This window comes from Mobula hypostoma, chromosome 17 (assembly GCF_963921235.1).
Source record: "Mobula hypostoma chromosome 17, sMobHyp1.1, whole genome shotgun sequence".
In the NCBI taxonomy this organism is placed as follows: domain Eukaryota; kingdom Metazoa; phylum Chordata; class Chondrichthyes; order Myliobatiformes; family Myliobatidae; genus Mobula; species Mobula hypostoma.
This window is the reverse complement of record NC_086113.1, coordinates 18,970,766-19,042,854: the sequence shown is the minus strand read 5'-3', so window position 1 is coordinate 19,042,854 and position 72,089 is coordinate 18,970,766. Positions and strand designations below refer to the sequence as shown.

Sequence of the window (72,089 nt, the reverse complement as noted above, 5' to 3'; positions counted from 1 at the left end):
CGTCCTCTATCTAGGCCTTTAACTATTCGATAGATCGTGCCTATTTCTTCAAAACTCCAGTGAGTACAGGCCGAGAGCCATCAAATGTTCCTCACGTGTAAAATGTTTCCTTCCCGAGATCATTCTCGTGAATCTCCCCTGGACCATCTCCAATGCCTGTAGTTAGTAAGATTTCTGGTTGCTGTTTTGAATTCTGCCATATGTAGAAACATTCACTCCACAGCCAGTCTGCTGAATGCATTCATGATCTTCATAGCTTTGATCAGAATTTCCCCAAGGCTTCTGACTGATGTTCTCACTGATGTTTTCCAAGTTTTCTTAAGTTTATCTGTTGTTCCAGTGAAGCATACGGCAGATCAAAATATAGAATACAGGGCAATCTGAGAAGATTAAACATGTGTGGCTTGAAAAAAAAAGTGAACAGTTTTCTGCAGAATCTGATTCTAATGCTTTAGTTACTGTAAGATGGAAGAAGAAAATGCCTGAATTTATTTTTTTTCTGAGTGTAAACACAATATAAAAAGTAGATGAGAATAAAACAGACTGACTTCTGACAGAGCAGTTTGTACACCTGAACAGCAGTTTGCTTGAACTTCAGAAAGCAGCACATTTCTGAGCAACACACACAAAATGCTGGAGAAAATCAGCAGGTCTGGCAGCATCTATGGAAAAGAGTACAGTTGACCTTTCAGGCCGAGATCCTTCAGTAGGACTGGAGAAAAAAAGATGAGAAGTCAAAGTTAGAAGGTGGGGGGAGGGGAGGGAAAAACAGAAGGTGAAAGGTGAAACCTGGAGCAGGGAGGGGTGAAGTAAAGAGCTGGGAAATTGATTGGTGAAAGAGATGCAGGGCTGGAGAAGGGGGAATCTACTAGGAGAGGGCAGAAGGCCATGGAAGAAAGAAAAGGGGGAGGAGCACTAGAGGGAAATGATAGGTAGGCAAAGAGATAAGGAGAGAGAGGGAAAGCGGGTGGGGAATGTTGAAGCGGGGGGCATTACCTGAAGTCAGAGAAATCGATGTTCATGCCATCAGGTTACCCATCGGGCTACCCAGTGGGAATGTAAGGAGTTGCTCCCCCAACCTGAGTGTGGCCTCATCGCGACTGTAGAGGAGGCTATGGATTGACATGTCGGAATGAGAATGGGAATGGAATTAAAATAGGTGGCCACTGGGAGATCCTGCTTTTTCTGGCGGACAGAGCATAGGTGCTTGGCGAAGGAGTCTCCTAATCCATGTCGGTTCTCACTGATATACAGGAGGCCACACTGGGAGCACAGAATACAGTAAATGACCCCCAACAGAGTCATAGGTGAAGTGTCGCCTCACCTGGAAGGATTGTTGGAGCCCCGAATGGTAGTGAGGGAGGAGTTATAGGGCACGTGCAGCACTTTTTCCACTTGCAAGGGTAAGTGCCAGGAGGGAAATCAGTAGGGGCGGGGGGGGGGGGTATGAATGGACAAAGGAGTCACGTAGGGAGCGATCCCTGTGGAAAGTATAAAGTAGGGAGAGGGAAAGATGTGCTTGATGGTGGAATCGTTGGAGGTGGCGGAAGTTACGGAGAATTATGTGCTTCTATCTCCCACCCTAGACTCCCACACCATGACCTACCTTATTAGCTCTGGGGATCTCCCATCCACTGCCACCAACCTCATAGTTCCTTCACCCCGCACCTCTTATTTCTACCTCCTACCCAAGATCCACAAACCTGACTGTCCAGGTAGACCCATTGTTTCAGCTTGCTCCTGTCCCACTGAACTCATATCTGCATACCTCAACTCAGTTTTATCCCTCCGGTTCAGTTCCTTCTTATCTACATCTGTGACACTTCACATGCTCTTGATCTTTATAAAATAAGCACCTTATTTTCACCATGGATGACCCGTCCCTATACACCTCCATCCCTCACCAGGAAAGACTCAAAGCTCGCCATTTCTTTCTGGACACCAGACCCAACTAATTCCCCTTCACCCCTATTCTCCTCTGTCTAGTGGAACTTGTCCTCACTCTCAATAATTTCTGCTTTGGCTCCTCCCACTGCCTTCACAGTAATGGTATAGCCATGGGCACTCGCATGGGTCCCAGCTATGCCTGCCTTTTTGTTGGATATGTGGAACAGTTCATGTTCCAAGCCTACACTGGGATCACTCCCCCACTTCATCTTTGACTGCATTGGTGCTGCTTTCTGCATCCATGCTGAGCTTGGCAACTTCATCAACTTTGCCTCTAACTTCCACCCTGCCCTCAAATTTTAACCTGCTGCATTTCTGACACCTCTCTCCCCTTCAATCTCTCTGTCTCTATCTCTGGAGACAGCTTATCTATTGAAGTCTATTATAAACACACTGACTCTCACAGCCACTTGGACTCTTCCTGTCCTGTTACTTGCAAAAATGCCATCCCCTTTTCTCAATCTCTCAGTCTCGGCTGCATCTGCTCTCAGGATGAGGCTTTCCATTCGAGAACGAAGGAGATGTCCTCCTTCATCAAAGTAAGGGGCTTCCCTTCCTCGACCACAACGCTGCCCTCAATAGTACCATTTCATGCATGTCTGCCCTCACCCCATCCTCCCGCCACCCCACCAGGGATAGGGTTCCTCTTGTCCTCACCTACCACTCTCCCTGCCTCCACGTCCAGCACATAATGCTCTGTAACTTCTAACATCTCCAGCGGGATCCCACCACCAAGCACATCTTCCTTCTTCCCCACTTTCTGCTTTCTGCAGGGATCGCTCCCTACGTGACTCCCTTGACCATTCATCCCCCCCATCCCTCCCCACTGATCTCCCTCCTGGCACTTACCCTTGCAAGCAGAACAAGCAGAACCTGCCCCTACATCTGTAGATTTGCTTTTGTGCTTTTGTTAGTGACAGTTCTGAGCAAACAGTATTACCTTCAGAGAGGAAATTCAAGTTTGAAATACTTTGTCATGAGAGAGAGAGGGTGGAATACAATTCATTACACCTTCTCAGGATGCTGAGGGTGAGAACAGGAGATGCAAGTGAAATCAAAAGTGGATATGCGAAAATATAGAGAGGGCATGAGGGAAGGTTAAAGAGGAAGTAAAGTGAACTACAAGCTTTGGATTCTGGTAGGAGAAACAATAGGATAACTACTGGCAATAAAAGATTTCACCACCTAGGCTATTGCCCAGCAGCTTTGAAACAAATAATTGCTGATGCATGTGATTTTTGGTTCTGTATTGATAATTGATATAGCGATTTTTACATAGTAAGTAATATCAGAGCATAGAACAAACAACACAGCACAGAAATGGGTCCTTCGGCCCAAGATGTCTATGCCAAACACAATGCGAGTTTAAAGTTCTTCTGCCTGTATATGACCCATATTCTCAGCATATTCACGAGTCTATTTAACAGCCTCTTAGATGCCACTGTTTCCACTGCTCCCACTTTCAGACCATTTCAGCACCTACCACTCTCTCTGTAGAATAAATCTTGCCTTGCATGTTGATTCTTTTCATTTCCTGTTGACTTAACAGGGGGTATTTAATCACCATATTCCCACCTTCCGATCCACAAGACCCTGCAGAGAAACTCTTGTTACTTATCTGACAGAAAATTTCAACTATTAATATCACTAATAAGAACTTCTTTTTACAGACTTTTTGAAAACAACTGTTAAAATCTTGCCCTGCAGGAAGAACCCCGAATACTGTAGAAACTACCAGAGAAAATTTTTAAAAACGCAAACACCAGGAAATCTGCAGATGCTGGCATTTCAAGCAACACACATAAAAGTTGCTGGTGAACGCAGCAGGACAGGCAGCATCTCTAGGAAGAGGCATAGTCAACGTTTCGGGCCGAGACCCTTCATCAGGACTAACTGAAGGAAAAGCTAGTAAGAGATCTGAAAGTGGGAGGGGGAGGGGGAGATCCGAAATGACAGGAGAAGACAGGAGGTCCTCTCATATCCCTTTTGCCAATCAACTGTCCAGCTCTTGGCTCCATCCCTCTCCCTCCTGTCTTCTCCTATCATTTCCGATCTCCCCCTCCCCCTCCCACTTTCAAATCTCTTACTAGCTTTTATTTCAGTTAGTCCTGACGAAGGGTCTTGGCCCGAAACGTTGACTGTACTTCTTCCTAGAGATGCTGCGTGGCCTGCTGCGTTCACCAGCAACTTTTATGAAAGAAAATGTAAACCTTTAAAGTTCTTTGTGCTGAGGACATTAATTAATCTTCAGCAGTACTGGTCTCAAGAGCTAATAAACCTGGATGAAGAAATATGAATTTTTTCTTTAATACAAAGAGCGTACAGCTAGTTTTCTTAGTTTCTGTGTTCATCCTGCATTTGTGCCAATGATATTCTTCTCTCTGAGTTTTCCTTTCCAAATCCCTGGCTGCATCAGCTTGCAGCTTAAATGCTGTATCCTTTATAATGGTGATATAGGGTTAAGTTTCTTTTATAAAGTCCATTTGCCATCTATAGTACCTTAAAAATTACATAACATAAATCATAATCACTGCACTTTAAAAACTGATATCCACAACACATGACAGTCTACATTTCCAGGAATTCACTCACAAAATTTACACAGGTTTGAAATCAAAGACATGTTTAAGTAAAAGGCTAATGAGATGTAATAATACTACAGTTGACTTTTTGGACTTCAGAAAGTTTATTTAGAGTTGAATTTGCAGACCCAGGACAGGCAGCCTTAAAGGGTTAGATGTTTCCTGAGCAGAATAGTTCAGCCTCTGTGGCTCGACTGAGTGAAAACCTGTCCTGTTTCTGTAAATGTATGTTGTACCTGAATTGCAGCCTTGTCGGGGAAATTGTCATTCTCAGCAGTGCACTTGGTAAAAGCTTTGTAATTGCAATAACTACATGTCTATGGATTGAAAGATTGACATTACTTACAACAATCTGCAGCACGTTTAGCAAACAAATTCAGTGTCGGTTTGACATTTGTTTCTTGTAATTTCTCACGTGCTAAAATATTTTTTCTCGATTGCAAAATTAAAATTAATCATAAAACACCCCTGCATCAATGTTCCTATCATTAATGACTCAACATTCCTATGTACTAACATGGAAACCCGTCCCTTCGGCCCATCACAGCTATGCTGTCCATCATGCTTCGCTATGCTATTCCCACTTACCTGCATTACTTCCACATCCCTCTCTGCTCATTCAAGCACCTTTTAACGTTGCTTCTAATTCTGCCTCCGTCACTTCCTCTGGCGGCTCATTTCAGATACAAGTTACCCTTTTTGTGAAACATTTACCTCTCAGTTCTCCTTTGTACCACCTTCCCCTCACTTCGTAAACCTGTGCCCTATAATGGGAAGCAGGTGCTTGTTATCTTCCCTAAATGTGCCTTTCATAATTTTATATATCTCTAATATATTACCTCTTGGCTTCCTTCAGTCCAGGGGAAACAAAATGAGCCCATCCAGTCTCTCCATGCTGGCTGTTGGTGTAGTGACATCAGCACCAGGCTTCGAGGCTAGTGATCCCGAGTTTGAATCCAATCCTAGCCACACCACATTAAGCAAGAAGCGACGATGAAAGTTGAATTGGAGCTGTAAAGAGTTAAACAAAGTTACTCGAGATACTAATTTCTTTGTTCTTTCAGCTAAGATTTAAATAAAGTTACTTAATCAAACTATTTGTAAAGTAGCGCCTCTCGTGGAATAAAAAGAAACCCACGATCCCTTTTGAGATAGCCTTAAACAAGATTACATGGTCAGTGAGTTAATGGGAACAGTTAGAGAACAAGAACATCGATCAAATGATCCTGATGCAGGTTCACGATTTGAAACTATCCATTCCTTTCCCTCAGATAATTAGGCTAGGGTTAACTGGGGTTCTGGGGTTGCTGGAGCAGGGTGGTTCAAAAGGCCAGAAGGGCCTACTTTGAGTATCACTAAACAAATTGTAAAAATGCCTGACCCGCTGAGATCTTCCAGCAATTTGATTTTTTTTTCTGCTCCAGATGCCAGTATCTGCAGTCTCTTGTGTCTCCATGGACAAAATAATGTAAGAATTTTAAAATACAGAGCAGGACAATGTAAGCTTGGACATATCTTCCACTCCTGCAGGAAGAAAAGAAAAAAGGGGAGAAAAAAAGACAAAGAGCTGCACAAATATCACTGACGGATGGCTGATCCAATTAACTCCATTGTATGCTGGAGTTGCTGCTGTTGGGTGTGCAGCCTAAAAAGTACTGAGACTTCCAGGTAGTAGTGTGGAGGTTCTGGCACCACTCTACACAAGCACATATCATTGAAACATGTTGAACTCTGTGAGGTGGCATTTGGAGGTCCGGAGCCTCCTCAAGTGTTTATCCTTTGTCAACAAGACCTAGGAGAAATGCTCCCAGAATACCTGCTGTGGATGGAACCTCCTGCTATGAGTTCAGCTCCTCCCTTGACTTCTCTCAGGCTTCCCAGCTCCTTAGGCCTTCGTCTTGTTCTTCTTACCACGCTGTAGGATTAGAGACACCGTCACTGGGCCCCTGTGTCAGGATGAACTGATTCAGCCTCGTACAGGCCTACCGCCTCGGGATCTCAAACTCCAGTGGTGTTGAGGAAACAAATTTCAGTAAATCTACACATTCGACACTGTTTAACCATCCGTCACCAACAACCTTCAGGCAGCACAGGTTGGGGGTCCAGTCATTCTGGCAGGGTCACCGTCTCATCTAGCTACTATAGTTGGCCAAGTTGCACCCTTGCCTCCTGGGAAATCAATTTATCAGCCTGCATGTGGGATCTTCATTGTGACCCTAAACCACAAATTCTGAGTAAATTGGCACCGATTTACTGAACATCTCTCATGGAGGCTAATCCTGGACATATACATGAGTGGGAAGCAAAATTCGTGATGGAAATCTGAAACACAAGCAGAAAATACTGAAAATGACCCCAGATCGGTTAGCGGACGGTTTTCCTTCTGTATAACCCAATGGTAAATTTCAATTACTAAGTAGCAAAAGAAGTTGCTTCTTTCCAGGACTTTGGTGGGGAGAAAGCTCTGCGTAACAGCTTAGTGGATCCGGTACCACCTTGTTTCAAACCGTGCCCGTGTGGGTTCTTTTTTAGCAAAATAGTTAACTCGGTAGTTAACTTTAACTTAACGTTAAATAGTTAACTTTAGCAAAAACGTTGGAGCGCCATAGTCTGCCAGCAGCTCTCATCCTCCTCCTACTGTCAGGGACTTTTAATTTTATTTCCCCTTGTGATGGAAAGCTGCCCATCGTTCATTTTGATGGCTTTTTAAAATCCATTGACTTTTACAGTCTTCATGGCTCTGGTGATAGCAAGTTTCTGTGAGTTTTAAGGACATTTATTATTTCGTATAATACTCATGTTTTTGCTGCTGCCCTGTCCAATTTCTTCACAAAGATTATTATGATTTGTATTGATTTCAACCAGTGTTCCTAACAAATACAATCTTTGAAAAATCCGTCCTTCTGAAACCATGTGTGCTTTGATTGTGCTTGCAGCCAATTCTCTCAGCACTGAGAGATAATACGCCCTGACCATTATCGACTCATTGTTTGCACAGGCACGTATGCGCTCATGAAATCTTTTAATCACTTCAACCTGCCGCAAAGATATTCTTTTCCTTGTCAAATTTTTCCAAATATGTACATAAATAATTAAGACAAGAAAATGTGCCTTGGGTATAGTGGATCTTGAAGTGGGAAATCAGATTGGGAGAAGAACAGACTATTCGACTGAAGAGGGCCAGGCCTGTCACTCACCAGTGGGTTCCTATTGATTTATTGGTCACTGAGTTATTACAGGAAAAACTGTGTTTGTTTGCCTTGGTCATGAAAGTGGGCACCACAGTGGCATCTTAAAGTGGCACTGCAGAAATTAAATTGCATTGTTCAACTTCAAATGGCGCCTAACGGCCACTCCTTTGCTTGCTTCTTCAGAAGCAGCTCTATTTCTAGCTTTGATATCTCCTTTCCTTGTCAGGGTTCTTTTGAAGACCCCGACCTGGAGTTACACGCTGACTTTGGTTCTTTGTGGAAATGGGACCTGCTCTCAGGGCCTCATGATTGGCCGCTTTTTGATATATCAAGGACGCGGCCTGGAAGCTCACCTTCAGAGTGCTGGATTTTTGTGGCTCTGGAGGCGGGCTGATTCAAGGCTGGTGCTGCCGACTGATGTGTCGCGGGAGTACACGGAAAATCGGAACCAGCGAGCTGGCTGCTGGTTGTGTGACCAGAGACCTGAGTTCTTTGAGCACAAAGCTTGGAAAAAGCGACACAACAGACTTGTAACACCATAAATCAGCAGGTTGTTTGTTATGTCTCCCCTCTCGCTGTGAAATGAGTCCACCTCTTTTTCCCTTATTAGGGAGAGAGAGAGCCTGTGGTTTGTCGAATTATGGGGTGAATGAGTAGTCGTTGGGGTACTGCAAGTCTGTGTCTTTATTGATGCTTTGCTGCACGCTTGAGTGCTTGGTTGGCAGGTGCAGATGCTTTTTTGCTGGTGGGGAAGGAGGGGTTCGTTGCTTTGCTGCTGCTTCTGCGTGGGAGGGGGAGCTGGGGCGCTTTGGGATTCTAACATTTAACTGTCATTCATTCTTTGGGGCACTCTGTTTTTGTGGATGTTTGCGAAGAAAAAGAATTTTAGGATGTATATTGTGTATATTTCTCCGGCATTAAATGTACCTATTGAAAAGAAACGTTTTCAGACAAGATATCTGGTTATATTTCCTGTGTTTGTTTCCATTATTCACACTTGCTAAGTGATATGCATCTGTGTGTTGGATATTCCTATGTGTTGGCAAATGCAGCACCATTCTTTGGGATTGAGAGAAATCTGCTTGGTCCTTGTAACTGATGATGAGGGAGATATAAAAACAAAAGGCAATCACCTATGAAGAGCATAAATGCCAGGCCAGATGGTGTAATATTGATGTGACTCGGACACCGCTGTAGATTGAACAACCGCTTTTATTCACCAGAGTTCCATTTTTTACTTCTCTACGTCCTGATGTCACACGCACTCTGACGCTACGAATACTCACACAATACATTACAGATGGATTGAAAAGGCATGGTATCAGGACCAGAGGCAAGGGTTGGGCCGGTTCTGCTCGCTGCTCTGCGCTGTTAACTCCACTCTTTGCTTCACTGAAGCTGAGGCTGTGGGCCTGCTCCGGGTTTCATGACTATAGACTCACTTTTGTTCTGAATGCTGTTTGCTTGCTTTTATTGTTCGTACCATGTGTTTCTCTCTCTCTCTGCACGTTGGATGTTTGTTGGATTTTTAAAAAATGGGTTCTTTTAGGTTTCTTGTTTTGTGGCTGGTATAAGGAGACAAATCTCAAGGTTGTATAATGTATGCATACTTAGATAATAAATGTACCTTGTACTTTGAGCAAGCTGTGTGAGGATGATATAGAAACAGAATATGTTGTTATGTTACATTTCTAGGAGAAATATCGATATCAAATGGCAGTACCTCAAGAAGGAGGCATCCATCATTCATCACCCTCACTATCCGGGCCGTGCCTGCTTCTCATCACTGCAGTCGGGGTGGAGGAACAGGAGCCTGAAGACCCACACTCAACGTTTTAGCTTCATCACGTTTCTGATGGTCCGTGAACCTGTGAGAAATTCCACTTTTGCACAGATTATTTCTGTTTTATAGCTTCCTTTTAGACGTCCATTAGTCTCATGAGACCATGGATTTGCGCCTTGGAAAGTTTACAGTGCACAGTTTTGGTTACCCTGTTACTGGAAAGATATTATTAAGCTGGAAGGAGAGCAATGAAGAACTCCGAGAGTGAAGCCAGGACATGAGGGCCTGGGTTACAGGGAGAGGTTTGGTTTTATTCCTTAAGGTACAAGAGTTGGAGGGATGACCTTGTAGACGTGTATAACATTGTGAAGAGCATAGAGTGGGTGAATGCATGCAGTCTTTTTCCCAGGGGAAAGGAATCAAAAACTAGAGGATATAAGTGAGAGGGGAAAGAATTAAAAGGGACTCAAGGGACAAATTCTTCACGTGGAGGGTGGTATATTTATAGAATGAACTGCCAGAGAAAGTGGTAGAAGCAAGTATAATGACAAGATTTAAAAGGGAACTGGATAGGCAAGTAGATCTATTGCCTTTTCCTCATAGCCCTTCATGGCCTGACTAATCAAGAAGCTATCAACCTCTGCCTTAAATATTCCCAATGATTTGGCTTCCACAGCCGTCTTTAGCAATGAATTCTACAGATTATCCACCCTCTGGCTAAAGAAATTCCTCCTCCTTTCTCTTCTAAATGGACATCCCTCTATTCTGAAGCTGTACTGGAATGAATGCTGGAATCTGGAGCAGAAAAGCAACTTTGGATTCAGGTTCAAATTTATTTATCACATCTATACCAAGCATGCATGATCCGGCTTGTGGCGTAGTGGCATCAGTGTCGGACTTCGGGACGAAAGGTCCCGGGTTCAAATCCAGCCGGCTCCCTTGCATGCTTTCCATCCGTGCTGGGTTGCGTGCTGGTGGAAACTCACCCGGCAGAAGGCAATGGCAAACCACTGCTGTAACTTGCCTCGTACGCGGTTCCCCACTACGACAGAGAGGCATGGAGGGAAATCGTCCGCTAACCAGATGTGACGTACTTTTCCTTTACACCAAGAATACAGTGAAATGTATTGTTTGTGTTAACAACACATTTGGGACAGCCCGCAAGAGGGAAGTGGATGCTTTGGGTTGAGACCCTTCATCTGGACTGAGAAACAGAGGAGAGAAAGCCAGCAGAAAGAGGTAAAGGGAGGGAATGTTGAAAGTACTAGCAAGGGATCGGTGGAGTGCTGAACGGCAGATGAAGAAGAAAAAGTGAGAGAAATTAATGGCAGAGCTGGGAGGTGGTAGCTGGAGGCCTTTGAGGGCTGTGGGCGATGGGTTCTGATAAGAAAGGAAGGTGGAGAATGGAACCAAATAAGGGAGTTGACAGTGGGCAGATGGGGACGGTAGGGAGAGGAGACCAAGTGAGAGGAGGTGCCTGTGATGACCAGATGAGTTTGGGAAAGAAACAGGGTGATGGGAGTTTGGGTGGGTGTAGGAGGAACAGGGCAGATCAGAATGAGAGGTAGATAATTGGTCTGATTTGTCCATAGGTGGTTACCTGTGTACAGTGTGTATGGTATAATTGATAGAGGTCATTATAAGATCGTGTATTACTGATATTGTGCTATATGATTTCATTTTTCATCTCTTCCCCCCTAATGACTCCACCATGATCTCTTTACATCTGTTCACCTTGGTCTCAAAGTGTTCACCTTCGTACTCTATCCCTCTCAGGAGCTTCAATTTTCTCTTAAGTCTTTATGAAGAAATTAATCTTATGGAATATGTGCCTGCTGTCAGACATCTGGTGGTGTTCTATAGCATTTCACTTCTAAAATTAAACTTGCACACAAGCTTTAAACTCTAAGGAGACAGGTGTACCCAATGAAATAAAGGTAAGTGTCCTCATTTCTTGAGAAAGTTTGTAGAATGAGAAAAACAAAATTAAAGAACATTTGATAAAAATACATCAAACTTTGGGAATGTTGAGGTAATATTAGTTTAAAGTAGGCATGTTCTGAAGGCAGAGGAAATTAGCCTTTACTGATGAAGAGATGTGGGTTTGTAATCTGTATTGCATCGTTCTGCTGCTGCTAAAATAACAAATTTCACGGCACATGCCAGTGATAATAAACCTGATTCTGATTCTGATTCTGATTTAGTTTGAAAATACAAAGAACTGCAATGCTGGAAACACTCAGACAGCATTTGTGAAAAGAGAAATACAATTACCATTGCAGATTTGGGACATGGTCCAGGAAGCCATAAACACTATCGCGTTATTCCTCTTTTTTGTACTATTTATTTATTTTGTAATTTGTAGTGATTTAATGTCTTTGCACTTTGCATTGTACTAATGCCGCAAAACCACAAATTTCACATCGTATGGGATAGTGCTAACGAATCTGATTCTGATTTATTGGAACAGAAAAAGACAGAAAATAACTCTGTTTCGATTTTGCAGAAAAGATGGGGGAATGATGGAGAGGTTATTTCTGATAGTGTGAGACCAAATAGATTGCAGAGGAAGATACTGTTTCTTTGTTTGTATAACATGTTTGTTTGTAGCAGGGCAGTGGTATATATTCCCAAGTGAATCAACGGCAGGAGAAAAACTAAGTCAAGATCAAAGATTCCTTCATATTAGACTGGAATAACATCCAGAAATGGAGAAATACCTTTTTTTTGATAGCACTTTGTGTTTTCATCAGGTGACACGATACTTCACAGTCAACTAACTACATCGTGCACGTGAGCTGTTGTTCTGTGGACAGGTTTAGAAGTTGGCTGGTATAAAGCATGGATGATTGCGAAAGGCCAGTGGGTTTATTCTGCCGTGGCCGGCAAGCAGGCAAATTGAGAATGGGTGATCACTACTGCTCCGTGGGTAAGGTCGTGAGAATTCTTAGCACCACCTTAATGAGTGTACAATCCTTTTTCTTGTCTGTGGAGTTGGGTCAGTCTGAGGACTTCAGCTGAGCTTCAGTAGTTGTGTACAATTCCCAAGACCTATAGTCTGGCTGTGCCCAGAGCTTTACCTTGGCAGTGTGTAATAGAGAATTTGGTGAGAATGCTGCCTGCTTCCCCAAACCCCAGACTCTTGCTTTGCATCATATAAAATCCGGCAAGATCTGAAGTTGGGCCTGGACTCAGCATCAGAGGCATCTCCGATTTTCAAGGAAGGTCCTGGTTTCATAGCAATGGTAGCTCTAACACCAACTCGGCTCTCTGACCAGGAGAAACATTTATCACTGAGCCAGGGTAAAGAACAGTGAATCATGAAGACAAGAGGTTCTGCAGATGCTGGACATCCGGAGCAACACATACAAAATGCTGGAGGAACTCAGCAGGTCAGTCAGCATCTATGAAGAAGAAAGACCAATTACTGTTTCTGGCTGTGACCCTTCATCAGAATTGGAAAGGAAGGGGAAAGAAGCCAGGATAAGAAAATCGGGGGGGAGGGGAAGGAGTACAAGTTGGCAGGTGATAGGTGAAGCCAGATGAGGGGTAATGTAGATGGGTGTGGGAGGGGAAATGAAGTGAGAATCTGAGATGGGATAGGTGGAAGAGGTAAAGGCCTGAAGAAGAAGGAATCTGATAGGAGAGGAGAGAGGACCATGGAAGAAAGGGAAGGAGAAGAGGCAACAAAGGGTGGCGATAGGCAAGTGAAGGGAAGAGAAAGGGTAAGAGGGGAGCCAGAATGGGGAATGGAAAGAGGGGTGTTGAAATCAATAGGTTAGAGAAATCAACGTTCATATCTTCAGAAGAGGTCTCAGGTCATTTCATGCCTGGATGAGGGCAGCCATGATTGAAGCATTGAGGATGAGCAGTGCGTTGGGATGGTGAACGGAGAGCAGTACAGTGGCAGTCCATTCCATATCCCAAAGAACTGCTGATTGCGAGGTTAATCGGCTACTTTACATTACCTCAAACGTAGATGAGGGGCCAGAGAATGGTGAAGAGGGGCAGTTAGACAATGAAGGGTGATGGCGATAGGTGTGTGAGACAGAATATTTACGAGAAGATAAATGAGGGGATGAATTTGATGGGTTGGTCTCAAAACTGGCTTAGGCATGACAGCCTGAATGGCACTTTATGTCAGAAGAGAAAGCGAAAATATAAAATATTAAAAAATGGAACCATGGCTCTTTAAAACACCTCAGCCGTCCATCAAGATTTATTTTATTTTATTTAGAGATATAGTATGGTAACAGGCCCTTCTGCCTAAAAAGCCCGCCCGCCCAATTACACCAACGTGGCCAATGAACCTATTAACCTACTGGAATGTGGGAGGAAACCAGAGCACCCGGAGGAAACCTATGAGTTTGCAGCGAGAACGTACAAACTCCTTACAGACGATGGCAGAATTGAAGCCGGGTCGCAAGCACTGGAATAGCATTACACGAACCTCTTATGCTACTGTGATCTATGGGTGTAATTTTCTCCCATTTCTCCTTATCTCGTGATTCCCTTAATATTTGAAATATATTGAGCTTTTCTGAGTGAACTATGATTGAGCCTCTACAGTGCTCTGGTACAGAGCTTTCCAAAGATTCACTATCTACTGAGGGATGAAATTATAATTCTAAAGAGCCCATTACTTATTCTGAAACTGCGACCTCTGCTTTTTGATCCCTCAGCCAGGGGAACCATCCTTCCTATATCTGTGAAAGAGGAGAATGGAAGTTATGAAAACAATTCAGAGATTTTCAATAGTGGAGTTAATTACTGTTCTTTACATTAGTGGTTAGACTAGATTTTTGGGCAGTTACAGTACTGTGCAAAAGTTCTAGGCATATGCAGAAAAAATCTGTAAAACAAAGATGCTTTCAAAAATAATGAAATGAAAAGTTTCTAAATATCAAAAAAATCACTATAACGAGCAGTAAACATTGAAAAAAACTAAGTCAAACTAATATTTGATGTGACCACCCTTTGCGTTTAAAAGTGCATCAATTCTCTTAGGTACATTGTTATGCAGTTTTATAAGAAAATAGGCTGGTAGCTTGTTCCAAGCATCTTGGAGAACTTGTCAACATGAGGAAATCTGCAGATGCTGGAACTTCAAGCAACACACATACTCTTCTTTCAGTTAGTCCTGACGAAGGGTCTCGGCCCAAAACGTCGACTGTACCTCTAGAGATGCTGCCTGGCCTGCTATGTTCACCAGCAACTTTTATGTGTGTTGCTTGGAGAACTTGTCACAGTTCTGCAGACTTTGGCTATTTTACTTACTTCTGTACTTACTTCAATATCTGCCTTGCTGATATTGAGATCAGGGCTCTGTGGAGACCATACCATCTGAAACAATTCAAAAAATCTAGAGTGTCTAAGACTTTTGCACAGTACTGTAACAGGTCCTAGAAAGGAAGGCTAGTGATACCTGGGTTAGCTAAGAAGATGAATAATTGTTAATATATACAGGAAATTCAAACCAAGATTCAAATCGTAGTAAGTTCTTGTGGAACGTGATTGCTGGTTGTGTATTAACGTAATAGTTGAAGGTGATGTTTTGGAAGTCTTGCACTATAGCTGCCATTTGCATTCTCCCCAGTCGTTTCACTTGCAGCTGATACAGGAGACTACTAATATGTGAGAGAATTTTAGAGTTGTTCTGAGGTGATGGGAATTTTTGAAAAGACAAAAAATAATAGGAAAATAATAATAAAAGTTGGCTTCGATGACTTCAACTGGAATGTCTTCCATGATGAGGATGTCACTGAGTTCACGGATGGAGTCGAGCACTTCATCCGGAAGTGCATTGACAATGTTGTCCCCCAGAAGTCGGTCAGGGTCTTCCCGAACCAGAAACCCTGGATCAATAGTTCTGTGCGAGCAGCACTTACCACGTGATGTGATGCTTACATTGCTGGCAAGCAGCAGGGACTGGAGAAAAGCAGCTACGATCTGCGCAAAGCTATCAAGGCTGCAAAACATTAATGCAGGGACAAGTTTGAGTCAAGCTTCACAACGAATAGCACACGTGGCTTGTGGCAAGGGTTGTATACCATCACAGACTTCAAAGCCAAATGTTGCGGTGCTGCCAACATTGCGGCCTCTCTCCCAGATGAGCTCGACTGCTTTTATGCTCGGTTTGATATCGCTAACTCTGAGCCTCCGAGGAAAGCCACCGTTACAACCCGCAACCTGGTCATCTCTGAGGCAAAGGTACGCAGATGTTTCCAACGAGTGGACAGTCGCAAGGCTGTGGGACCGGACGGCATCCCAGGGCAAGTACTCAGGATGTGCACAGCACACTGGCAGGTGTGTTTACAGACGTTATTAATCTCTCCCGCTCCCAGTGTAGAGTGCCCTCCTGCTTCAAATTATCCACCATTGTCCCTGTACCAAAAAAGACCAAGGTAACATGCCTGAACGACTGGTGTCCTGTCACACTCACCTCATTAATAAGCAAATGTTTTGAGAGGCTGGTCAAGGATTACATCTGCAGCTTGCTACCACCCAAACTGGACCCCCTACAATTCGCCTACCGACACAACCGATTGACAGATGGTGCAATAGCCACTGCTCTACACACTGTCCTTACACGTCTGGAGAAGAGGGATGCTGTTGTGAGAATGCTGCTGTCGGACTACAGTTCAGCATTCAAAACCATAATTCCAACCAGGTTCGACAGGAAGTTCAGAGACCTCGACCTTGACCCTGCCTTGTGCGGCTGGATCCTGGACTTCCTGTCAGATTGCTGGCAGGTGGTAAGAGTGGGGTCCTTCACCTCCACCCCTCTGACTCTCTATACAGGAGCCACTCAGGGCTGTGTACTAAATTCCCTCCTTTATTCCCTGTATACCCATGACTGTCGCCACCCACAGCTCCAATCTGCTAATTAAATTTGCCGACAACACTACATTGATTGGCCTAATCTCAAACAATAACAAGGTGGCCTACAGGGAAGAAGTCATCTTTCTAACACAGTGGTGTTAAGAAAACAACCTCTCCCTCCATGTCACAAAAACAAAGGAGCTGGTTGTGGATTACAGGAGGAATGGAGACTGGCAAACCCCTATTGACATCAATGGATCTGGGAGTTAAGTTCCTCGGCATCTACATCACCAAGGATCTCACATGGTCTGTACACACCAGCTGTGTGGTGAAAAAGGCACAACAGCACCTCTTTCACATCAGACGGTTGAGGAGGTTTGGTATGGGCCCCCAGATCCTAAGAACTTTCTACTGGGGCATAATTGAGAGCATCCTGACTGGCTGCATCACTGCTTGGTATGGGAACTGTACCTCCCTTAATTGCAGGATTCTGCAGAGAGTGGTGCAGACAGCCCAGCATATTTATGGTTGTGAACTTCCCACGCTTCAGGACATTTACAAAGACAGGTGTGAGAAAAGGGCCCAAAGGATCATTGGGGATCCGATCCACCCCAACCACAATCTATTCCAACTGCTATCATCCGGGAAACGGTACCGCAGTATAAAAGCCAGGCCCAACAGGCTCCGGGACAGCTTCTTCCACCAGGCCATCAGAATGATTAACTGATGTTGATTTGAGTGTATTTCTATGTTACATTGACTGTTCTATTTATTATAAATTATTATAAATTACTATGATTGCACATTGCACATTTAGGTGGAGATGTAATGTAAAGATTTTTGCTCCTCATGTATGTGAAGGATATAAGAAATAAAGTCAATTCCATTCAAATGGATACTTGGAAGAGGCCTTTTTTAAACATTGCTAAACCATTTTTAGAGAAATTGGAAAAACAGTGTTGTTAATGAGCTGTTGTTTGTCACATCCCATCTCATTATTTATGGTTTAGTATTTTAAAGCAGCTTTGTTTGATAAGAGACCATTATAATGACAATATGGATAATCTCTTCTGCCATTCAAAGTTTCTTCATAAATAACGTGTCCTTTTTCATTCATTAATGTTCTTAATAGTTTTCTTGTAGGGTAAAACCTGTTGCAGTATACTTTTTAAATAATCCTATGTTCCATTGTTAATCACGAGTATGATCAGTGATTCAAAATTCGGTGGACTCTGGTTAATTGGGCCATTTGTTAATTGTGGCAGCCTCTTGTTTGGGTCAGTTCTTAAAGAACAAAAACTAATCAAGAAAATAGCCAGGATTCTCTTTATTTATTTGGGACACTATGCCACTTAATTGCGACAGAAGACTGATGCCAAACAGTTTCTAACCAGCTTCAGTTGCATGTACCTGCATTGCCATTAGACACTACATTGTGCTTTGAGTAAACAATTTTTAAATAGCATCAGCTGTGTGTGTTTATGTTCAAAAAGCAGATGGACAATTCAGACAACATACATCAAAGTTGCTGGTGAACGCAGCAGGCCAAGCAGCATCTATAGGAAGAGGCGCAGTCGACGTTTCAGGCCGAGACCCTTCGTCAGGACAATTCAGAACCGTTTTGCTCACTGTGGTTTCAACCATTCAGGCTTGGAGATGTGAGAAACAGCCGGGAGTGAACTATAAAGAATTTGAAGGTATCGGCAATCATCCTGAATGTTACAATAAAAATGAAGATTTGGAGGATGCAATCATCTAAAAGATTGTATGAAAGTAGTCCACTAGGTGTCTCTGCTGATTTTGTTTATTTACAGACCCATCAAACGAACTCAGCTGTGTACACAGGAAAAATTCCTCTGTCGATAAATATTAGGAAATAATACACAGTTTTATAGTACTGTAGTGGTATTAATAGTATTCTAATTTGTTCTGTATTTCATTTAAATACATTACTTGTTACTTGGTTGAACAGTAGCTTGTTTTTTTTTAATACCTTTTTACCTATTTCCATGAAACTTCGGCAAATTGGTGTAGACCCTTAATTGGGCCAAAATGTATTGGCCCCTGGTGAGTCTGTTTGCGTGGGCTCACATGTAAACTTGGTCTTGTTATTAGATTAGTAAAGTAAAGGTATCCGTTAGTCTTGCGAGACCATGGATCTGCGCCTGGAAAGTCTTCACTCTCCAGGGCGCAGGCATGGGCGAGGTTGTATGGAAGACCAGCAGTTGCCCATGCTGCAAGTCTCCCCTCTCCACGACACCAATGTTGTCCAAGCGAAGGGCATTAGGTCCCATACAGCATGGCACCAGTGTCGTCACAGAGCAATGTGTGATTAAGTGCCTTGCTCAAGGACACAACATGTTGCCTTGGCTGTGATTAGATTCGTACTGAACTTTAATTCTTACCAATAATAGTTTACACACTAAACATCCAAGTCAGCAACATGCACGCCCTGTTGGCTCAGCTGCCTTTCATCTCACCTTCTTGATAAATGATTATTGTTTCCTTTGTTACTCTATATCGCTTAATGATATACAATAAAGGGTATCAGCTGTAGTTTTGTATAGCAAATCCACTAAGTAAAATGGCTTTTCTTCCTCCATTTAGATCACAGCACACAGCAGAATTAATTACTCTTCAGTGTTGCAAAGTGATTACCATAAGGGTTAATGTAAATTATTTTGAATTAACATTTTGGGAATTTCGCCAATTTAACTATCAAATATTTGACCAATGATCAGGTTTTGTTTATTTTGTCCACAGTTTTTACAATATAGCATAAAAATGTCATTGAATCCTTTGTAATAAAATGCACATTAGAATGTGTAAAGAATATGTCTAGAAATTGGAGATGTATCACTAGAGGATATTGACAATTTGAAATTATACACTCCTTCATCAGTAAAGCTCAAGCAATTAGTTCAAATGGTAGGACTATTTTTGAAAAATATAAACATGAAGTTCGGACTAGAGAAGTACAGAAGTAGACAAGTATTAGCAATGGAGCTAGAAGAATATAAAACAGAGCAACAGGATACAATACAGGCACAGCTTCTTACCCTCTGCCATCTGATTTCCAAATGGACACTGAACCCATGAACACTACCCCACTACTTTTTTATTTGTTTGGATTTTTTTTTGCACTATGTATTTTTTGTTAACTATTTCATATATGTATAATCAGTAATTCCATTTTTTTCTGTATCATGTATTACTGAGTCCATGGGGTTCGTGAGTGACAACTTTTTTCAAGTCCAGCCACACATTCTCAATTGGACTGAGGTCTGGACTTTGACTTGGGCACTCCAGGATATTAACTTTGCTGTTTTTAAGCCATTCCTGTTTAGCTTTGGCTTTAAGTCTTGCTGGAAAACAAATCTTCTCCCAAATCACAGTTCCCTTGCAGACTGCATCAGGTATTCTTCCATGATTTCCCTGTATTTTGCTGCATTCATTTTACCCTCTATCTTCACAAGCCTTCCAGTGCCTGGGGCAGTGAACCATCCCCACAGCATGATGCAGCCACCATGCTTCACCAAAGGGATGGTGTGTTTTTGATGACGTGCGGTGTTTGGCTTGCGCCAAATGTAGCACTTAGTCTGATGGCCAAAAAGCTCAGTTTTGGAATCATCAGACCATAGAACCTTCTTCTAATGACAAGCCGTTCAATCTAGGAATAACTTTCATGAGCATCGATGAGGAGGAATTTCGTTAGCCAGAGAGTGGTGACTCTGTGCAATTGGTTGCCGCATATGGCTGTGGAGGCCAAATCTTTATGTATATTTAAGGCAGAGGTTGATAGACTCTGGATTGGTCAGGGCATGAAGCGATTCAGGAAGAAAGCAGGAGATTGGGGCTGACAGGAAAAATAGATCAGCCATGATGGCCTAATTCTGCTCCAATATCTTATGGTCTTATGGAAACAAGGGCACAACCAGTACATTGCTATCTCACTGCTCCACTAACCTGGGTTCAAACTTGACCCCTGGTGCTGGCTACAGGGAGCTTGCTCATTCTTCCTGCAAATGCATGGGATTCCCTGGGTAACTTTGTCGCATGCCCTAAAGACACGTGATTTAGGAGGTTGATTAGCCACTGTTAATTGTGAGGGTAACTGTTAGTGTGAGGGTAACTGTTAAAATCTGGTAGAATTGAGGGGAGTGTGATGATAATAAAATGGGATTAGTGAAAATTAGGGGAAATAGTTCATTGATAGTTGGTCTGGAATCAGTTGGCTGAAGCTCCCTTGGCATAAATTGTCTGATTTCATAAATACAAGAATTGCGCCTGTGATGAAGACACTTCTATCAATTCAATGAAATTGCATAATCACGACACTTTGGAGATGTTTTCAAGAGCATTATTGTTTATTTTAAGTTGATTTTCAGTATTACAAGACGTTGTTCACTACTATTTGATGAATGAGATGTTTAAATTGGATAACAGAACAAAAAAGGAAAGCCGACAACAAACACTATACATTCAAGATACTGAAGTCCATGTCATATTGGAGAAAAAAACTAAAAAATATTCAGCACAGGATAATTGGATATGTATACAAGTCACACGTTAAACAAAAGTTATTCATAATCCACAATGTCGCTCATGTCTTCTTTTTAGGGCACCATCATTAAGACGCTTACCATAAGCAAAAAAGAGGTAAACTTATTTGCACAAGGGATTCTGCAGGTGTTGGAAACCCAGAGTAACAAGCACAAAATATTGGAGGAACTTACCAGGTCAGTCAACGTCTATGCAAAAGAATAAAGAGTCAGCGTTTCAGGCCAAGACCCATGGGCCTCAGCCCGAAACATTGACTGTTTATTCCTTTCCATAGATGCTGCCTGACTGCTGAGTTCCTCCAGCGTTTTGTGTTTGTTACTCTAAACATATTTGCAGCTGAGTTTCGTTTTTCAAGTTGATCTCAGAAAAACATATGCCTCAGTTGCTCTTCACTTTTGACTTATTCGTGTCTCCTTGGTTGAGCATGTGAACACCTGTTTGTTTGGGAGCACTTACTGGCTGCCCTGCAGGTTGGATGTCCCTACACCTGTTGTGCCTGCACTGAAAGACGTTGAACAGAGTGGGATTGGAGCCTCTCCATCTTTACAGACAGACGCGATTACCTTAAGGTAAGAATTCTGAAAGCACTTCCTTAGGAACAGCAAAGCTTTGTTCATATTTAGTGTGCACAATGAACTTGCTTGAAGATTCAGCAGGGAATTAAATGGACCTTTACTTGCTCTAGATGGGCAATGGCAGGGCATTGGTTATTGGAAAATTGTGAATGCATTCACATATATGTTGCTGAATGGCAGGTTTTTGAGTTCAACAGCGATGTCCTAAGTCTGGGATTCAGCACGCTTTCAGCAATATGAAATAAATACCTCTTTCACCTTTTCAGTTGCATCATAAAGTTGTGTAAGTGAAATGGTTTACAATAATATTATTCGACTTTGATGAGATAATATCTTGATACACCTGGTAAGGTGCTGCAAGTGTGCAGCAGTGGGTTGCCAGTCCCCCGCCGACAATTTCAGGCCTTGAGTGCGACAGACTTGCCGTTGCCCATTTTGTAAGTGAAATATGTGTCTGCCCATCCTCTGAGGTTAGCCTGGGGAAAATGATGGGCACCAACATGAGTGGCTGGACATACGCATAGTGTGGACAGCATTTAGCGACAGGAGAATGGCGGCTGATGCTGTGGTTAGGACGTTAGTGGTGGCAAATGAACAAGGCTGTGGAAGGGAACAAACAGAGCAGCGAGATGGTCTTGGCAGTTTCACTGGGGGTTTAAGTTGCAGATTTGGTTTGTGAAAACCAAACTAAGTGATTCACTTATCCTGCCTGCATTAGTAAGATCGTGTTGGTTCTGTTGTGCTCACAGTTGAGTATGCAGGACAACCTGATGCAAGTTCCAAAAGTGCGTGGAGAAGGTCATTTCATTTGCCTCAGTCTCTACATGGAAATCAAGGTTGTAGTTGTTGGAGAGACAAAATTACATGGACAGGATTGTTATTATATTAGAATATTAAACATATGAAGTATTACGCAGTTGGATTTAAAGGCTACTGCCTTTTAGTAGTCTCAAGCACTAAAACTCACAAAGGCTAACTTTTCTAAGTTGATCTCTTAGGTGCTTCTGTGCTATCAGTGAAAGAGGTAATACTTTTTTTTGCTATAATGATTGGTCAGATGTTTCCTAATTAAGAGACTTATTAAATATGATTTATGATCACTTGTAAAACAGCATGTGAGAAACATTGATATAGCAAATGTTTATAAAGCTAACAGTCTTTTTCAGCATCCTGAAGCTGATTAAAATAATTCTAAATGTAAATAAAGACGCACTTTCTCCCTTTTTAATGTGTAAATACTAGCTGCCTGGTTAGGATGGTCATGAACTTTGGACGTCTGTGACAGAAGTTTTTGTGTCTTTCACCGTAGAATCTCGGTATTTTGAAGCTTGAGGTTGATAAAACGTTGAATTAGAAACTTAAAAAAAATTCTTGCATTTATATAGCACCTTCCTTGACAATTTTTGATGGCCCATGGGCCAATGAAGTACTTTTGCTGTGTGGTCATTGTATTAATGTAGCTGCCGATTTGCTCGGAGCAATGGTGAGAGTAGCTGGTTTAATGATATTGACTGGCATCCTTCCTAATAATTTAATCTTTGGAGAGAATCTTGCAATGCGGCTGTGGGTTTGGACCTAATCCGCTTGAGAAGACAAGTAGGGGCTCAGTTTAGTATTTTATTTGAGAGAGAGCCGTACACAAATAAATCATAATGACTAATAGTTATAGTCTAGAATGGGAGTAGAACCCACAGTCTCCTGCCCAAGTGTAAGAATGCTACAAAGAGAGTTCATTAATGATTAAGCTTATACTTTAAGATCTAATAACTGGACTTCCAGTAGACGTACATATGAACTACAAGGAAAGCCAACGTTCATATTCAATTTGTGGTGGGCAAGTTAAATATAATAATTAATATTCTCAATGCAACAATGTGGTGATGGCCAATGGAAAATGGATCTAAGTTACAATCTGCTTTGACTAATGCTGTTACCAATGTCAAAGAAATAGAAGAATGCCCCTTTGCACAGTATATGTAGCATCACTTACAGAACATGTACCACAGTTTAAGTACAACTTTCTGAGCTATTTTGTCTTAACTCAGTTGTTGAAGGGCGAAGGATTTCATTCTGCCCCTTTCAGATTTACTCTTGTGTTCTTAGTCTCTGCCTCAGGGAATCAGACCGTGAGCCAGTGGTGCAGCTGTTGAGAGAGGAAAATTACTCTTAATGCTGGGTAGGGTGACAGCTTTTGGGTGGTGGTAGGAGGAAGGGGAAAGGGACAGAGGGGGAGAAGTGGAGTGGGGAGGGGGAAGGGACCGAGTAGGGATAGGAAGGAGGAAGGGATGGGGAAGAGGAGGAGGAAAGGGGAGGTACAGGGCAGGAAAGAGAAGGAGGGAGGAGGAAGGGGGAAGGAATGGGTGGGGGGAGAGGAGGAGGAACAGATGGAGGGAGGAGTAAAAGGGATGGTGGGGAAGGGGAAAAGGGAAAGTGAAAGGGAGGGGAAAGGTACAAGGGGGGAAGAAGAAAAGAAAGGAAAGGGACAGGGAAATGCGGAAAGGTGGGAGAGATTGAGAAAAGCGTATGAGACAAGGGGAGGATGGAAAAGGCATGGTATGTAAAGGGGGAATAATGGGAAATGTTGAAAAGGGGAGAAATGGTGGGAAAAGGACAAGGAGGGGGAAGGTTTGGTGGGTGGGGGGGGAAGGAAGAGGGTGAGAGGGTGTAATGCCAGGAAGGGGAAGGGACTGGGGGTGGATGAGGGAATTAGGTACAAGGAGGAGAGATGGAGGGGATAGTAATGGAATAGTGGGTGGGCAGAGGAAGGAATGGGATGAAGGGTGATAGGACAAGTTGGGACAGCGGGATGGTGATGTGGGAGAGAATAAAGTAGGAAATGGATGGAGGTTGTTGACTTTTCTGTGATCCATTTGTAACGGGCTGTTACTCACAGTGAATTGGTGGGCTTCACCATCTTCCACCAGGTGACGGTCCTTCTCGGATGTAATTGCAATTGCTAACTTCTGAAAAGATTAACAAATTTTCAAGCGTTGCTATTTATGTATTTATTTATGTACATCATAGATACTACTAAAAAACGTTATCCATCTATGCTGATTATATTACAATGCTTAGGAAATTTGTATTTCAGAATCCTGCTCATTCCTCCAAATTCAGTTCTCCTCTTGCCCACCTACATTCAGCATTTAATGATAGCGTATCCACTGATCATACTTTCTATTTTGACTTGGCTTGGGTACTCATAGTGACCTTGAGAAGTTACCTTTATATGCTGAGACTCTCTAACTAGAATCAGAATCAGGCTTATTATCAGTGACATATGTTGAGAAATTGTTTTGTGGCAGCAGTCCAGAGCAAGACGGAAAATAAATACTATAAATGACCATAAAAACAGATAGATAGATAGATAGTGTGAAAGAGGAATAGTGAGGTAATGTTCATGTGTTTAGGGTCCATTCAGAAATCTGATGGCAAAGGGGCAAAAACCAATGCCCCCCCAGGGGGCCACGATCCTATTGATTGATAGAACACGTACTATAGAAATGTAACAAATGTACTTTGAATCTTTCATGAACAACACTGAAAGAATTGCCTTTGAGTGTAAAGAATGAAAAGGCATGTCATGGTTTATTCTTGTAAATATATTTTTACTATGAACAAAGTTTATTTTGAGTTTAAAAATTTAAGGCAACAAATATAGTGCGTCTGATCTGCATGATACCCTTATTAACTTCAAGACGGAAAATTCTGCAGATGCTGGAAATCCAAGCAACACTGATGAAGAGTTTCAGCCTGAAATGCCGTCTGTTTACTCTTTTCCATAGGTGCTGCCTGGCCTGCCGAGTTCCAGAAGTTTTTGTGTGTGACCCTTATAAGCTTGTGTACCCTATGCAAGTCTTCCATTTTCATCTTCTATCTTGCAAATAAACAACAACCCAGTTCACTTATATCTATTTCTTAAACTGCAATATTTATGTCACTCCCTCTCTCACTGTGATCTTGTGCTCTTCTGTGGCACCTTTGTGCCATCACTCCTGGCTTATGGTCTTCGATTGTTCAAGACCACAAACTCATTTTCCTCAATACCATCACCAAGTCTATTTATTTTAACAATCATTTTTTCTGTCCAAGCTGTGTCCTTGCTATTTGATCTGTGCACCAAACCCAAAATGCTGCAACCCATATCTCTATCTACACTAAAGCTCTGCATTTCCATTCCCTTTATTTCTTCAGGCTGTTGAAATGATTTCAGATGTCTCCACCAATTCAACAGTCATCTTTAATCTTCACACGCTGGTGTGGATCATTCATTTCTTTTTCCCTTTCCCTACATCTCTCACTGTGTTCATATCTTCAACTATCACATTGAATACCGTCACAGGTACCTCCTTCTCCTCTACTTCCTAAAATTTATATTCTATCGTTCTCAATGTTTTTTTTACCCTAATCTTTTCTTGCTTGATGATCTTTTGTGGTATACTGCCTTGTTAAACAGTTTCAGATATTTCTGTACCAGTAGTGAGTTCTAGAAGAGTGCAAAATATTCTTCATTTTTTCCAATAAAATGCTTACAATACTTACTAATGTTTAATAAATGCTGGCAATACATATCCAGAATTTGGCAACAAAAGAGGCCAATGTCTATGATAAAAGTATTCAAAAGAATGTTGTGTGAGTGTGCTAAAGTAAATGTTGTATTCAACTTCATTTGCATTAGTAATATTTACAATTCTATAACTATGTCACACTGAGATAATTTAAAGTGTTTCCTATCACAAATTAAAATGTTGTATGGTAAAATAAAAATGCATTCTCCTTTGCTCTGTTAGGTGGATATTACATTTGAACTCTGTCCAGGAGATTGGAAGCTCATCCACTAAAAAAACAAGAGTCCCTCAAACCTACTTTTGAGCTAGGTGCAAAGAAAGCTGTTTGAATGACCTGGGGTTACATTCCTGTGATTATGTTTTGTTCTGGTGTAGTTCCGGAGGAGTGGTAAGGAAAATGCATGTTTTTTCTTGTAAGTGCATGCAACGTTTTTCTTTACACTTCAGACTCCAGAACATTATCTCACTAAGTGTATTTGTTTAAATTCTTCTTGAACAATTCTAGCTGACTCACCCAGTGCATATTTCTATTTTTGTACTAAATAGTTGTGATCCAAACACCGAAAAGCTCAAAGATAAAATTTACTCCCAGGATCTTCAAGAATAGTTGTCATTTTAACCTAGTCTTATTGTGGGATATAAGACAATAGCTGAGTTTATATAGTTTGATTAATTTTAGTCAAGAGGTAGCCTTTGGTCTGAGTGAGAGTCTTGGTGTTCTAACCAATGTTAACCAGACTTAGAGAAGAAGTAATGTTTAGAGTTAAAAGGGTAGCTGCAAACAGGATTGACCCCTATAGGGAGAGAGGGGCCAGCAGCTGCACTGAAGTATTAATGTGTTAGGTATAGCATATATGGGTCCTATTGCCATGCAATTATTCACAACATTATCGAAAGTTCAAAGTGAATTTATTACCAAAGTACACGTCACCATACACTACTCTTAGGTTAATTTTCAATTTCCATATTAAACCTTACATAATTTCATATACTATCAGAACAGTGCAGTGCAGAAACAGGCCCTTCAGCCCATTTAGTTGTGACACAATATTATTCAGCCTAGTCCATTGACCTGAATCTTCATATCACATCCATCCAATTTTCTCTTAAATTTTGAAATTGAACCTCCATCCACCATTTCTGCTGGCAGCTCATTCCACACTTACACCATCCTCTGAGTTCCCCCTCAATTTACACCTCTATTAAATCTCCCCTCATTCTCCTATGCTCCAGAGTACAAATTCCTATCCTATTAAACCTTTCCCTTTGACCCATGTTGTCAAGACCCAGCAATATCTTGTAAATTTTCTCTGTACTTTTTCAATCTTTCCTTTAGGAAGGTGAACAGAACTACATACAATACTCTAAATTAGGTCTCTCTAATATTTTGTACAACCTTAATATAACATCCCAACTCCAAAACTCAGTACTTTGATCTATGACAGCCAATGTGCCAAATGCTCTCTTTATGACCTTATCTACCTGTGATGCACCTTCCAAGGAATTATGGAACTGTATTCCCAGATTCCTCTGTTCTGCCATATTTCTCAGTTCACTCTGTATGTCCTACCCTGGATTGTCCTCCAACACCTCACACTGGTCTGCATTAAATTCCATCTGCCATTCTTCAGCCCCCTTTTTGTTGATTGTAGTGCTTTTAGTTTATCTACAGCATTTGGTCAAGTATCATTAAACCGTTTAAAAGGATTCTCAGTTGCACTACTCTTTGAGCCTTATCTAATTTCCCATACAGATTTAGACAAAGTTTAGGAGAAAATGCCTGTAGGAGAAATCAGCTGCAGAATATATCATTTAAAAATCTACTGTGAGAACAGAAAGTTATTCACAAACTAATCAATAGTACTTCACAAGTGTACTCACCTCACGCAGAGATCCACGCACGCTGACACACTTGTACACAGCATAAATGGGTACAAGTACCATTGAAGATACAGCAATACACCATCCAATTACATTGGCCCACTCTGGGAAGATGTAATTGTCGTATTCTGGGGCTTTAAATGTTGAAATGCTGATGACCACAACAAACTTGATGTAACAAGCAGCCAGAAAAGAGGGAAAGAGAAAGCAGTTGTCAAGCAGACTCTATACCTTTGATAAATACAAGAGATTCTACAGGTGCTGGAAATCTTGGGCGACACACAAGATATTTCTGGTCAAGATCTCAACTGTATATTCCCCTTCGTCGACGCTGCTTGATTTGCTGAGTTCATCAAACATTTTGTGAATGTTGCTCCAAAAACTTTTGAGTTATTAATCAAAACCTTCTCTGTCCATGTTAAAGCCACTACAACAATACCTAGCAATTATTGATCAATCTAATCACTAGAGGGAAATTGACAGAGAACGATTGAGTCCTTCTGTTGAAGCTAGTCCTATAATGCTGTTGGGTAGAATTGTGAGATTTGGATCCAGCAGCATTAAAACAATATTAGTATATCCCATATTAGTCCCTGCCTCAACCACTTCCTCAGGCAGCTCATTCTGTAAATGTAATACCCTTTGAGTAAAACAAAATGCCTCTCAAATGCCTATTAAATCTTTTCCCTTGCACCTTAAATCTATGCCCTCTAATTCTAGATCCTCCAGAGCTGGGAAAAAGTCCAAGTGCATTCACACTATCTGTGCCCCTCAATTTTATACTTATCTATAAGATCATTTCTATGTCCTGCACTCCAAGGAAAACATCTCTCCCTATAACTTAGACCCTTGAGTCCTGGCAACGTCCATGCAGTGGACAGTACGTACAGGATCTTTTCAGGATTTGGGGAGCTTCTGTAAACTTGAAGGGCATCAAAGTCCTGTTATGGATTTGGTCACCCAAGAAACAATAACAGCTGCTCATTACCTTTGCAAATGGCAGTGCAAGGAAGATTCACAGGACAAGAACAATTGTTTGGTTGTCATGACACTGTGCTTCCCTATTCTACCTACTGAAAACATTTGCACTTTTAACATACCCTCTACCCACCAAACATACTCCTAAAAAAAACAATGCACTTAAGGCCACATTGAGTTTTTTTTTAGCTTTTCACAGCTGCACATCTGGTCTCCTCTGCAGCAACAGTTCATTCTAAAGGTGCATCAAGAACAATATTTTGGGAGCAACATTAAAATACTACAAGATCTTTTATGAAAAGTACTTGCATAGTTTAGCAATCCTTGTTTTGCAATGTAGGAAGAATTGCCACAATGGTAAATATGGGGCCAGGTGTTAAATTGAAATTTGCTTTTATAGAAATGGGTGCACAGAGTGTTCATAAATACAATGCATTATAAGCACAGCATTAAATTAAGTGAAATTTAAACTCTGCAAAAAGTATAATTGAAACTGAAATTTATTTTAACATCTAGAATTTAAAACCTTGAGCTTTGGAATATATCAGTGACATTACAGTTGGCAATTGTCTGATGCAGGCACTTATAAGGGGCAGATGTACGAGACACGTACTTTATGTGGATCATGAATATAAGCTGTGCACATTGTAAACTGTGTGAAGTTGAATGCGCTGAGGAAGGTAACTGAATGCGCAGGGAAAAGAAGTTACTAATTTTGTGAAGAATACGTACACTCATTGGCCACTTTATAGGGTACGCTCTTTAAGGCTCATTAATACAAATATCTAATCAGCCAGTCATATGGCAGGAACTCAATGCATAAAAGCATGCAGATATAATCAAGAGGTTCAGTTATTGTTCAGACCAAACATCAGAATGGGAAAGAAATGTGATCTAAGTGACTTTGACTGTGGAATGATTGTTGGTGCCAGATGGGTTGGTTTGAGTATCTCAAAAACTGGTGATGTCCTGTTTCACACACAACAGTCCCTAGAGTTTGTAGAGAATGGTGTGAAAAACAAATGAAAAAAAAATCTTTTAAAAAGCTGTTTAGTGGGCGAAATCACCTTGTTAATGAGAGAGGTCAGAGGAGAATGGCCAGACTGGTTCAAGCTGACAGGAAGGCGACAGTAACTCAAGTAGCATTACAACAGTGATGTGTAGAAGAGTATCTCTCAATGCACATATCAAACTTTGAAGTAGATGGGCTACAGCAGCAAAAGACCATGAATGTGCACTCAGTGGCCACTTTATTAGGTACAGGAGGTATCTCATAAATAGACCACTGGGTGTACATTGCTTCACATAAACTTGGGGCTGTAAATGTTTAACATTTTATTCAGTTTAATGCCAGTTTGTGTGGTAGAGGAAAAAAAAACGACAGCTTACAATGAGATTGAAGCTAATTGTAATAACCACAAAAGGGAGCATGAAAATAAATTTCCAATGGATATCAAATCAATAAAACATGTTTACTGTAATATTGGATCAGGAGCTCTATGGGTACCTTAAACAGTTTATACTAGTAACACTATATAGGGGAATTGTGCACGTGTTTAATAATTAATTTATCAATATTTACAGTGAAGATAGCAAACCCAGCATCCCAAAGAAACTCCTATTAAGTTCCAGGTTTGAACATGCCAAAATTCTGGTTTCTATCCCATATTTTTGCTCTATTATACGCCCTCTCTTTGGCTTTTATGTTGGCTTTAATTTCCCTTCTCAGCCATGTTTGCAACATTCTGCGTTTAGAGTAGTACTTCTTCTTTGGGATGTCTCTAACCTGTGCCTTCCAAATTGCTTCCAGAAATTCCAGCCATTGCTCCTTTGCCGTCATCTCTGCTAGTCATTCTAATTAACTTTGGCCAGCTCCTCTCTCATGCCTCTGTAATTTCCTTTACTCCACTCTTAATACTGATACATCTGACTTTATCTTCTCCCTCTTAAATTGCAGGATGAATTCTTCATATTATGATCACTGCCTCCAAAAGTTCCTTTACCTTAAGCTCTCTAATTAACTCTGTTTCATTACACAACACCCAGTCCAGAATAGCTGAACCCCCTGGAGAGCTTAACTACAAGCTGCTCTTAAAAAGACAACTAGTAGACATTCTGCAAGTTCTCTCTCTTATAATCCACCAGGAACCTGATTTTCCCAATCTACCTACATGTTGAAATCCTCCATGACTATACTGACATTGCCCTTTTGACATGCCTTTTCTATCTCCTGTTGTAATTTGTATTGCACATCCTGGCTAGAGTTCCAAGGCATGTATATTATTCCCATCAAGCTTTTTTTCGCCCTTGCGGTTTCTTAGCTCTACCCACAAGGATTCTACACCTTCCATCCTATGTCAACTCTTTCTAAGTTTTTGATTTCATTTTTCGCCAAGAGAGCAATCCCACCCCCTTTGCCTACCCACCTTCCCCTTCGATACAATTCCTTTTCGACTCACCAGAAGGAAACAGGGGCTGACAAACTTCCAGCACAGTCTCCAATATAAGCCGGGTCTTGTACCAATCATTTTTTCAATATCATTGCTGAAACGATCAACTCCTGGAAGAGAAACTTATGATCTCTGACACAAGCCTCAGTTTATTCCTCAGGTGTATCTTGTAACATCTTAAAAATCCATTGATCATCAATCTTAAGCTGAATAGGCATTTTCGTTTCTCCAAATATCTTGCATTGTAATGGAATATCATAAGGTGATGCCTGTTGTTGGATTTTTAAACGCAGCTTATGCTCTACATCTTGGCTAAAGCAGAGTGTGATACAGATGTACTATGACAAATCTACATTCTACTGTCTAGCTGGATATAAACATCCTGCAGATATTGTCTCCAATGCAGTTGATGAATACTTAATGAGCAGAGACAGTGGCCTGGAAATTTTAATAGGTGGACTTGACTGCACTATCGTGGTATATCAGAGCCATAAACAGTAGTGTTCAATGCACAGAAACTCATCTTGGTCCAAGTGATGAACATTACTAGTGAATGATATTCCCCTGGGGATGGGGTAGTAATAGGGACAGTGACCAGAGTGGAAACGCATTAGTGAACAATCTGAGACAGGAGTGATATGGTCACAGAGAGGTTAATGATCAGGGTTTCGGACATGAGACTGGAGATGAGAACCGGAAGGTGCATGAGGCCTCCATCTTACAATAGCTCAGGTAACAGAACTTCACCCTTATGGATTTCACTAATTATCACCAAAAAAAAAATCTGAGATCAAAAAGTCCACTCTTGTAAAACTTTTGTAAAAACTAATTAAATAATTTTTTTTTTTTAGCTAGCTTTTCTTGATGTATGTGCAGATGATGTGGCAGCACATTACATACCATCACTATGATGGTAATCTGGGAACACCCTACTCCGACACCTTCCCCATCTGTAAGGGATTTACCTTACTCGGGTTCCAATCGACTGTCATGGTGCAAAGGCTGAGCTTGTTTAGAAATACCCAAAGATAATTGGTCCCAGGACAATTGGGCCATATTTCCTTTGCGATGTGCCACAAAGGACGTTGCACGGGGAATCAGATCTTCCTGGGCACAACTGCGTAGGAATCTCATTGGACGTTCAAGGGTAAATCCCGACCAGAGGAGCATCAAAGTTGTGCAGACTAATCCTAAATTTCTCAGCTGTTGTTGACCCAGAAGCATTCACAACCATGTTTCACTTCGAGAAAGAAAACTGAGCGTCTGAGTTTCTAAGCCACCGAGTTTCTCCTTCCATGACAATGCATGAGTGTGGAGCATCTACAGCTACAAGCTTCACTTTGCTGTCAGTAAGTACATTATTATAGTCCTGCGAGTTCAATGAAAGTGCAGAGAGAGAGGTTTTGCAGATGGAGTCACCATTGGCATGCCTCTAACTTCTTATATTAAAGGGATTCTGAGGGGCTGCCAGCCAATTCTAGTTAAGACAAGTATGAAACAAATAATTGATGCAAGATATCTAATCATTTGTTGCACACAATGCCTGGCTGCAAGAATCTATGGATTATGCAACTTAATATATTGGAGAGATCAGTTTTTAAAAGCTCTTAACTCACTTGTTCAGAAACCACAAATCTTTTAATTCACTAATATAGGAGCTTTCAGTACGATGCCTTACAAGGGATACCAGGTGAGGAGGGGACACGGCAGAACTCGGAACTACCTTGCCTTATACTGTATTGACCAATAGTTGATTTCAGAATCATTTAACACCACCTGCATATGTCGTGAAATTTGTTAATTTATCTGCAGCAGTCCAATGCAATATATGATAAATACAGAAAATAATGAATTACAGTAAGTATATATATAGTATTTATATTAAATAGTTAAATTAAGATAAATTATGCAAAAAAAGAAAAAAAAACTAGTGAAGTAGCATTCATGGATTGAATGTCGATTTAGGAATTGGCTGGCGAAGGGGAAGAAGCTGTTCCTGAATCGCTGAGTGTGTGCCTTCAGGCTTAAACTAAAGATCAACAAATAGCTGTCAGTAGACAACAATTGAAATAGACCAGAATTTCAGCTGTGGTGGCTAAAGTAAAATTCATTGACTGGTCAGAATTAACTTACCATAAAACCAGGCCACTCCAATAGTTTCTATTAGCACTCCAAACAAAATGGATGTCTCTGCTGCGAACTTGTCTAGTAAGGTGAACACGTAGATACCACCCTAGAATTGAAAGACATTCCGGGACAAGTAACACCAGGTTATACATAAAATGGATAAAAATCACTTAAAAGAAATACCGACAAAGGATCACTATCAAATCATGTAGAGTTTAAAACCACAGTGATATCATTCACCTAAGCTGTCCCATTCTTCTAATACCGTGCATTAATTTTATTAAACAATAATGAGTATGGCTACCAGGAGCTCTGTTAAACTTGTTTTTGAAAGATTGTTTTTGAGAATGATGTGACCTACATCAGTTATACAGAAGAGAGACACCAGGAATGTAATTGTAATGATAAAAAGCGTGAAGATCTCCCTGTGGTTACGCAGGAATTTGAATTCATCAATCACCCCTGTGATCACTGATTCCATGCCGCCCATCTGTAGGAACAGGAAAAACATCATTAGGACTGTAGGTTCTTAGAATGTGTATTTTTTTCAAATTAATGAATAGATATATAATAATGCTGTTTTAATTTATTATACAGTATTTGCATAATTACTGCAGATCTTCTATCAGATGCTGAAACTTCAGACCTAAAGTGATCGAGGTCTGACTGCATTGATGACTTAGTGAGGTAGCCTCTATTGCTTTGCTGGGGCAGAGAATTCCACGGATAAACTTCCACAAAATCCAGCATGCCACAGCAGTGTAGTCATTAGTGAAATGCTATTACAGCCTGGGGCGTTCCAGGGTTCAGAGTTCAATTCTGGTGCTGTTCTGTGAGGAGTCTGCGGGTCCTCCCCGAGGGATGTGAGGGTTTTCTCCAGGTGCTCCAGTTTCCTCCCACAGTCCAAAGACATACCAGGTAGGTTGACAGGTAGTCGTAAATTGCCCTGTGATTAGGTTAGGGCTAATCGGGTTTGTTGGGGGTTGTAAGGCACGGCTCAAAGGGCTAGAAGGGTCTACTCCACACCGTACTGCTGTATAAAATAAAATAAACTGCATCCTTGCATCGTGCACTGCCCAGTTCACCACGTCCCCACTGTGTAGCTTTACTAATTCCTCTCAGAGCTCGGCAATCTGTGCACCTCCTTCACACACGTGGCAGGAACGCAAACCTCAGTCTACACACACACTGGCTGCTACTCCACCATGGTAGCCGAATAATAAAAAAAAAGCACTGGTATATTTTTGCTCTTTCTTGCGGGAGATGGTGGCAGTCATCTGCCGATAGCAGCAGGCGGGTGGAGAAGGATGTACCTGCACCTGCACTGAGGCAGAGCTGGCATCCTCCTAATGTCCCACATCACACTTCCGGTCCCCACCTCCCCCTGACATTTGGTGGGCAGGTTGAGGGCAGCTTCGAGGACATTCTAGGCTTTCTATTTCTCAGAAAAAAGGACAAATGATGATTTCACAGTAGGGAAATTAGACGAATTTAGGTCCTGTTTTTCATGCCTTCTTTGGATTTGTTCCACAGCTTGCAGAAAACTGGAAACTTTAGAACATAGAACATTATAGCACAGTAGACGCCCTTCTGTGACGACCTTTTAACCTACTCTAAGATCAATCTAATCCTTCCCTCCCTCATAGCCCTCCTTTTTTTCCATCAACTTGCCTATCTAAGAGTTTCTTAATGTCCCTAATCATGCATCTTCCTCCACCACTACTACTGTTCCATGCACCCGTCACTCTCTGGGTAAAGAACTTACCTCTGACATAGTTCTGCTCTTTCTTGCAAAAATGGGGCACTTAGCAGCTAATAACCCCCTTACTTTCCTCCAATCACCTTAAAATGATCCCCCCCCCACCGCATTGGGCAGTTCCTCTCTGAGAAAATGTCTCTGGCTGTCCACTTGATCTATGCCTCTTTGATAAACGTGCTTTCACTGAATTGGTTAAGGGTCCCATTCATTTCATTGACCTTAATTTGGTAAAAACATTGCCTTACTGCACTGTCCAGTCCAAGTGTTAGAAGCATGATGAAGAAGATGACCGACCAAACTGACGAACCAGGAAGAGTGGCAATTGCTTCTGGGTAAATGATGAATACCAGTCCGGCTTCTGAAAAAAGGAATGTAATCCTTCAATTTCAAATCAATGCTAAACACAAGAGATTCTGCGGATGCTGGAAATCCAGAGAAACACACAGAAAATGCTGGAGGATCTCAGCATCCATGGAGGGGGCTGAGCAATTGATGTGTCCTCCAACATTGTGTATGTGTTAGTCAAGATAATGCTAAGTCTATTAAAACCCAAGATCACCTTCCCCATCATAGAGGGTAAATTGTTCAAAGTCTAAAATAAGTTGAAGTATATGAATGATGATGTATGGTGATATCCAAAAAGAAGGAGAATCCTATCTGCAGGCTGAGAATAAACAGGGAAGACATAAAACAAGTACAGAAATTTTGCTACTTAAGAAGCTGGGTGACATCAGATGGCAGGTGCGACATGGACGTCAAAAGAAGAATAGGGATGGCAAAAGACACCTTTACGAGAATGAAGAGTATACTGACCAATACTAAACTAGGCATGACAACCTGCCACAGAGTACTGAAATGTTATGTTTATCCAGTTATGTTATATGGCTCAGAATGTTGGACAATATCTAGTAACATGAAGAAACGAATTGAAGCAGCAGAGATGTGGTTTTTGAGGAGGATGCAAAGAATATCATGGACAAAACGAATATCTAACGAGGATGTCATGAACAGAGCAAACACAAAAAGAGAAATAATGTATGAGATCATGAAAAGGCAACGTAACTTCATTGGACATGTGATTAGGAAAGAGGAGTTAGAATGCACGGTAATTATGGGAAAGATTGAAGGGAAGAAAGCAAGAGGAAGACAAAGACAAATGATGATGGAGACAGCAGCCAGAGAACTGGAAGTGAATACCAATGAACTGATCCACTTGACCCGAAACAGGAGTGTGTGGGCCATGGCAGTCAAAGCTTAAACTGGGCATGGCACCTGATGATGATATGAATGATAAAAATACATATTGAAATGAGTGTGTAACTTGTCTGGTTTTTAAAGTTCTTTGAAACAAGCTTGTTCCTGACCCTATCCACACACAAGTTGTGGTATCATTTCATTAATAGATGATAGGATTCTGGTAAAAACATTGCCAACTAAACTGGTAATTTCTTCTCCACACACATAGTTATCTGTTGGATAGGATAACATATTCAGGCAAGCAATCAGCTCCATGTGCTCACCTCCAGTGGCCACGTCCTCCAGGGGAACTCCACGTTGCTTTGACATGTAGCCCAGGAAAGAGAAGACAACAAATCCAGAGAAGAAACTTGTCACTGAGTTGACAGAACTGGTAATGATGGCATCCCTGAAAACAAGATTGAGAGTTCTGATATGAGCAGTGCAGAGAAATGGAGAGCCATATATGATGGAGAATGATTTTGCTTCTAATGGGAAGGAAACACTTCCTGGTTGTGGTTCTAAATGTTTAAAGATATGAAGCAATTATATTGGGCTTGCCAGTTAAAAGAATTGATCTGAGGCTTTTAAGGATAGAAGAGCTGCAAGTTTTCATCACAATCTCGCATGCCTCAGCAAGTCTACAAGACAGCGAACGCACAAAGAATAAATGAAACACATTGCAGTAGCGACTCAGTAGCAGTGCCTAGACTAGCGGAGTGACCCTCTTGTGGAGTGGTCATTTCTCGAACCAACCAGCACAACCCTAATCACTAGGGTTCAACAACTCCATGACCACTTCGATCATATTGCACTAAAACTGACTTTGTTTCTTGTTCTAATTGTGTTTAAGTTTTTCTTGTGAATGCTGTTTATATGATGCAAGGTGCCTGTGATGCCACTGCAGGTAAGATTTTCATTGCACCTGTATACTTGAACCTGTGCATACGACAATAAACTTAACTTTGTCTCTCTTTCTCTCAATTCCAATGAAAATATCTATCCGAATCAAGTAATTGTACTAGATGGGATTAAACAATTATATTGCTCAGAAGTGGAGGAAGTAATCAAAAGCAATTCGGTGTACACTGGTAACAACAATGGCAGCGCAACATGGGATCTTGAACAATTTTATAAGACCTGGTGGCAATGGTAGTGGCCAGCACCACCACTGGCTACTTGATCAGCCCAGTAGCATGAAAATTGAAATCTCCCGCTGACTATAACATCCTCTTGGTTATTATTTGGTCCTGAGAGACTTTTCTCACCTGTATTGTCTACCCTCATCACCATCCAAGCTGATTTTACCTCCAGAGAAACAGGCACAAAATGGTGGAGGAACTCAGCAAGTCAGGCAGCATCTTACAGAGGGGAATAAACAGTCGACGCTTACGGCCCAGACCCTTCATCAAGACTGGAAAGGAAGGGGGAAGAAACCAGAATGAGACGGTGGGGGAATCTCCCAGCACAGATCCTTTGTCACCACAGGTACGAAGTAATCCTTCTGTATTCACGTCCATTAGTCTGGTGGATGCAGTTATAGAATTATAGAATGCAAGTGGAGTGGGAGTGGTTTTTTTTGAGTGGAAGGAGAGGAAATCAGGAAAATTCCTCAGAAATTCTATACTTTTGTTTTCTGAGTATATGAACTGCCTCTAACCTCTTCCTATTTTTGATCTGAAACTCGCATTGCAGTTTCCCAGGCTAACCAGTTCCATCAATGGCCTCACTCATGATTGTACAATGATTAATTTGTAGTTCCTCAGATAATGATGAAGTCTTTCATTTGGACGGCAATATTGGCACATGACTCTGGCTATATAGAATGAGTGGGATGTAACACCTTCTCTCAAGTCCAAGGTAATGAGTGATCATCTCCAATAGGAGAGTCTCCGGGCCTCTCCTCAACATTCAACAGTATTGTCATTTTCAAGTTCTCAACATCTAGATGATCACCATTGAAAACACACAAAAGTATTATGGCTACACAAGCAGGTCAGATGTTGGATGGTCAATAGAAAGCGATTTCCCTACCTCCCAACTCCCTGAAGATTTTTTTACCATCTGGATACAGCCACAGTTCTCAAGATCATCAGTAGATTCTTGGACTTACAGTATCTGTTGATTGATGCACTGCCCTTCACTCTAAATATTCATTCCCACGCCTCACTGCCCTCCAAGACCATAAGTCATAGGAGCAGAATTCAGCCACTTGGCCCATCAAGTCTCTCACTGCTACCTTCAGGAAGGAAGGTACAGAAGTCTGAAGGCACATACTCAATGATTCAGGAACAGCTTCTTCTCCTCTGCCATCCGATTTGTGAATGGACATTGAACCCATGAGCACTACCTCAACTACTTTTTAATAACTATTTTTTGCACTATTTATTTAACTATTTTATATATACACACAGTATATACCTAACGTAATTCACAGATTTTTCCTCTATTATTATATCTTGCAATGTACTGCTGCCGCATGACAACAAATTCCACAACAAATGCCAATTCCTGATTTTGATTCCACCATTCAATCATGGCTGATTTATTTTCCCTCTCAACGCCATTTTCCTGGCTTCTCTCCATGATTAGTAAAGGCATCGAAAGGTTAAGTATGTATCAACCTCTGCTTTAAATATACCCAATGACTTGGCTACTACAGCCACCTGTGACAATGAATTCCACTGATTCACCGGCATCCAGCTAAAGAAATTTATTCTAGCTGCAGCTAAGAGCAGTACACCAATACACTACAGCTGCATCCACGACACCAATATTCCCACCAAAGCTATGATTTTTTAAAGACAAGAATGACAGGGCTGCAGGTACACAGGGATTCTATTCTGAATTCCTCCAAAGGTTTGTCTTTTGCTCCTATTTGGAGGAATATTGTGCAGTCTTTGATGTTGCCTCCTTTGGAGTTCCGTACCTAGGAACACGGTAGAGTAGAGTAGTGGTTAGCACAATGCTTTACAGTACCAGCAGTGAAGCTTCAATTCCTGCCACTGTCTGTAAGGAGTTTGTACATTCTCCCCGTGACTGAGTGGGTTTCCTCTGAGTGCTCGATTTGCACCCCCCCTCCAAGTCCAAAGACATACCGGTTGGTAAGTTAATTGGTCATTGTAAATTTTCTCCTGATTAGGCAAGGGTTAAATCGGGGGATTGCTGGGTGGCGCAGCTCGAAGGCACGGCAGGGCCTGTTCCACACTGTATTTCAGTAAATAAGATAAAAAGCACAGAGGAAGTACCTTCACCACAGATTGTATTGGTCCAGGAGGGGATTGCCAGAGCATTAGAGGTGGGCTTTAAATGTTAATCTTGCCAGTGATCCCTGCTTTTTACAGACAAGCACTGATTGGGAAATCATCAGACTCTCCCGTTTCCATGAAAGAATTTTTTAAAAAGTAGGCCATATGGTGCTTGTCCTTAAGTGTCCAAATTACCAGAGGAGGATTCACTTTTGGCTCTTGATAAGATAACAGGAAAGGAATGACCCAGATGGTGTTAACAAATAGCTGGCCAATCCATAGCAGACATTTTGAATACTCAAAAAGGCATTAGAGGTATTACACAAAGAAACCATCGCCAGCAACGTAGCCTACCTGTAGCAATTGTTATTAAATTTGTTATAGCTTGCAAATGCTATTAGTACACCAAAACCCACTCCAAGAGAGAAACATATCTGTGTCGCTGCATCTATCCAAACCTGCAACAGCAGATACACAAAGGAGAGAAAAAGAGCTGTTATTAGAGATAATTGCAGGAACCTATTCAGCACAGAGATGAAAGACAATATTAAAATAAGGGCAATTTTGTAACTTGTGTTTTGCATCTGTAGATTTTTTTTTGTAGGTTATCTCTCCTTATTTGGTTACTGGCAAATAGAGAAAGGATGCATACATTGGTATCATTTATAAATGTCTATTTGCACAAATTTAACATATTAGTTTAAACACAACTGTAGATTAAAACATTCCGCACAGGCAGTCAATAGATGTCCCGAAAAAAATGTATTGGTTTATTCAATATTGATCGGTTACTGGCATTTAAAACATAGGGATGGTATAGCTGCTATTGAAAAGCCAAGGACTATTTCCATGGCAACTTCATCAAGTAAGTCAAGTAATCAAAGCAAATGCCACTTTTCTCAGGATTATTATAAATATAAATTTCAGAGAATCTCTAAATTGTGTTTTTGAAACAACAATTTAAAACTATGGCTATTGCAGTCACAAACCACACATTATTTTTCTGTCAACTTAATTATTTTCATCAAATTAAATAACCTAAGTTTGTACACAAATTACTTTGGCATACGATCCTCTTTCTAATCAGCTTTAAATATTAGCTTATGTATGATGGTGTTAGTCCTTCTGATGATTTTCACTTGTTGATTCCAGCCTTGATGAGATGGTGAAAGATCCAATTCTTAAGAGAATAAGACAGAGCAGAATTAGGCCATTCAGCCCATTAAGTATGCTCTGCTATCCCATCATGGCTGATTTATTATCCCCCTCAACCCCATTCTCCTGCTTTCTCCCCGTCAACTTTGAGGTTCTTTTTAATTAAAAATCTATCAATCTCTGCTTTAAGTATACTCCATAGCCATCTGTGGCAATGAATTCCACAGCTTCACCACCCTCTGCTAAAGAGATTCCTCCTCAGTTTAAGCAATGTAGCCAGTGCTATTTTGGAAGGGTCAGTCAACAGATTAAACCACCAATGTTGTAGCTGCACTATCTAAGAACATGGAAGCAGTGGAGAGAGCAACTTGCAATGGGAGAGGAGAGTGTGCTGGCCCACACAAAAGTACATTTACTGATCCTCCATCAGATTAAATCCTGAATAATTATTTCGTTTTTATATCCCCAAGCCTTCCTACACTCCATCACCTCTTAAACTAGTTGGTGTATGGCAGTGGCTCTAACAATTCTTAACTGAAATGACAATCTGATTCCAAGACATTAATTTAAGGTTGCTCATCAGCTCTCTACCAGAATTGTGCCATTTGAAGGGGTGAGCATAGATATGTTAAAAATAATTATCAAAGACAAATGCTATTAAGTTTACTTAAGATAGTCAGATCTGTGGGAGACACTGATTGAACTAGAAGGTTCTAGAACAGGGGTCCCCAACCTTTTATATTCCGTGTAGCCTTACCATTAACTGAGCGGTCTATGGACCAAAATGTTGGGAATCACTGTTCTAGAGCGAAGCTAAATAGGCAGCCTCAACTTCTGGTTATAGTTCAGCTAATCTCTATAAGAACATAGATTGCAAGCACAGTCAAGGGTGGGGCCTTGTATGTGATATGTAAACCTAGTTGTTCAGTGAGTGGCCAACAGGTTACCTTGAAGTGATGTGACATACTTTCTCAGTCAGCACTCAAAAGCAGTGCTGTATAGGGAATAATATTCTGTATGACTTTAGTGTGGAAATTATACCGTACATAAAACAGGGAGCCATTCCTGGAAATGGCCAAATTTCTGTCACGGTGAAATTTGATCCAGACACGTCTGCAAGTAACTTTTGTTCATGTAGAGCAGAGCAGAACAGTTCCATGTGCAACTGAATTCTTTAGCTATTTGATCTTACACTGAACACAGAACAGTACAGCACACTACAGGCCCAAGATCTTGTGCCAAACTTTTAATCTACTCCAAAATCAGTCCAATGCTTCCCTCCCACATAACCCTCCATTTTTCTTTCATCCACCATGCTCCTATCTAAGTCTCTTAATTGTCCCATTTACTTATCACTATAGGTAAAAAAAAGACACTACCTGACATTCCCCACCTCACCCATCCTTTTCCTTGAAATACCTTAAAAGTATGTTCTCTCAGATTAGCCATTGCTGCCCTGAGAAAAAATGTGCTGGCTGACTATTCTATTTATTCATCGGCCCTTCTGGCCCTTTGAGCCACATCTCCGAGTGACCCCTGACTTAACCCTAGCCTAATCGTGGGACAATTTACAATGGCCAATTAACCCGCCAACTGGTATGTCTTTGCACCCCTGGAGGAAACCCACACGGTCATGGGGAGAACATACAAACTCCTTATAGACAGCGGCAGGAATTGAACCCGGGTCACTGGTACCGTAAAGCGTTGTGCTAACCACTTCACTACCGTGCCTCTTATTATTTTATACATCCTTATCAAGTCATCTGTCATCCTCCTTCTCTCCAAAGAGAAAAATCCTGGCTCGCTCAACCTTTCCTTGTAAGACATGTTCTCTAATCCAGGCAGCAATCTGGTAAAATCTCATCTGCACCTTCTCTAAATCTTCGACAGTCAATCTTACTTCAGTCTTTGGGAAACTCCACAATAGGAACACAGTTCTTTTAATTAGCAACTAAAATTACAGCAGCATTATGTAAAGACTGTCCAGTATACAACTACAGCATATCCTCCAAAATGATGACAGCTGATCAAATTCATTATGATAAGTTTTAAAAAAGGTTATTAGAGAAACAAATGTATCAGAGCCAGTCCAGCACAGATTTCTAACAGAACAGAATTCTTCAATGAAAGGATAAAAATAAGCAATTTACTTGGATTTTATTAGAGTTTAACATCAATAATAGGGAAAATGAGAGTCTGTTGTAAAATATCAATGGTTTTAGATGAAGCCAGTATGAATTTACAAAAGGGAAATCATGTTTGATAAACATACTGGAGTTTTTCTTCACATTGTAACTGGTAGAACAGATAAAGGAGACCAATGGATGTGATGTATTTGGACTTTCAGAAGACATTTCATGGTCACACATAAGAGGTTAGTGTGTAAAATTAAAACATGATATTGGAGGCCATACCCTAGTGTGTTGGCAGACAGGAAATGGAGAATAGGAGTAAAAGGGGACTATTTTATGGCTTTAGGTGATACCTAGTGGGGTAGCACAGGGGTTGGTACCTCGGGTGCCAATATATTTAGGTGAGGATACCAAATGAAATATTGCATTTGCCACCAACACAAACCTGGGTGGAACTGTGAGGAGGACTCTAACAGGCCTCAGTGCAATTCGGACCTTCAGTGCGAATGGGTGTACACATGGCAGATGTAGTGTAAAGTGGACAAGTGTGAAGTTATCCACCTTGGTAGGACAAAGGCAGAGGCAGCATATTATTTAAACAACAATATTAGGAAATGCGACTCACAGCAGAGTTTGTGTGCCCTTGTACTCAAGTCCCCAAAAGCCAACATGCAGGTTTAGCAAGCAGTAAGACTTCAAATGGAATGTCGTCCTGCATTGCAAGGAGTAAGACTGTCAAACTGAAACTAGAGGTCATGGCAAGACCATCTCTGCAGGATTATGAGCAGTTTTCATCTTCTTGCCTAAGAAAGGATATAGTTGCCATAGAGACAGAGCAGCAAAAGGTTTACCAGACTGAATTCTGGGATGGCAAGATTGCCATATAAGGAGAGATTGGGTTGACTACACCAGTATACACTAGGGAATAGGGAAGACAAGTTCTGATTCAAAAACGTAGATTCCTGACAGGGCTTTACAGGTAGCGCAAATGCCTCTCCTGGCTGATTCGAGAAGATGAGTCCCCAGATACTTAGAAGAGGGATGAGAAAATTCTTCATGCAGAGGGTAGTGGCAGCCACTTCACTGGAGGTTTCAAAAAAGGAGGTCGCTGGAAAAGAAACACCAAGGGTATGGAGAGAGAGTGGGAATCAGGTATTGAGGTAGTGGATCAGCTATGATTTTGTTGAATGGAGCAGTTCAGAGTCCACTCCCTTTACGGATTATCTGTGCTCTCTTTTGATGATGTCAGTAGGCATGTCATCACCTCATGGTACAGGTCCAAGCCTTTCAATTAGCAGTTTCAGTCATACTCACTGATTATTAATATTATTTAATACTGTCATGCTTGTTCTGTATGTAACATAACATGGAAAAGTTCAAAAGTCACAAGGTAATATTGCAGTTCGCTAAAATCCTGGTTAAGCCACACTTTGAGTGTTGTGTTCAGTTGAGATTGCCTCATCATAGGAAGGATGTGGAAGCTCTAGACAGGGTGCAGAGAAATCTTACCATGGTCTTCGGATTAGCGAGCATGTCTTATGAGGGTAGGTTGCGCAAGTTTGGGCTTTTCTCTTTGGAGCAAAGGTGGATGAGAAGTGACTTGATAGAGGTGTACAAGATGATACGAGGCAAAGAATTTACGTGGACAGCAGACTTTTTCCCTTGGTGGAAATGGCTAATACAAGGGGCATAATTTTAAGGTGTTGGGAATAAATTATTGTCGGGATGTAAGAGGCAGGTTTTTTGTAAAACACAGAAAATGGTAGGTGTGTGGAATATGTAGATACATTAGGGACATTTAAGATGCTCTTACATATATACGTGGATGAAAGAAAGATGGAAAGATGGGAGGGAAGGATAGCATTGATTTGGAGTATGGTAAAGGTTGGCACAACATTGTGGGCCGAAGGACCTGTACTGTTCTATGGGAGTCATCTGAAACACCAGATTTCCAAAGACTCAGTTCATTTCTCCAGAGACTTGGAGAAAAGCCAGGTCCCACAGCCAAGGAGCAGTAGTGAAAAGATAGCAGGCTGGAGTTCCTTTTCCATTCAATGTTGCTGCTCATTGGGATTATTTTTTGCCCACCTGCTCTTTGTTTATTGGATAGGGCTACTCTTGTTTTCACTTCCCCCCCCCCCCAACTCCCCCACAAGATAACATCTTGTGATGCCACTTGCAAGTGTTACTCCTACCACACTGAAGAATGGGCGCCGGAAATTAGTTCCTCAGACAAACTGTGGCTTGAATGAGCCTCTTTTTTTTTTGCACAAACCATATTTGTCGTAGGGTCCAGATGTTCTTTGGAAAGGAAGATGGTAGAAGTGATAACAGAAAACTTAAAGACACAAACCGTGAAAGAGAATACATTAAAATTAAAATATACCAAATATGTTACATGGGGGAAAAGAGTAACAGCTTCCAAGAGCTGAAGTCCTATTTCTCTGCTCTAACAGTAAGTCCACACAATACATGTTCAGAATCTTCTCCCTTTTGTGCCACACACTGTTGTGTTATCTATGTTTAAACAGCTTTAGTTTGATTATCAGTCCGTCATTTCAACATGCCAATGAATTCAATGCCTTCCTATTGCCCCCTATAGCTGAACTCTGATAACCAATTTTGTCTAGCTATTCTGGAGCTGACAAGATGTTTGAAAGGGAACTTAATACTGGTCCATCCCTGGAAAGCAACCACAGTCATGCTCTGTCACTGTATTTTTCTTGTCCACATCCATCTCCTTTATTGCACCATGCCATCAATTTTCTGTTCAGAATTATCTTCTAAGTGTGGAGCAAACTGACGGGACACTTTTGAGTTACGATTGATTAGATTTGCCCATTTTATAACAATTGCAAGAAACACTTGAGCATTTCATTACTCTGCCACATAAATAATGGTAATTAACATATTTATTGTAAAAAATGGGTAGCGTTGTGGAGATACATCTCTACCGAAGGAGATGTAAGGTGCTCCTTCCCTCTGCTGGCCTGCAAGGTCTAGCACCTGCCTAGCCCCCCCGATCAGGGCCACGCGAGGTCACGGGCGCAGGTGGTGGATGGTCGTATGAGCAACTGGTGGATATCACAACTGCTGGTTATGTGACCACTGACGCCAGGCAGACAATCTCTGAAGAGTATTGATAATGGCCCATCTTCTAAAGACACTGCCCCAAAAAAGTAATGGCAAACCACTTCTGTAGAAAAATTTGCCAAGAAAAATTTGGTTGAATGAACTTGATCTTTTCTCCTTTGAGCAACAGAGGATGAGAAATGACCTGATAGAGGTGTATAAGATGATGAGAGGCATTGATTGTGTGGATAGAAAGAGGCTTTTTCCCAGGGCTGAAATGGCCTACAGGAGAGGGCACAGTTTTAAGCTGCTTGGAAGCAGATACAGAGGAGATGTCAGGGGTAAGTTTTTTTTATGCAGAGGATGGTAAGTGCGTGGAATGGGCTGTTGGCGACAGTGGTGGAGGCAGGTACAATAGGGTCTTTTAGGAGACTCCTGGATACGTACACGGAGCTTAGAGAAATAGAGGGCTATGGGTAATCCTAGGTAATTTCTGAAGTACGTACATGTTCGGCACAGCATTGTGGGCCGAGGGGTTTGGATTGTCCTGTAGGTTTTCTATGTTTCTATCTTTCTAAGAACAATCATGGTTATGAATAGAGAAGGAAGTCCATGATCGCCCACATCATATTGCATGGTGCATAAAGATGATCGCAAAAAAAAGTATTGAGTAGTCCTACTCAAAGGTTAGCGTTTGTTACATATACCTAATAATCCTTGAGAAGGTGGTAGTGAGTTGGGATTGGTAGTTTCAGGATTTAGACTTAGTGATAATGAATAGATGATTGTGCGCAACTTGGAGGGAAAGTGTCCAATGATACTATTGACATGTTTGCTGGAGTTGTACTTTTTAAAGTGATAATGAGTGTGCATTTGGGAAATGTTGTCAGAGTAGGTAAATGTGATATATTTTTGTAGATCATACTGTAACCATGATGCACGTTGTGGCCAAGAGATGTTTAGATTGGTAGATGGTGTGTCAAGTTATGGATATTGTGGTGATACACTGGGTAAATTAGTGGGTAAGAAGTTGGTGTGAACTTCTCTGAAGGTCCATTGAGCCCAGCATATTAAATGATGTGATTACGAAGAAAGCATACCAGCAGCTATATTTCATCAGGAGCTTGAGCAATTTTAGTATGTCACCAAAGATTCTAGCAAATTTCTATAGATGTGCCATGGAGAGCATTGTAACTGGTTGTATCATCGTCTGGTATGGAAGCACCACTGCACATGATTGGAAAACGCTGCAGAGGGTTGTAAATGCAGCCTGTGCCAACATGGGCACTAGCATCAAGAAGATCTTCAAAAAGTGATGCCTCAAAAAGGGGGCATCCATCATTAAAGACTCTCCACCACCACCCAGGACATATTCTTTTCTCATTACTACCATTAGGCCTGAAGGCACACACTCAATGTTTTAGGAACATCTTCTTCTCCTCTACCATCAGATTTTTTTGGACGGTCCTTGAACCTACAAACACCACCTCATTTATTGTTCTACCTATTTTTATAAAGATGTTTCTTATTGTAATTTATAGTTTTTTTTGGATAGCATGCTACTGCTGCTGCAAAACAACAAATTTCACACAATATGTCAGTGATAGAACATAGAACATAGAATAGTACAGCACATTACAGGCCCTTCGGCCCACAATGTTGTGCCAACCCTCAGACCCTGCCTCCCATATAACCCCCCACCTTAAATTCCTCCATATACCTGTCTAGTACTCTCTTAAACTTCACTAGTGTATCTGCCTCCACCATTGACTCAGGCAGTGCATTCCATGCACCAACCACTCTCTGAGTAAAAAAACCTTCCTCTAATATCCCCCTTGAACTTCCCACCCCTTACCTTAAAGCCATGTCCTCTTGTATTGAGCAGTGGTGCCCTGGGGAAGAGGTGCTGGCTATTCACTCTATCTATTACGCTTGTTATCTTGTACACCTCTATCACGTCTCCTGTCATCCTCCTTCTCTCCAAAGAGTAAAGCCCTAGCTCCCTTAATCTCTGATCATAATGCATACTCTCTAAACCAGGCAGCATCCTGGTAAATCTCCTCTGTACCCTTTCCAATGCTTCCACATCCTTCCTATAGTGAGGTGACCAGAACTGGACACAGTACTCCAAACCTAATCCAGTCTAGTAACCTAGAGGCTTACACCAACAATACAGTTAATACTAAGCAGTTGTAAAATTTAATTGCAGTTGATAACATGGAATTAAAGATAAATTTCCACGGTGACTTTAAAACTGCTGGGTTGCCCTGAAATGCATTTGGTTCACTTCTGTACTTAGGTGGTTGAAGGAAGCGCATTGAAATTGGCTGCTTATATCCAACCTGGCCTCATGAGTGACTAAAGACCTATAGCTATGTGATGATTCTCAAGAGCCCTCTGAAATGACTAGTGACTATGTTTCTGTGCTGCTGCATCTATAGGAGTTTCAAATGACTTCCACAATAAAACATGTTACAAAAAAAAACAGAGCTGGGAAAACTAATTTCTGGCATGTTATTGATAGCTTGATGCTATCAATAAGTAAGAAATTCCCTTCCTCAAAAAACAGCGACTTATCACAAAAGATTGCAAATTTTTGGAAGGAACGCTGCTTGGATGTTGTCAGCAATGTTCATGTGGATGGGGATCTACAGAAATTGTAAGGTTCAAAAGCAATGTGGGCCAAGACTACATCGTTGATTCCCCAAGATACAGCCTTGCATCAGTAAGGAACACACATCAAAGTTGCTGGAGAACGCAGCAGGAATTCCAGCAACTTTGATGTGTGTTGCTTGAATTTCCAGCATCTGCAGAATTCCTGTTGTTTGCATCAGTAAGGTTTCAACCTCGCAACCCATTGCTTTGCATTTTTGACTGGATCCTGCTGCGTAAAGGTTTGATGGAGCAATCAAAGGCAACATGGTTCACCAACTAGAGCGATGCTGAATTGCTAGTTTCTCTTTGTAATGGAGATTGTATAAGAGGAACTTTCTCACAATACCCAACAACAAATTACAATCCTGTTATGAGTGCCAACACTCTTGTTTGAAGTACAAGTAGTAGGTTGCAATACCATGGGGTAAAATCAGCTAACTGTAACCATCAATGGGATGTTATGTTGAAATTGTATAAGATGTTGGTGAGGCCTAATTTGGAGTGTTGTATGCAGTTTTGGTCACCTACCTACAGGAAAGATGTAAATTAAATTGAAAGAGTGAAGAGAAATTTTGCAAGGATGTTGCTGGGTCTGAAGGATCAAAGTTATAAAGAAAGTTTGAATGGGTTAGGACTTTATTCCTTGGAACGTAGAAGACTGAGGGGTGATTTGATAGAGTTATACAAAACTATGAGGGTTAAATGCAAGTAGGCTTTTTCCACTGTGGTTGGGTGGGACTACAATTAGAGGTTATGAATTAAGGGTGAAAGGTGAAAAATTTAAGAGGAACATGAGGGGAAACTTCTTTACTCAGAGGATTGTGAGAGTGTGGAATGAGTTGCCAGTGCAAGTGGTGCATACAAGCTCAAATTCAAAGTTTAAGAGATGGTAGGGGGTATGGAGGGCTATGGTCCAGATGTAGGTCGATGGGATTAGGCAGTTTAAATGGTTCAGCACAGACTAAGTGGGCCGAAGAGCCTGTTTTTTGCTGTAATTTTCTATGACTCAAACAAACTGGCAGCTGTAAAATGGAACCAAAACAATGATTACCAATTGTGGACAAGTGCATTGTACAACTTGACTGCTCTAGTTTCCCAGCATCACAATAACTCAAACGATCTGCCTCTACAACCTCCATATCCTCCATGTTCTATTTTATGTTTCAGGGACATTGAAAAGGACTACCTCTCTGAGAAAGACTCTGAACACATCTGATTAAAGATTCTGATAATGAATATTCTACATTAACTTCGATAAACACCAAGACCATCCCTATGCAACATGACCACTGGTATACAACACTGTGAGGGACAAGGGATTCTCATCCTTCATCAGCTTTGCATTTACCCAAGCAAATGCACCAGGCAATCGCGTCGGAGCCTTGCATACCATCATTTAAAGGACGGCTGCAAGATTGGAGCTGATATCCTGGATACACATTATTTGCTTCAATTTCAAACCTAATTGTCCAGCCAATATGTGCCGGATAGGGTTGCTTGGAAAGTTGCACCGGAATTGCTGCAGCCTGATAGTTAACAAATCATGCAAGTAGTCTCTTATATTACCTTGAATCATTATTGTTTTCAATAGATGATTCAGAGCCTCCCTTGGGGTTCCATGATTAAACTAGAGAGACTATATAACTCAAAATATTTATGGTAAAGAACAAAGCATTTTCTTTCTGAGCCTACTAACAAAATATTTTTTGGTCAATCAGCCTCTGTAGAAAGAGAGAAACAGAATTTACATTTTAGGCCAATGATCTAGGACTAGATGGCAGATAGAACTAGGTAAAGTAAGAGATTGAACTATGTTTTAAATTCGAGGAAAGGGGAAGGAGTGGGAAGGACAAGGGGAATGTGTATCATGGTGGAGAGACTGAGTGACACAAATGCTGTTGTGATAGCTAAAAAGTTGATGAAGGCTTATTAATCACAACTGATCTGTTTCAAGAAGATGAAAATGGAAGAAGAAGAAGAATGAAGAGAAAATGGAAATCAAAACAAATACAGTAACAGAGTATATTAAACGATGCAGTTGTTGTACAGCTGAAATAAAGCTAATATGTTGGAAATCCTCATGTGAAGCAGCATTTACAGAAAGAAAATAAATGTGTTCAAATATCTTTAATTAGAAATAGCCAAACTTTAAAGGTTATTAATTTTTAAAAAAATGTTTCTCTCTTCACAGATGCTATCTGACTTCATGAATGTATGGTATTTTCAGATTTCTAGTAACTCTTGTGTTTTTGCCAAGAAACTACATGATAACTTTCACTGCAGTCCTCAGATGCTGGCCTGTACATTTCAAATGATTCCTTTTTGTATTGGACGACTTTATAATATTTCACCTTTCCGTAGAGATTTTAATTTCTAACTTTTTTAAACTTTTATTTTACTTCCTCCAAACTAGCCTTTTTAAGGAGAGCATTTCAAAATCTGCCTTTTGTTTTATAAGACAGTCTGAAGCTATAGAACTACAATGGAAAATATATACAAAAATCATTGATGTCCATCCACCATTTAACAAGGAGAGGAATAAATGCCTGTAACTGGTGTTGTGTCACTGATCTCAAAGACTTACCGAGGCCTTCCGAAGCCGTAAGAAGTCAACACTTAGATATGCTTTAATTCCATCTATCGCTCCAGGGAGAGTGATTCCACGAAGCAGCAAGATCGTGAGGACAATGTAAGGCATTGTAGCAGTAATCCAGACAACCTGTTACGTATCAAGGTAAAACAAATTTGCCATTCTCATTATTGGATCTTATCAACATTGAAAGCTTCAAAACTTATACTGCAATAATAAATTATAAGACAAATTATGAGATGTGAGACATTTGAGAGACTTCGAACTTTTTACTGTGCTCATGGACTTCTTCATCAAATTATGGTATTGTTGCACTGTTGTAACTATATGTTATAATTATGTGGTTTTGTTAGTTTTTTCAGTCTTGGTCTGTCCTGTGTTTTGTGATATCACACCGGAGGAAATATTGTATCATTTCTTAATGCATGCATTACTAAATGACAATAAAAGAGGACTGCGTGTCTTCATAATATAAATAAATTAAGTGATACATTACATATTTCCTTCAAGTAGGGGGTAGGTGCAATATTGTTTTAGATGAAATTGCACAAACAAGTATATATTATGGTGATTATAGACAACACTAGTTAAAATGGTGAGATCCAAGAATAGAGTGTTCTCTGCTATTTTGTAGATACTTTAATTTCACCTCTGACCCAGATTACGCTGGCGTTCAGATTTCCTTATGATATAGAGAAGCACCATTCAGCAATAGCATTTGTGCTGGCTCAATATTATCTTGTATATTTAAAAATGTTATTTTATGTCAGCATAATTATATCATAAGACCATAAGATATAGGAGCAGAAGTAGGTCATTCAGCCCATCGAGTCTGCTCTGCCATTCAATCATGGGCTAATCCAATTCTTCAGTCATCTCCACTCCCCTGCCTTCTCCCCATACCCTTTGGTGCCCTGGCTAATCAAGAACCTATCTATCTCTGCCTTAAAATTAATTTGGAGATGTACATAAATGACCATTTCAGCTAGACCATTGGCCAGACTGATCACCCATGCTTACCGTTACTGTACATGGAGTAAAAGCAAGCCATTTACTTCTACATGACCTAGTTGTCCACACCCTGAGACGCTGTATGAGGAAGTCTTGGTTCCCGTACGACTCGGGTGATACACTGGTGAGGCCCCAGTCCTTGCAACACTCTGAGGCATTGGATAAGCTTGTAATTGCCAAAGGTTTTTGGACCGTTTTTAAAAGTCTGTGATTTAAATAATTCAGAAATACTTGAACTGGAAAAGATAAATTTAGATTAAAACAAACAAGTACCAAAATTTGGGTTGTTCTTCATTCACTTGCTAGGACTGGGGGTGATCCAAGGAATGGGTGTAAAATACATCCCACCCGCCTCCAGTGATCAGTGCTCTGCTGCTGAATTCAACAATGAGTACAGGGACGGAGCAGGAGGAGCGATGCTCTACACAACCTCTAGCCATCAGAGAGCTCAATTCAATTCATATTTTCACAATGAGCGTGAAGCAAAGCGTGCAGTAGATTTGGACGCATCTTGTCTTCTCCATGACCAGACTGTGACTACAATGCAGAATATTGGGACGACGATTTCAAATCACCCATGGGTTAGACAACTTGCCCACATTATAAAAAAAAATCAGTTTTGACAGCTTACCTTGCTGGGAGCAGCCTTAAGATAAATTTCTCAAAGAGGTACAGTGAGGAGACCAATCAGGTCTTTGAAGAGTGTGGGCAAAGACACTTGCCCCACAACTCTTATCATACGATGCCTCGTTCTTCCAAAGGTTTTGGTACTGGGCACTAGGTTCTCGTCCTCTAGGACTTAACAGAATGTTTTAGGCTCCCCACTTTTCCATCCCAGCTGCCAATTGTTCTGTCTTTCATGCAATGACCCCACCCCACTGGTTCCACTATGCCCATACTTACCTGGATGTGAAAAGGTAACCTCTTTCACCAGACTAAACATAACTCCAGTGGCTACAGAGCCCAGGATATTGAAGTGATTAAATCCCAGCCTGAAACATCTCCGACAAACTTTTTCCAGAGTATTCTGATGGATATATTACAGTTTTTAAAAAAATAAATGTTTCTGGTATATGGAAATATTTAAAGTTATTAAAACTGAAGAATTAGCAATGCTAAGGGTTAGTAACCATTTTGGTATATTGTTCTATTATTGTCACATGTACCATGGTAGACTAAAAAAACTTGTCTAACATGCCTTTCAGATAGATCAATTTATTACAACTGTGCATTGACAGAGTGTACAATAACACACGCAAAATGCTGGAGGAACTCAGTGGGTCAGGTAGCATCGATGTAAAGCAATAAACAGTCAACATTTTGGGCTGAGACCCTTCATCAGGACTAATAAAGACTTGCAGTGTGTGCTACTCTGGATTTCCAACACCTGCAGCATCCTGTGTTTGTGTAATGCAGAATGCAAGGTCACAGCGAGGTAGATTGTGAGGCCAACAGTCCATCTTATTATATTTGGGACGCATTTGATAAGTCTAATAAAAGCAGGACAGAAGCTATACTTGAGCCTGGTGGAAATGCTTTCTGGCATTTGTATTTTCTGCCCAGTGGGAGAGAAGTGAAGTAAGAATGTCTGGGTTGAGTGGGGTCTTTGATTTTTTTCTGGCTGCTTTACCGGGCCAGTGAGAAACATCAATGGTGGGAAGCCTGGGTTCCATAATATACTTGGCTGTGTCCACCACACTCTGCCATTTCTTGTGATCATCGTTGTCATTATAAGTAGTGAATCATCCCTAAAGGATGATTTCTGTGGTGCATTGATTAAAGATTGGAGAGTGTCAAAAGGGACATCTCATATTTCTTTGGACTTCTGAGGAAATAGAGTTGCTGGTTTGAAACCATTAAAAAAACATTAAGTTAAAAACACTTAAAATATTCAACTACAGTTAAAGGATGGATTAGCTACCTTCCACCTTTCCACTTAATCCAGAGGTGAAGTTCTGCACCAGACCCAATCTGATGACAGATTAACAAGACTCCTCACTAATGTCAATTGTGGGACATGATGGCAAGACAGATGTCCCTGCAGGGAAGCCCTGTTTGGTACGTTCATAATGCCTTTTGGGTTTGGATCTCAAAATCGCCAAGTTATTCCCATTTTATGACAATGAAATGTGTGTAACAAGGTCCCATCTCTGTCCAGTTGCATAGCACTTGTAAACTCCAGGAAGATGTTCCCATCAGCCCTTTCCACAAATGATTGCCATTTTAATTGATAGCCCTACTACACAATCCTTGGAAGAGAGTCCGATGTTTGGCTGTGGCTTTCCGCCCAGACGAAAAGATAAGGAAAGTGCTTTACTACATTTAGTCACATTGTAGAAGGCCCACTGAGGCGTTTAGTTGAAGACAGGGTCATCGTAATAATGCTTATAAGAAATTAGATCACAGCAGGAATTGCTTTGAAAATTAATTAAGCTACAGGGTATAATAATTACTTTAAATGTTACATTACTTATTATCTTAAAATTGTAGACTGCTTTTGTGATTTATTTCAGATTCAGGACAGTAATAGACCAAGGACAGACTGGTTGATCAGGCAAATGGGCAATTGATGAAATTTAATACTAAGAAATGGGAACTGTTGCATTTTAATGGGAAGAATAAGACAAAGCAATAAAACTTGGACAACACAATTCTAAACAAGGTACAAGAACAGATATTTGGGGTTTATATAAAAGTTTCATTGAAAATAGCAGGCCAGATTGAGACAACCAATGTTGGTTGTTGGGCATTGGTTGTTAATAAAAAGCGTAAGGTGGTAAAGAGTAAAGAACGAAGAAGTCATGGTGGTCATTCATGAGCACTGGCTGAAGTACAGTTGGAAATTCGTGGAATCACACCTTAGAAAATGATTGTTTGGTGAGAACACAGGAGAAATTTACCAAAATGATTCCAAGAATCATGGCTGCTTTAGTTAAGTCAAAATTGTCTAAGTATGTATTTGTTTCTGTATACTACTTTGAGATACATTTTCTTGTAAGCATTTACAGAAAAATAAAGAAATTCAATGGAACTTATAAAAAACTATACTTAAACAAGACTGATAAACAATCAATGTACAAAAGATGACAAACTTTGAAAATAAAAGATAAGTATTACTGAGAACATGAAATGTAGAGTGTTTGAAAGCGAGTCTGTACATTGTGGGATTAGTTCAGAGCTGAGGAAAGAGAAGTTTTCCACACTGGTTTCAGAGCCTGATGATTTTGGAGTAATAACTGCTAGTGTAGGATCTTAGGCTCCTGTAGTTCCTGCCTGATGGTGGTAGTGAGAATAGAGCAAGACCTGGATGGTGGGGGCCCTTGATGATGGACGTAACTTTCTTATGACAACACTTCATGCAAATATGCTCAAAGGAAAGTTGTGGAGACAGATGAGAAGATATGGCATTGTTCTTCCTGGGAGAGAGGAGGTTAGGAGGAGAATTAATAGAGCTATTCAGAAACAAGCAGAGAATAGAGAGAAGAAAGACTGTTCCCATTGACAAAGAAGATAGGAAAAAGAAGACATTAAAGTAATAAGTAAAAGAACCAAGAGTTAAGTGAGGAAAAATGCAATGACACACTGTCTGGAAACCATCGCTGACTGGATTAGTGGGGACAGATTCAGATATTTTTAAAGGGTAGCTGCAGGGTCACTGGGAGCGGCCAGGAGAGTGGAACTCTCCTTTCCAGTCCTGATGTAGAGTCTTGGACAGAAACATCAACTGCTCATTTTTTCTTCGTAGATGCTGCCTGGCCTGCTGATTTCCTCCAGCATTTTGTGTGTGTTGCTGTGGATTTCCAGCTTCTGCATTAAGTTTAATCTACCTTGTATGTTGCTAGTTGAATCTAGATGTCAGTGCAATGGTAGAATAGAATGGAATAATGAGATCACCTTGCCAGATGTTCGAACGCCCTTCCACAGGCTGAAGTAAAGGATCACAATAACGACAAATAAGCAACAGGTGAGCTGCCACCTGGGTTTGCCGATGTCATGGATCCCCGTACTTTCGTGAAGATGAAGCATTCCACGCCTGTTCAGAAACAACAACAACCATCTTTACACAGACAAGAATAGTTTAAAAATTACTCTGCACTTGAATTTGGTGATCACAAACCTGATCATTAATTTTTGGGTGGCGGGGTGGAGATACATCTCTGCCAAAGGAGGTGTAAGTTGCTGCTTCCCTCAGCTAGCACCCCTGGGCAAGTTGTAGCACTTGCTTAGCCCCATGATCAAGGTCATGTGATACCATGGGAGCAGGTGGTGGATGGCTGTGTGAGCAGCTGGTGCAGATCACAAGTCCTGGTTATGTGACCACTGATGTCAGGCAGACAATCTCTGAAGAGTATTGATAATGGCTGGGGTCACCTGTTTTGTAAAGACACCGCCCAGAAGATGGCAATGGCAAACCATTTCTGTACAAAAATTTGCCAAGAACAATCATGGTCATGGACAGACCATGATCAGCTATGTCAAAATGACATGACATATAACATCAAATGAATGATTGATTTGCATTATAATTTACAATGTTTGATCCTTCACTCTCCAGAGAGAGGGACAAATTACAAAATTTTGAAGCACTATGGAAGTTAGTAGCAGCTTATTTTAAGAAAATGCAGCTCCTTTCATTTCAAATTGTACAAATAACTTCATCAAAACACTTTTTTATTTGAGGCCAATTCTGAAAATCAGCAGACCTGCTGAAAACTCAGCATTCTGAAAAGCAACACACAAAGTGCTGTAGGAACTTAGTGGGTCTGGCAGCATCTGGGAAGAGAAATGGACACTCAGCATTTTTACAGATACTGCGAGGCCTGCTGAGTTCTTCCTGTGTTGTGCATTGCTCTAGATTCCAGCATCTGCAGTCTCTTCAGATTAATTCATGACATGTACCTCGAGACATCTCATCTCCATTCTTCAGGGTAAACACACATGTGATTGGTATAAAGTTATCAGTAAGCATGAATTTCAATTTGCAGCAGACTCTGCACCAGGTAGTCCCGAAGTATTTTGGACAGCAATCAGCACCTTGAATATGAGGACTAAGCAGAAAGCTCCCTTGCAGTAGGGTAGGTGTTGTAGAAGTATGAACCCTTTGAAGGGGGTGATACAATGTACAAGCCTCTTCTGGCCTTCAATTGGCTTAGTATGACAGGTACCACTGCTTTCCACTCAGGCATTGCAGTCAAAAGCCCAGGAGACCCTCTCAGAAAAATACCTCAATAGCTTTAGGTGACTGTTCCTCAACCTGCAGTCTAAAATTCTACTCAGCCAAATTAGTGGGAAAAAATTTCTTTTTCTTTACAGATTACACAGGACCGTAAAACACATGAGCAGAATAGGGCTATTTAGCCCATGGCGTCTGCTCCTCCATTCCATCATGGCTGATTTACTATCCCTCTCAATCCCACTCTACTGCCATCTTCCTGTAACAATTGATGCCCTTAGTAATCAACAGCCTATCAATCTCTGCTTTTAATATACCCAATGACTCCCTACCTCACTTTTTTTTTGTGGGAACAGAATGAGTTAACTTCACCATTCACTTTGTGTACAATTTGCTGAACACTGAAATAGTCAAACCATCTGCCTCTCTGCCTCTGGATGGTGACTCAAAGAATCAGAAAATCTGAGCATTTTCTCCTTGTGAGATTTCACTGGAAATCCTTGAATTTTGTCTAATATCTTTCAGCTTATTTATGTTTTATAAATGTGTCTGGTAACTGTTCTTTTGTAAAAATCATTGCATCTCTTCAATCTGCTATTACCTTTCTCCAGTTTGATTCAAACTTACAAATTACCAATTTATAAAACTTCAGGATTTTCATAAAATCACACAATTTTGTTTTTGAAACTAGTAGACACAGAATTCCATCTCTTTTGTATATGTACTTCAGTCTATAAGCACATTACCTGTTGAAGCACTTATGAGAATTGTAAGCAACAACTTGTCCATTTACCCTATAGCAAACAGATCAACTTCTGTTTATGTAACACCTTCAGTTGATAAAATGTAGAAAATAAATTCATGCTTATGATAGTAAACGTATTGAGCCAGTCCTGATGAAGAGTCTTGACCCAAAACATTGACTGCTTATTCCCCTCCACAGATACTGTCTGACCTGTTGAGTTCCTCCAAAAGTTTGGGTGAGAAGTGAATGACTGTTCTTGTCATCAAGGCCGCATTGGATCGAAATGGCATCAAAGAGCATTGTAAAAATGAACTCAATGGGCATTCGAGTGCAAACACCCCAAGGGAAGTTGGTTACAGTTATTTGATTCAATGTTCCCAGTTCCAGGGCACCAAAGCAGGAGTTCCTCCCGCCACTCTTACTCAACAAGAATCTTTCAGGCTCCACTTTCAATATACCCAATAACTTGACCAAAGTGGGGATGCTCACTAACTACTGCACAGTACTTAATTCCATTCACATCTCCTCTGTAAGTACAGCCGTAAGTACCTGCATGCAGCAAGACCTAGACAACATCCAGGCCATGGCTGGAGTAGCATTGTAACATTCATGTCACTAAAATGCCAGAAAATTACCATTTCAAACAAGACCGAGCCTTGTTTGATTTTCAAATAAATTACCATCACCAGGTCTTCCACTTTCAACATCCAGGTGATCAGCATCTACTGAAAGCTCAGCCTGGTGTACCAGAGAAGACCGGATGCGGGGAATCCCATGGTGAGTGACTCACTTCCTACAAGGCGCAAGTTCAGATCCAACAGCTCCCAGGAAGCTCACCTCCATTCAGGACAAAGCAGCCTGTTTGATTACACCCTATCAATCATTCCAAGTCCTCATACATTGACTGCTATTTGAACAATATACAAAACGCGTTGCAAATATTTGTCTATGCTACTCTGAAAGTACCTCGCAGACCAACCACTTCTACTACCGAGGATGAGCAATCCCAGCATTCCTTCTCCCCCACCACCCCACCCCCACCCCCAAACCCCAATGACAGGTATGCGGAGTGTCTGGCTTTCTGACTTACTCCTTTGCCAAATAATGGCATTACATTAATGACTTTCCAATCCTCCAGCTCTTCCCCCAGAATCCAAGGATTTCTACACACATCCACCATCTCTGCTGACCCGAGGTTGCAGATTATTAGATCCATGGGGACCTATTAAACCCTATTACTTCAGCTTGCACTTTTTCTTTAGTGATAGCAATAATTTGGAGGGAAGGAGGGAGGAGAAGATGGCGGCGCAATGCAGCGCTCGTGGCCGTTCCGAATGAATATCGTATGTGTTAACTAGGGGGGCCGTGCACAATCTGGATTTGATGGAGACAGCCGTGAGAAGCACAGAGGAACACCTGGAGTAACTTCTGAAAATGCCTGCTTCACTGCCGCTGCTACTGTGCGATCAAGAATCTCCGGAGGGGAAGGCCCCGAATCCTCGGCTTTGCTTGTTGCTCAGCGGCCGGGCCGGGGTCGAAGCGCTCGGCAGAGATGGTGCTCGGTGCTCGGTGTCGGAGAGCTGGTCGGAGGCTCGGAGTTTTCGGATGGACTCAGAGTCGGACCGTGGTTGGATGCTTCCAGGATGCTGTATCGGCAAGTTTGCGGCACTGGAGGTTCACCGTCTGCGTGAGATGATGGGACTTTCGAGAGACTTTGTATGACCAGTAATCAAAGTAAATTTACTGTCAAAGTATATATACATGCCACCATATACCATCTTGAGATTCATTTTCTTGTGGGCATTCATGGTAGAACAAAGAAATACAATATAATCAATGAAAAATTACACACATAGATTGTGCAAGAGACAAACTGTACAAATACAAAAAAAAAGTAAACAGGTAATACTGAGATCATGAATTGTAAAGTCCTTGAAAAGCCAACAGGTTGGGGCATTAGTTCAGTTGATGTTATTCATACTGATTCAGCTTCCCTCTTGTAAAACCACTTACAGACTGGTTTTATATTATTTGCTAGGTTACTCTCATTACTTTTTTCCTCTTTACATTTTTGTATTAACCTTTGCTAGTTTATAAAATATATTCATAATTATTTAATTTGCTACTGATCATATTGTGTGCATTTTGAAAGGAGAACACATGTTGTGATGCCAAGAGATAGAGAGAGGGAATCGCCTTATCATACGCACACCATTATTCTCTTAATACACATTACCAACCTTCATTTACTGCCTCAGAATTACAGGTGGATCCATCTTATAGAACCTTTTATTCTCAAATGCCAAAGATTGTGAAATAAATATCTTCCATCTACTCATCTATCATTTTAATCTATGATTTATAATCTATTTTCCCAGTCCACTTCAGCCAGCTTTCTCCTCATACCATTTTAATTACCTTCATTTAGTTTTAGGACACTACCTTCATTGCTGAACTGCTGAATTTATAATTCTACCATGCTATGATCATTCCTTCCTCAAGGATCCTTCAGTGTGAAAACATTAATTTATCCAATCCTGTTACACAACACCAGATCCAGAATAGCCTTTCTCTAGTTGGTTCCTCAACATATTGCTCTGAGAAACTATACCAGATACATTCCTCAAAACACCTTCATTACCTACCTTTGTTAATATGATTTGTCCAATCTATATAATTAAAATGAACCATGATTATTATTATTATTTTGGGCCCCTTATCTAAGAAAGGAGGAGCTGGCATTGGAGAGGTTCATGGGAATTATTCTGGAAATGAAAAAGTTAACACACGAGGAGAGTATGTTGACTCTGGCCCTGTACTGACTGGAGTTTAGAAGAATGAGGGGGGAGTCTCATTGAAATCTATCAAATAGTGAAAGGCCTAGGTAAAGTGGATGTGGAGGAGATATTTCCTATAGTGGGGGTATCTAGGATCAGAGGGCACAAACTCAGAATACAAGGATGTCCCATAGGACAGAGATGAGGAGGAATTCCTTTAGCGAGAGAGTGGCAAATCTGTGGAACTCATTGCCACAGATGGCTGTGGAAGACAAGTCATTGGATATATTTAAAGCAGAGGTTGATAGGTTCTTGATTAGTGAGGGTATCAAAGTTTACAGGAGAAGGCAGAGAATGGGGTTGAGAGGGATGATAAATCATTCATGACTGAATGGCTGAACAGACTCGATGGGCCAAATGGTCTAATTGTGCTCCTATGCTTTATGGACTTATTGCAGTCCATTTCTTCCAGCCCCTTCCTCTTTCTCAATTGATATTCTATCACACAGTATAACTATTGTAAGGTTTCCATATACTACAGCAACCAGTGAATTCTTTTCCTTACTATTTCAGAACTCCACCCAAATTGATTCTGCATCTGTAGCTTCTGAGCCAATTTCCCATCTCTTCCTTTGCTAGTAGAACTATTCCATCTCCTTTCTCATCCTGTCTATCCTACAGATATGCCATGTATCCTTATTCAGGTCCCAACAAACCTAACTCTGAAATGGCTGTTGATCAGAACCATTTACTTCCATTTCTGCTGCTACCTCTTCCATTTCATTATACATTGGTATTATGAATGTGTGGGCACGTGGCCAAGTGGTTAAGGCATTCGACTAGCGATCTGAAGGTCGTGAGTTTGAGCCCCAGCCGAGGCAACGTGTTGTGTCTTTGAGCAAGGCACTTGATCACACATTGCTCTGCGACGACACTGGTGCCAAGCTGTATGGGTCCTAATGCCCTTCCCTTGGACAACATCGATGTTGTGGAGAGGGGAGACTTGCAGCATGGGCAACTGCCGGTCTTCCATACAACCTTGCCCAGGCCTGCGCCCTGGAGAGTGAAGACTTTCCAGGCACAGATCCATGGTCTTGCAAGACTAACGGATGCCTTAATATAAATGAATGTACACATTCAGATAAAGAGCCCTGAATAATATAGATAAAGAGAAAGAACTTCTTTCTGTTTACTTCTTTGCAAGTGGTCCCTTACTCTTGCATGCTCTGTTCTTTTCAGATTCATGCAGGTTATTGTTACACCTCTCAATAGCTACCTTCCCAAATGCTCTTTCACCTAAACAATGCCTTCTATTTCCACTTTGCATTTTTTTCCCTCTGATTTTGGAATGGGTTCTTAATACCTTAACGACATAAGCAACCTTCTCATCCAGCTCGGATGCTGGTTCCATACCTGCTAGAGTGCAAACTGATGGTACTTATACAAATCAGGTTGCCCTTGAAAAAGACCTGATCGCTCAGGGAATTTAAAACTTTCTTTAAATGTAGCGGCTCCTTAGAGGCTTTCTAAGCATTATGTCACTACACTGTCATTCTGGACGTAGCCAATATTAGAATTAAAAAGAAAACAAAATACATTGGAGTAATGATCAATATTCATGAGCTATGAACAGGGGGAAGAAAGCTCATAGAATGATTGAAGTACAAAGCAAATTTATTATCAAATATACAGTTTTCTTCCAAGTTTCATGTTCTTGCAGCCATTCACAGCAGGACAAAGAAATACAATAGAATCAATGAAAAACTGCCCACGAACCAAAACTGACGCACAGATGATATATATTAGTAATATATATATACAGTAGAATGCTATATGAAAAGTAGTCAGAACAAGGAGGATTGTGAAGCAATGGTCATGAAAGTTGAAAATAGACAGAGAAAGAAGGAACAAAGTAAACGAAAATGAAAAAAAAAAGAACATAGAATAGTACAGCACAGTACAGGCCCTTCGGCCCACATTGTTGTGCTGACCCTTAAACCCTGCCTCCCATATAACCCCCCACCTTAAATTCCTCCATATACCTGTATAGTAGTCTCTTAAATTTCACTAGTGTATCTACCTCCACCACTGACTCAGGCAGTGCATTCCACGCACCAACCACTCTCTGAGTAAAAATACAAGTTGTGAGCCAAGAGACAGAAAGAGGGGATAACCCTATCGTTGTTCTTTTAATATGCACGCCAGAAAAGCCAGTGCCTCTTACCAGCCGTCATTCACTGGCTCGGAATTACAACCCCTATTAAACTACCCCTGAGCTCATTCCTAAGTTGTGACATTTTTTTTATCGCCACCAATATCAGAACTAGTATCCCAGCACAGTAAGAACAGTAGCCCCATGCCATGACAGGCAATTGGTACTCCATTACCAAGAGTAATCACCACCAAGCGTTTCTACTTACTCGTAATATTCAGCGGCGGGGTTGGTTTTATACTCGTAGTATTTCTGCCGAGTAAAGTTGGTGACCTCGGAACAATTGGGACTGTTCCAGCTGTTGTTGCAGTGTGTCCATGGCAGTTCCATTGTAAAGGATGAGAAGAGGTAATAGAGAGCCCAGGCGATGATGACATTGTAATAGAAGCCGACATACAGTGCGATCAAGATAACAGTGAAGCCAACACCTAAAACAGCGGAGCAGATCACGGAGAATCAGGGTCTGGTGCAGGTTCCCGCACCTGCCATTTCACAACTAAAACCAAATGTTGTTCTTAAAACTTCAAACATCATCATTTCTTTATATATTACAACGAATAGCAAATTGGATACCAGGGAGAAAAAACACGCGTGACGTTTACAAGGGTGTAATAAGATGGAAGACTTTTACAGTGTCACTATCACCAATAGCATCATTCAGGTATTTCACAGCAGCATTTGCTACTCAGGTGAGGTTGTTGCCTTAAAATCTCCGTTAGCTAGCAAGAGCACGTGTCTATATAGCACCAATTTTGAAGTGATTTTCTTCCATTTGGGCTCTATCACTGCTCAAAGCGACCTCTTAGTGCAAATAGTGTTTGTTAGTCATTCAACATAAAAGGCAGTTGGCAAACAACAGTGATAACTGCACTCACCAGCTGCCGGCGTTTAGCAGAATGGGAATAAACACTCTGCTTTAACACGACACACCGGGTTGTCTCATGAAGCGACATTCGATATTCCCCCGAAACTTTTACTCACGCAGGCCGATAGGAAATGACTGGGAGTTGAAACCAGAGTTTGCTGCAAATGTAGAAGAGTTGCTCACCTTTAAATATGGGACAGATCTTCCAGACCCCCGCGGCGCCTTCCCGATTGAACTGCCCCAGAGCCAGTTCCATGTAAAACAGCGGCATGCCGGCGATGAACATAAAGAACAGGTACGGGACGAGGAAAGCTCCTGGGACGAAAAGCATCTCTTTAGCACACTCACGGCGGATCAGTGGGAAATGAATCTCAGAGTAGCAGTGTATGCTGACATAGACGCACATTGATAATAAATTTACTTTGAACTTCCTGAGAGGCGATATTTTCGAGCCGTGCTCCCATGCGGTCCGAGTGCGATATCGAGGACAACAGGTACGGGGGATTTCAAATACTTCCACGTTGCTATTATTTATTTTAAGTTATATATACATCGCGACTAATATAAATATAACATTCGTTTCTAAACCTAGATTCACTTAAATAACTTCATACAAAGTAGGATGTGATCGAAAACTGGAGTATGCCGGTGTGGAGAATGGTCTCACACATCTCTCTCTCCCTCTCTCTCTCTCCCTCTCTCTCTCCCTCTCCCTCCCCCTGACCAGCCTCTCGGAAAACCGGTCAAGCTATTAAACAGTCATCATTCTATTTAATGTCCTATTCCTGGACATTCCTATCCGAGATGTTCTTAGCACTGATTTAAAGACGTTGCATATTTTCTTGGCTGATTAGGAAAGAGGCTAAGTATCAGTAGCAATGGACCGCTACTGACCACCGCTTCGTACTTTCATGTGCTCGTCTCAATGCGTGTTAGTTTGGGCACTGATGTCCTGCGTTTGTACGGTCTTTTTGCAACATATGATATAATTTTATGTACAATTCATAATCTGTTCGTTCCTGTGATGCTGCTGTATTTATTTAGACCTCTACCTCACCGTAGTTGTGCACAAGACAATAAATTTGGGTTAGTACTAGGGCAAGCGTTGTCCACGTTTCCTACCTCCGCCGTTGCGATAACAGAGATAAGGGAATCTCCAGACATTGGCCAAGTCCACTGCAAAGCCGACAACCGAGAGGAGGAAATCGATCTTCTTGGCCCAGGTCTGCCTAACCTGGGTCTCACCGACTCCCTCCCCAGTGGGCTGGGGAGAGCTGGCCAGCGTCGAATTGGTAAACTGCACGCCATTCTGCTCCTTTACCAGAATCAGTTCCACCTTCTTGGTCTCCATCCTGTTGAACTCTTGAACTGGGGCCACAACGGAAGACATCAGGCCAAGGAGTCTCCCTTTGATCATGGGAGTTCTAGCTCTTCAGATGCTCCAACTCCTTACAACTCCTCAAATGGTCCTCAATGGCAAGAATAACAGAGCACATCAGCGACGGACACCATTCCAATGGAGGAAACAGTTGTCACCAAAAGCACCTACATATCAAGAAGCAAAGGCAGAGATCTACATTGTTTGTACTTCAATCGACTGTGTTCTCGCGTAATTCGATAATATGCAAGGGTGAGATTAATTTCTAAGGATTTACATATCGGTTGTAGAGTGAATACAGTATTAATCTCCACATATTTCTGCGATACTGCCTGTGTTTATATCGTGGACAGTATAGTGTAAGTATTGTTTACATTTTGATTCATTTGATAATACAAAATACAGTGATTTTTTTTGATTTTCCCGGTTAATCATTATTCACTTAACACCATCATTACTGGATACTGTCTCTAAATGTTCGCATTATTTTAAATAACCCAATGCTAAATTTACACAAAGTAACTCAAATATATTGCGGGCGTGGTTGTAAACTTATAACAATGACAGGTTTAAGAATCTATTTCCAGGAAGCGCGACCTTCGACTAGAAAACTAATCTACAGCTTTTTTCCATAAATAAACAAAGCAATATCTAGAAATTTGTTTGCAATCTAGAACACAAAGTGAGCAGTTCACCATTCTAGATATGCATCTGTTGGCGATGTGAAAGTAAACGGTTTCATGAACAAAGCCGCCTTTAACGTATAGTTGCCACCTTCAGAATATTTTGTTCATCCATTTCGGCTATTTGGAAAGCAAAATAATCAAATTAGTTTTCTTCCCGACTCCAGTACACCGGTGTAATCGTTCCTCTATAATTGACAGTTTGCGGGATACAACAAAGCTCGAATTGAAAAAGGACAAGAGATATTATCAACTTCACCTGTACAATAACAAAGAACAGACTGTAGTTACTGCAATTTCAGCCTTGGATGTACACAGCGAACCAAAGGTGGAAAACGAAACGTCGGGAATTCTTGCCAGTCAGATGGAGCCACTTAGATGCTGGCAGGAGCTGTCATAAGCTCGCCGGCTAAATGACTGACTGAAAGCAACAATAGAAAGGGGTCGCTTTCAAACCCTTTCGGTTTTGGTATCAGAGGCACGAGGTTGCATTAATGAGACGCAGGTTACGCCGCCGCGGAGTGACAGCTACATCGCTGAACGCACCGGGAAGGTGTGGACTTACAATTAAAAAAAACACAGCAATTGTAAGGCAATTTTAATTGAAAGCAATGTAGTTCTCTGGAATCATAAAATTCAGCAATGTTCAGTCTCCCGACGATGATTGGCGTTTAATACGGATTATCCCTCTCTTTTAATGGAAACAATTCACCTTATCATGTCTTGATGATCTGAGATTGTGTGCATAGAAATCTTCAAGTCATCTTGTTGGCTGAGGGGCATGGTACGTCCACTATAGTACAATGTATCTACTGTTTAGAGTATTGAGTAGAAATTAAAATTTTATTAAAAAAGAAACAATGTCTTAGGCAGTGGAAATTACGAAAATAAGACAGAATTTTGGAGACATGCAAGCAGCATCCTCAAAGACAAACGATGATAATTTCATTGTAGCCTTTTAAAATTAGGACAGCTCATCCTGTATTAAAAATAACCCACATTTACACAGATGACAAAACGGCACGTTTTATGTGTATCAGTGTGTAATCTATTTAACGAAATCCTTAATATAATGCAAATCCAATTTGAAGTGAACTTGGGATTCGGAGGAAGTTAAGTTATTGATTAACCTAAATCGAATAGTGGATTCAAAACGGGAATAGCACCAATGAATCAATCAATTACGTATTCGTAACATTTCGAACTTTGCAGTTTTTAAAGAAAGGTTTTTATTCTTTTTAAGTTTTCTTCTGGTTAACATTTGGTTGTCTGGCAAACATGAAACCAATGACTTTAAAATACGGATCGAACGAGAATTCTTGTTCCTTTCGTGCAATTTACAGCTAATTTTCGTTCACACTTAATATCAGCTAAATAATGCATATATTTTTTAATGTGGCACCGAACTGCATTACCCACAATTTTTAATACGCTATAACATTGCCGGGCGGGAAAACAGTCTGTACGATTTGGATGGTACACAATAAATTTTCCTTTAATAACACTCATTATTTTAAACTTTAAATTCAAACAGTATTATCAAGTATATTTGAATATTGTATTTTATTGTATATTTGAATAGTGATTTCTTCTTGAATTTCATATTAACACACGAGCATCCGATCTGTTTCGACCTTTGTCCGACCCCTTTAAGTCCTGAGTACTTACCTGTATAAAATATTGGCACGAATCCACACATGATAACCCATATTCTGTTTGTCACTTTCTTCCAAGCTTCCACCAAACAAGGCAGCCATTATACAACGAATATACTGTGGATTATTTAGTGGCCACGGCTTAATTCTTACAACGTTACGTATTGCAAGAATTACAATTCAGAATGATGAATCGATAGCATCAGCTGTTGCTGTGGTAAATAATTAGCAAAGGCGGGACTCATGATAATATATGAACAAAGCAGTGTCAGGGAGAGGGCTCGCTCTGCACAGAACCAATAGACACGAGTTCAAGAAAAAAGGCATCCAATATTAGATCAAACACGATTAGCATTCTGGCTTATTTGTACATACAAGATGACGGAATCTTTAATTATGTAACTACAATGGCCCATATTGTACTGTTATAATTCACAAGGAATACGACTTCGAAATGGAGGAAATAATCATTCATTGTTGTCTTACATATAAATAATGTAATTGCTGCAGTGAACTTCAATCTGTTATTCTTGGGTGGCATCAGACTCTGGCTGGTTCATGCAGGAATTCTAACTGGGCTTTTCTGGGTTAAACATTCTGTCCAACGTCACAATATATGAGGGAGGAAAAAAAGGATGTTTAGTGAAGAGTTAGCTTCTGATTTACCTACTGATTTTCAGTAGAGATGGAGCTTCCCAGAGTACAAAAACTGGTAAAATGGAGAAAGTGGGAAATTGAAAGATTTATTCCTGTGGAAGGCAAGATGGAGTTTATATATTGCTAATCATAACTGATATTTCCAAATATGTTAATAGTGGAAAGGGGCGATGGAGAAAGGGGAGATTGTGACTCTGTCGTGTTCATTACTAGCGAATTCAAAGTTTAAAGAAAATTTATTATCTAAGTACTTCCAGGTCACAGTATACTACCATGAGATTCACAGTAAAACAAATAAATGCAGTTAAGAGTTTAAAAAAAAATACACGTGGACCAAGAGGTTAACTGTCCTGTGCTATCACCAGTGGGATCATCAGTTGATCTACCATCTGTCTTCAGGAGTTTCGCCCGCTTATGACCAAGACTCCCTCGAGGTGGTGGGCCAGCAGTGCTAAAGCACCACCTCCCAATGGTGAGCTTAAAAACTTGACTTTTGGTAGGTCACCGTTTTCTACCATGAGATTCATTTTCTCGCAGGGATTCACAGTAAGACAAGTAAATGCAATAAAAATCAGTAAAAAACTACATAAAGACATAATGTGCAAAATACAAACTGTGCAAATACAATAAAAAAACAAAATAATAAATAAATATGTAAAAAGGTAATATTAAAAGCATGAGTTGTAGTCCTTGAAAGTGAGTCTATAGGTTGTGGAATTAGTTCACTGAATTTATCTACGTTGGTTCAGGAGCCTGATGATTTGAATTGTAATAACTGTTCCTAACCTGGTGGTGTAGAACATAAGTCTCCTGTACCTCCCGCTTGATGGCAGCAGAAAGAAGAGAGCGTGGGATGGATGGTAGGGGGTCCTTGATGATAGATGCTGCTTTCTTTTGGCAGTACTACTTGTAGATGTGCTCAATGGTGGAAAGGGTTTTTTTTTTCCTGGACTGTATAGCATTCAGCACTTTCTGTAGGCTTTTCCATTCTTGGACATTGGGACTTTGTGTTTCACTGTGCCGAAATTTGGTTGAGAGTGCCTGAGTTCGCAGTGAATGTGGTCCCAAATGAAAGGCATCTCTGTAGTCTCCTGCTATAGAAATAAGATTACCTGCACAAATGACATCTGATTTTCCACTTTTAAAAATTACATAATTAGTTGAGGCAATCTGTTCAATGCAAGAGAGGAAACTGTACAATTATTATTCCTGAATTCCATATTCCAAGGCAACTTAAATTTAATAGCACATTTTTATTACAAAATCAAGACACTTCTTTGGTATGCAGAAATGTTAGAATAGATGATATTTGGGCAGCATGGCAATAGAATTGTTCTTATGTTCATGCTTGTACTGGAGCTCACTGGAGATCTGCTTTTGGACAGTGCTAAATATTGATCAGTATTCTTTCTCGAGAACAGGCAGGAATAGTCAAATGTTGGCCAGGCCAGTGAGATCAATATACCAATTTGCCACTGTTATAAGACATTAATAACATAAAAGTGAAAATGTTTTGAGAAGTTCAAAAGATACAAGAGATCATATGTGTCACAAATAGCCTTAAAACAGTGAAATTTGTCAATTGTATGTTTACCGGTTCTCTATCAGTCAGATAGATGTTCAAGAGCTGGGTGTTTTACCTTGGTTTACACTCTGCTGGAGCATGACCTTAACCTGTTGCACAAAGTCAGTGAAAAAGCCAAACATGGTTTGGTCATCATTAAGTGATCACAAATCACAATTACTCTTGAACAATCTCTGCGGCATTAGTCACATTTAGAAAGAGAAACTATACCAGTTTTAATGACAAAATTTCCAATGGAAAAGATCTTTTGTTACTATTACAATAAAGTGTATGATAGCTCATCTAGATCACCCTGGCTAATATTTATCCCTCTATTGATACAATACTAAAATCATGGTCATTGATGCATTGTGCTAGCTTGCTGTTCATAAATTGTCTGCCATATTTTATCAGCATTTATTAAAAGAAATTACTTGATATTAAATGTTTTTGTTTCTCCACAGATGCTGACCTACTTTCTGTGTACATCTGGCAATTTTGTCTTTTACTTGATCATTCACAACATGAGTGGTGTCCTTTTAGGTCAGACTGAAAAGGAGAATGAAAGGAAAACAATGAGCTAGTCATTTAGAACTGACACAAGGAGAAAACAATGCATTTTGATTCCTTGGGATCTCCTTCTCGAGAGGACTTGGATATATGTTGACCATACAGTAGAATCATAGAAAACAACTCAGAAGGAGCTTATTTTACATTTTGAGTCATTGCTCATTGCAAACAAGCTATTCAGCCAAATCACACTTGCCAGCATTGAGTCATAGCCCCGAAGTTTGTACTTTTTCAAGTACATATCCAAGTTCTTTTTAAGTGTGATAATGATGACTACCTTTTGAACAGTGAGTTTTAGACCTCAACACCCCTTGGGGTGAAAATATATTTCCTCAACTCCTCTCTATTGTAATCTATCCATACAGTAAATCTGTGTTCTGTTTTATTTTCTCAAGCATAGCAAAGTATTTAACTGATGTGGACAGGGAACAAGTATTTAGTATTCTTTGGCAGCAGAATAGGCTAAGAGTTAAAAGAAGAATGTGATGTCCCAAAACTGGAAAAAATAGGAAGGATCCATTATCTTAGCAGATGAAAAAACCCAGAGAACTATGATCAATTCATCTGTGTTTTGAGAAAATAATCAGAATGCTGAACAGTGTAGAAGGTAATGAAAAATTACAGGGGCATCTTGGTCAACTAGGTATGTGGGATGAGGATGATCAAATGGATTTCATATCAGCTGCTCTCCATTCCATGTTCACAAATACAATTCTGTGCAAAGGTCATAGGCATCCAAGCTATCCAAGAGTTTTGCACCATACTTTATATAAAACTGACACTATCAATTTACAATACAAGAGATTCTTCAGATGCTGCAAATTCAGAGCAACATGATAGTTCAATAGTTCCATTTAATATCAGAGTATATAATCTACAATCTGAAATTCTCTCTCTCCTCAGACATCCTCGAGTCAGAAGAAAAACCCCAAAGAATGAATGACAGGAAAAAGGGAAGAACCCCAAATCTCCCTGCCCCCCTCCCAGACATAAGCAGAAGTAGGCAGTATCAAGCACTCCCCCTCCCCCACTTATTCTAGCATAAAACATCTGCATTCCACCACCTGCCATGTGACAGCAAAGAGAGACCATGGTCACTAGTACCTCAAAAAGCACTGTTCACTCCAACATTTTTGATGTCCCTACAGGCCCTCTCTCATTAACAAGGGAGTGACAGAATTCATTCCTTCCACTGTGACAGACACAAAAATCTGGAGGAATTCAGTAGGTTAAGCAGCATGTATGGACATGAATAAACAGTCAACGTTTCAGGCTGAGACCTTTCATCAGGATTTCATCAGAAAGGAAGGGGGAAGATGCCAGAATAAAAAGGTGGGGAGGGAGGTAGAAAAGGAGGACAAGCTGGAAGATGATAGGTGAAGCCAGGTGGGTGGGATGAGCTAAGAAGCTGGGAAGTGATACATGGGAAAGGCAAAGGATTGGAGAAGGAATCTGATAGGAGAGTGGACCATAGAAGAAAGGAAA

At 40.9% G+C, this 72,089-nt stretch overlaps 1 protein-coding gene across 1 annotated transcript; it reads right to left on the bottom strand.

The window, feature by feature from the left end:
- Positions 1 to 23,582: 23,582 nt before the first annotated feature.
- On the bottom strand, positions 23,583 to 65,514 carry slc6a3 (solute carrier family 6 member 3). The gene is made up of 14 exons (XM_063069604.1): positions 65,220 to 65,514; positions 64,281 to 64,412; positions 63,441 to 63,660; positions 56,220 to 56,358; positions 51,309 to 51,443; positions 40,065 to 40,168; positions 36,747 to 36,871; positions 35,472 to 35,584; positions 33,829 to 33,957; positions 33,474 to 33,573; positions 31,350 to 31,450; positions 27,913 to 28,080; positions 24,355 to 24,426; positions 23,583 to 23,606 (listed from the first exon to the last, which is right to left on the bottom strand). Exons 1-14 carry the CDS (start codon positions 65,512 to 65,514, stop codon positions 23,583 to 23,585), a joined length of 1,857 nt encoding a protein of 618 aa, XP_062925674.1.
- Positions 65,515 to 72,089: the final 6,575 nt, after the last annotated feature.

Excerpts from the sequence above, each read along its gene's own strand:
- slc6a3 (XM_063069604.1), bottom strand. The coding sequence starts at position 65,514 with ATGATCAAAGGGAGACTCCTTGGCCTGATGTCTTCCGTTGTGGCCCCA. Across the intron at positions 31,451-33,473 it reads TGGAGTGGCCTGGTTTTATG|GAGTTGATCGTTTCAGCAAT; the intron begins GTAAGTTAATTC and ends TTTCTCTTCCAG. Across the intron at positions 23,607-24,354 it reads GTGAAGCCCACCAATTCACT|CTGCACCACTGGCTCACGGT; the intron begins GTGAGTAACAGC and ends CTCTCTCAACAG.